Raw genomic sequence first — 72,089 nt, 5'->3', positions numbered from 1 at the left:
TACTCAGGTCAACCTGAATGGATGTGCTTGCTGAGACTTGTCTATAGAATTTCTGCGCAGAAGAACTGGGGCTAGATGATGGACTGCTAGAAAAAGAATCTAGGAAATAAAATGTCTCTATTTGGAGAGGTGAAAGTTGTAACTCAGTAATTTCATTGAAATTATATATCCTACTTTTTCCATGGACTATGTCAGGACAACATAAAATATGGCACCAAAGAAATAAAGCCAATTTTTTCTTCATTGTTACTATTTTTCTTTGGTTTTTAAATTTTTATGTGCTTTAATTTTTTTAAATGTATTTTATTGTAAAGATGCTGTACAGAAGGGTTACAGTTACATGAGTAAGTTAATGAGTGCATTTCTTGTCAAGCATTGTTACCCCCTCTTTTGTTTCTCTCTTACTTTCTCTTCCTCCCCCGCAAAGTTGTAAAATTTATTTCCAACATAGTGTCTTGTGAGTATAATTGTTGCGATGGGTCATCCTGTATCCTCCTTTCACTATTTTGTTATTCCTCTTCCCCTTCCCAAATTAGATAAATGTATATACAAGATGCAGAGTGGCAAAATCTAGTACAGTGACAACAGGGCATATACTACATGGGGAAGAACATAAAAACAAGGAATCACATAGTAGATTAACAACAACAAAGAAAATGCTCTTGTGTCCATATCTTGGGGTTCATTTTGCTTGGCATCATCTTATCTGGTCATATGTACTACATAGATGTTGAACTTTTCTTCTCATCTGAAAGCAGTATGGAGGTTCCTCAAAAGACTACACATAGAGCTCCCCTATGACCCAGCAATCTCACTTCTGGGCATTTACCCAAATGACCACAAACAAGGCCATACTAAAGCTACCAACACAACTATGTTTATTGCAGCATTATTTACCATAGCTAAGATATGGAACCAACCCAGATGCCCTTCAGTAGATGAATGGATCACGAAAATGTGGTATATATACACAATGGAATTCTATGCTTCCATCAGAAAGAATGATAGCATCCCATTTGTTAGGAAATGGAATTGGAAAAAATCATATTAAGTGAAGTAAGTCAGACCCAAAGAAATTTAGGTCCCATGGTTTCCCTATTTGAGATAATTAGTTTATGTCTAGGATAATCTTACTAGATGAGCAGAAAAGCCAAAATTTTGTAGAAATAGTTCAGTTGCAAAAAAAAATGCCATATCCATCCCCAAGGAATCTATTTAAATAAAATTTGATGTCAATATGATGGACAATTTTACATTCACTAAGCATGTGGAACAGTGTACTGGTGAAATTGTCAAGTCTATAAGGTTCAGGATGAAGCTCCATGTAGTAGAGCACTTGCTCTGAATATATGAAGCCATCAGTTTTATTCCTAGCATTGCAAGAAAGAAACAAACTAGTTTAAAAAATTATCAAGCTGGGTGCCTGTGGCAAAAGCCTGTAATACTATCTACTCAGGAGACCTAGATCTGAGAAACTCAGTTCAAAGCCAGCCTGGGCAAGACAGTCCATGAAACTCATCTCTAATTAATCATCAGAAAACTGAAAGTATATCTATGTCTCAAAGTAGCAAAACACTAGCCTTGAGCTAAAAAAGCTCAGAGACAGTCCCCAGGCCCTGAGTTCAAGACCACACCAGAAAAAAAGAAAGAAAGAAAAACAAACTGCAGTGAATATTCTTTGTTTTGAATTTATTTGGTAAGGCCTGGTTTGGATTTATTATTAACTATTCAAATTAATAATTATTTTAAAACAGACATTACATTAGAAAGAATGTAAAGCATTTCTATTCAGTTATGTTGATCAATAAGTTTTCAGGGAAATGAATAATAAAATAGATATATTTGTTGATAAAGGACATAGGCTTCATGAAGCAACTGAAAGTTTGAATACAAGACCATTCCCTCTATTCTTCTAAACAATATCCTTACACTCTAAAACAAGTGATAATGTATTATCACAAAATACTTATGAGATTGAAATAATGTGTGTAAAGTATTTGACAAAATATCTGTTATTTGGTATGCAAGGAATAGTTTATAATTATTGATGATTAAGACATACAAATAATCTTTTTACTGATATATTTTCCAAGGTAATACTATGGCCATTATAATTATAATATGCTTCCTTATTCCATAGATTACTTTCACTGCTTTTGCAATTTCTATATGTGGTATGATCTAGTACATTATCTGGTATGTCTGTCCTTTACTCAATATGTTTGTGTAAATGATATATATTTTTTTTGTGTTAGTTAATTATGTCATATATTTATTGAACAAATAATTTAGTCATTTCATCCAGATTTTATTTAATACAAATTGTAATACTTGAACATTTTAGGACAGATCTTTCAGCAAACATCATACATATACATCTCAGAGTGGAATTTCTCAATTATAGAATATATATCATTTTGTCATAAAGAGATTGAGAGTCTTCTAAAATAGCTGTACTATTTACAACCCCTACTATCCATTGTAGGAGAATTTTAATTGTTCCATGTTCTTACCAGGAGTTGATTTTTTCCATGATTTTTCCATTCCTGCTACTCTAGAATCATATTCTACTTTATACTTAACAATTTCATGATTTATAATGAAGTGTAACAATTATTATACACTAATTGGCCTTAGTATCTTGGAAAAATAATAGTGCCAGACATCCTGCTCTCTTTTTGTTCCTTTTTTCCCCTATGTTCATAGCTTGAAGAGTTTTTCTTTCAATACTATTTTAAGGAACTATTTTTATCTATAATTATTCAAGTCTCAGGTCTTTGATCCTCCCACTTTTCTAATAATATTCACATGGATGATCCTTTTGCAATTTAAATGTAACTTACAAAGAAGTGAACCATAAACTGCATAAAGAGAAGGAAATTCCAAAGGGAGAAACAGAATGTAACAGATTTATTAAAGATATAATTTTATTTAAGGTATAATTTAAGATTTTTCATGAAGCATTTAATAATGAACCTTAGTGTAAATGGGCAGATAATGCTTTGCTTGAATTCTGCAATCTGTTAAGGAGTTTCTATTTTTTATTTTTTAGAAAACCACAGTAAACATAAGAATCCACTCTGTTTTAGTAAAAGTCTAATTTTACAATAGTCTTAGATTTATCAAAAGCTTGCAAAGATAGCCTGGAATTACACCTATTTATTATGCTATAATAGTCACAATTGGAGGCTCAACATTGAGACATTATTAGTACTCATTTTCTAAGTTTTAGGAAAATTATTTTTCAGAAATTTAATATTAATTTTTACTTTTTTTTTTTGCCGGTCCCAGTGCTTGAACTCTGGGCCTATGCTCTGTTCCTGAACTTTTGCACAAGGCTTGAGCTTCTAGCTTTCTCTGAGTGGTTTGTTGGAGTTAAGAGTCTCATGGACTTTCCTGCCTTGGCTGGCTTTCAACTGCAATCTTCAGATCTCAGCCTCCTCAGTAGCTAGGACTGTAGGCATTAACCACATGTACCCAGCTACATTTCTAATTTTCCTTAGTTTTTAGCTCATGTTATTTTTCTGTTGCAGAACTCAGGGTTCTGAATTACATTTATCAAACGTTTTCTCCCTTTGGCTGTGATGGTTTTTCATCATTTATTTGTTTTTGATTTTCATTAGTTTTGAGGAACATCCACCCATAAGCAGAAAAAAAATTATCTGTTTTTTATATTTTCTTTTCATGTTTTAAAAACAACAGTGCTGTGGGTTTAGGGGTAGGAACAGAAAAACACGCAGATAACATTTAGAAAAGTAGGTATTAAAACAACAACAACAAAACACAAGAGTTTCTTCAGCTGACCTACCATTCATGTCAGAATAATTTTCAAGAAAATAGACCAAACTCACAGAACTGTGTTCTCAAAATTACTTTTGAGATTTGTTGAAATTAATGCATATTTACCTTGGAGGTAGCCCATTCATATTACAGACTGATGGACTTTCCAGTTAAACAGTAAATTAAGCTGAAAATAGTAAGTACTATGAAGAAAATGAATATTCTACTTGATAACATTTTTTCAGCTTAATGGAACTGAAGAAATGAAGTAATTACTACTATTGTATTGAGTGTTAAACACTCATCTTTTAAATTCAAAGATAAATGGCTTGCGAGCGAAATACAGCTATCTATAAACAAAAGAAAATATGGAGCCCAGGGCTGATGGCTCATATCTGTAACCCTATCTTCTGCAGAAAAAGGGAGCTGAGGGTCACAGTTCAAAGCCAGATCAGGCTCAAAAGTCCATAAGACTTTGATCTTCGATTAATCACCAAAAAGATGTGGACTTGCGATTCAAGTGAGCACAAAAACTAAAGGATAGCACCCAAAATCTTAGGTCAAAACTTGGCACAAAATACAAAGAAAACTAAAGAAAGAAAAGGAAAAAAAAGATGAAGAGAAATTAGTAGGAGAGAGATATTACTGAATAGATACAGCTTTAAAATGCTAGCAAGGAATGTGTCTCTAAATTATAACTGTATTTTACTATTGACTATGAAAAGGCCCCTATTTATCAGTACTTCTAGGTCCACAGAATGGTAAAAGAAAATTACGCAGTTATTAGTATGCATAATTTTAAATTGTTGAATAATGATGCATCGGCTAATGGTGATTTCACTGCAGTCCAGTAGATTTTACACAAAATTATTTTTGTAAATTACCTGTGAAAATAGATTAAATAATATGGCTTATACTCCACATTTGTATTTTAAAAGGAGTATTGGGCAATATTACCTTTGAAGTATTATTTAAAATATTTTTTCCTATAGGCTTAATTTTTTGAGGAAATTTTAACACATTTCATGTTCTAACTTATGTTTTCTTTTTTATTCTTTATTTGGTTTGAGTTGGTTTCAATTTGGTTCTGAGGGCTGAACCAGATCATCACTGACCTATAACTTCAGCTTGAAGTTTTTCTTGCAATATCTTTTCAGTGTGATTATTTCAAAGAAGTGATACCTGTTACTTTTTTTTTGTTTTGTTTTGTTTTGTTTGTTTTTTTGTCAGTGGTTAGGCTTAAACTCAGGGCCTGGGCACTGTCCCTGAGCTCTTTTGCACAAGGCTAGCACTCTATCACTTTGAGCCACAGCACTGCTTGATTTTCTGGTGATTAATTGGAGATGAGTCTCAATGGACTTTCCTGCATGAGCTGGCTTTGAACTGTGACCCTCACTCAGATCTCAACCTCCTATCTAGGGTTACATATGTGAGCCACTAGTGCCTGCTACCTATTGTCTGTTCTACACATGATTCCCAGACTATTTGAAGTGAGGAAATGTTCTTTACATGTCTTTCTATCTTGGTAAGGGATGGTTGGTTCAAGTTTTGGAGGTCTGAGTTTTATGCAATTTGAGGAGTCTTTTTAAAAAGAATGAATAAAAAAATAGTATAAACTTTAGTGAAGAGCCTGAGAAAATGTAGGAATCTCAGAAGTTTAGTTTTCATTAGTTTCGTGGTAGATGTGCCTCTCTGGGCAGGCTGATTAATGGGTTGCCTTTACTTAATGATGGAAATTGAAATTGTTTTATATGCTTCACATGAATTCATGATAGACACAAAAAAGAAGAGACTGTTGAGAGACAGTTCAATTTAGATCTTTCATGTGTCTGCAATATTGCTAATGGAGTCATTGATGGGTTTTGCCTAGGTGTCTTTTTAAGGTGAAGGACCTAGGGAGTAAGGTGTAGGGTGAACAGTTTTGCAAGAGAATGCTGAGTTTTACTCTGGAGCAAATGGCATTTTTGCTGAGTGCCTTTGAAGATACAGAGCCTTCCTCCAGAGAATAAGAAAAGGAATGCTCCATGCCCATCTCAAATTTCTAGTTTTCTGAGACCAGAGTTTTTCTCCTGCCATGTAGCTCCCACTGCGTGTGTGCTCTTCTTTGTACTTGTCTGTGGGCATTTGGGCTCAGGTAACTGATAAAAGTGCTGATACTCTGAGTATTGCTTTTGATGTAAATAAAACTCTGTCCTTCATCTTTGTCCAGGAGGCTTATGTCTTGGCATCGTGTAGGAAACCTCTCAGACCAATTTATTACTTTGCAAGTAGGACAAAATCTTCATTTCTTAGCAGTGCTTGATAGAAACTGCTTAGATCCTTTTCTGCATGAGTTTAAATCTAAAAAATCATCAAATTAGGTCAATGTGAATGTACTGTTTTATTCATGTACAGATTACCAGTTTTCTTAGTTGATCTTTATTCAAATAGAATTTTATATTTTCCTGCATTTTGTAGCTAATATTTTAAGAAAATTTGGGTTTGGGCTTTTCCCCCCCCTTCCTTTGCTTGATATGTATTTTCTTTGTGGACACTGTGATAATCCTAAAAACCAACAGCATCAAAATGCCAATATTTATTTCTGAAGGACTCAAGATTGAGTTTTGAAGGCCTCTTTTCTTTCAGACATATGAATTTTTTAAAAGATGGGTTATATCTCACTTTTCTTTGTTACACACGTTGCCATAAAGCTTAGGACATATTAATGCTTTCTTCAAAACGAGCTTTATTGAGATAAAATTGATATACCCCAAACATGAAATTATTTAATGCATTTAAAAATTTGGTGAGTTTCCATATATGCCATATCCTCATGAAGCCATTACTACAAAGAAGTAGTAAAGATATTTGTCATTTTCTATTCTCACCTCACTTTCTTTATTGTTGTTGTTTGATGTTTTTATTATTTTACATGGCATCTACCTTATTAAATTTAAAAATTTTTACAACAGAGTATGGTAAGATATACTATGTATTATATTGTACAGCACTAACTTGAATTCTTTATCTTTCATAATTGAAAATTATACACAATGAAAACAACCCTCTGTTGCCTCCCTTCTCACAGCTTCTAGAAACTATTACTGTAGTCTCTTCTTCTAGCAATCTGACTATATCAAGTTTCCAATCACATGAAATCATGCAGCATTTGTCCTTCACTGACTGGCTTATTTCACTCAGCAAAATGCAATACAGGTTTGTTCATATTATCTCATATGTCAGGAATTCCTTAATGCTCAATGCTTAATATCTTCAATACTTAATATTTTCAACTAAACTGGTCTTAATTAAAATATTACTAAGAAAATTAGCTTTGTGCCCATTAAGTACAAGACACTGTAGAGAATATGTTCTATAAATTGCATAATTTAATCATATGATAGCCGTCTGAGTTGGGTATTATTTTCTAATTTTAGAGATAAGAACACTAAGGCATGAGAATGTTTACTTAGTAATTTATTTAAGGTTACAATTTCTATGAATAATAGCATATGACTATAAGCTCAGATTTCTGGGATTATAATTTAGTAACTTACCTAAATTCACTGTAATTGATGTTAAAGTTATTGATGTGATTTCACCCCTAAGATACACTATTTCCTTATACATAGTATACATATTAATAAAGAATAATTTATAACTATTTTTAATTACTACTTTATATACACAGCTAAAATAAAAGTATGGTGATATATTTTGTCAACAAAATCTTATACTAAGAAACAAAGCAAATGGGAAATTGAGTACATAAAATTGAGACTAAGGTATTCTAGAATATTTCCAGAACAAATGTTGCATTTCTACAAATTATTTGGATAAGAGAATACTTGATGAACTTCCTAATAGATAGGACCTCCTTTGTGAAAGTGCAGATGAAACATATCAGTGACTTCTGCTTTTCAGTCCTCAGAATAATGTGTGCAACATAGTATGTATTTAATAAAAATTGGCCAAACCAATGAATAAATTAGGCAAATTTGGAGACGAATTATGATGAGCTGTTATTATGACAGAAATAATTACTTTCCTCTTGTTTATTATTTAAATCATCTAAACAAGGAAACAGTAGAAGAGGAAAAATAAGCAGCTTGCAGAGAGATTAGCACATATATGACTAAGAACCCCTCAATCTATAGTAGTCTCAGCTAAGAAATAAAAGTCAGTAGGGGGAAAAAGTATTGTTAGAGCAAACATGGCCCTATCACATGCCAGGGTTAAGAAATACAACTTGTAGATACTCCTTGAAGCACACATAGGAGACTTCAAATATAAAGTAAACAACATGAAGCAATTTATTGACATGATAGGTATTATAAATGTGGACACCTTTTTTTTCTTACTAAACAAGTGTTCATTAATTGCCTGCCTTGTGCCAAGCACTTTGTTAGATACTATATAGACTTATATGACATAACATTTGAGGGCATTTACAACAAAGAAAATGGGAACATGGAATCACATAGCTGAAAACTTAAGTCTAACATGGATTGCTTCTTTATATTATTTATTACTTGGGAACAACAAATAATGATTGCAGAATTAACTAGCACTTTTATAAAAATGATGTCCCAATCACATACTGCCTTTTTTTTCTTATCTTGAAGTAGCTGTTCAAAGGAGTTGCCATTTAAAAAAGCAGTTTATGAGTACATCTTGATTTATGTCACCATTTCAGTATTCTTACACAACGTTCCTGATTCATCCTTTCTCTCATTCTTCTTAATTTTGTAGACTATACACTGATTTATAGACTGTGTCCTATTCCTTTTCTCCTCTTCATTCATCTACCCTTTTCTCCCAGATACCATTCTATCCCTTTCAAGTACTGGCTTCCTGATGTTTATTTCATTGAATTTTGACTGTGTAAGTAATAGCATAAGAAATTATACTATTTGAGCACTGGGAAGGTGTCTCAGTAGTAGAGTAATTGCACTGCATGCATTAGGCCCTGGGTTCGATTCCTTGGCACCACATAAGCAGAAAAAAAAAGCTGGAAGTGGCACTGTGGCTCAAGTGGTAGAGCGCTAGCCTTGAGCTGAAGAGCTGAGAGACAGCACCCAGGACCAGAGTTCAGGCCCCATGACCGGACCCCCCCCCCCCAAAAAAAAGAAATTATACTATTTGAGTAAATCTTTTATCTGCCATATTTCCATTAATATATTTGTATATACTTGCATCAAGTGCTATCACCTTCTCGAGGGCTTTCTCTTTTTGCTTGGTTTTCTTCAACCACCGACTAGATGATATTTCTGACCAGGTTTATGTTATTTATTAGAGACTAATCATTCCTTGGTTGTAAATTATAGTCTTATTTTTTTCAAAATCTGCTGATATTATCATCAGAACTCATGAAAACAATAAAAGATAATTGTTCACTGTTCACAGGAACAACCTATTCTGTCTTTCAGTGTTCTTAGTCCTTTATAGTGGATCTATATTTTCCTTCCTTCCTTCCTTCCTTCCTTCCTTCCTTCCTTCCTTCCTTCCTTCCTTCCTTCCTTCTTTCCTTCCTTTCTTCCTTCCCTCCCTCCCTCCCTCCCTCCCTCCCTCCCTCCCTCCCTCCCTCCATCCCTTATCCTTCCCTCTCTCTCTCTCTCTCTCTCCCTCTTTCTCTCTGTCTTTCCCTCTCTTTCTTTCTCTGTCTCTCTCTCTCTGTGCTGTCCATGAGTTTTTTTACCCAAGGCTAGCATTCTACCACTTTGAGCCACCACACCACTACTGGTTTTCTGGTGGTTATTTGGAGATAAGATTCTCACAGACTTTCCTGTCCAGGCTGGCTTCTAACCATGATCCTCAGATCTCAGCCTCCTGAGTAGCTAGGATTACAGGCATGAGCCACCAGCATCTAGCTTTGCCCTGTTATTTTCTTCAAAAAATAATCCTCTACATTATCATTCCTCATCATTTACCCTCAGTTCAATATGTTTTCATTAGGGACTCAAAGGATATATGCAAACTTGGAAAAAATAGGATTTCTGAATAACATTAAGTGTACCAGTAAGGTAACCGAGTCATTATATCATGGAACCAAATTGAGTAGATGCTACTCATAAAAAGTATGTATAGATTAGATAAGAGAGAAACTATGATATTATGGAAAGTGTCTGAGCTGTATCTTCAGGTCTTAATTCTCACTAGCTCTAACTCCTAAGAAGATCCTAGTTTATAGCCTTTATTTACTTAAAATTACACTTTGTAAGAAATAAACTGTGATATGTTTCTTTGTTTTTTTTTTGTTTCTGTGCTGGTGGTTTTTTGTTGTTGTTTGTATTTACATGAGATGCTCTACTACACCAGTCATTGTGGAATTATACACATTATATTGTTTTGAGATATTGGTGTTTTTATTAAATAAAAACAAAATAGTCTTGAAACCATAAGGCAAATATTTGAAGTTCTTTGAATGGAAGAAGTAAGAATGTTAAAGTCTATATCTCTGGAATGATGTACTCTTTAGGTCAACAAACCATTTTGAGGTAGGTGTATTGTGAATGACACAAGTCTATATTCACTTCAAAGTTTGAATTTACTAAGGTTTGCTACTATGATTTAGGTACTACCACATGGCAACAAGCACATCTCATCAGATCACTTCAACACAAAATTAGCAAGCTAAATATCAGGTTTCCCACAGATAGGAAGCTTCTTTATATGCAAAGTACAGGATGTATTTCAAGCACTACATATTTTTTTCTCACATATTTTTCTAAGAGAAAATAAGCCAATTGGGGAAGTATAAGAAATGACTTCTTTTCCATCCCCTACTAATCTACATGCCATATAAAGATTTAAATAACTATAATCTTCCTAGAACATAGATGTTAAAATAATTTGAGGTCCTTTGGATCCTAGAAGATGGAGGCAGTAAAGCTATTTGAGATGAATTTCCAGGAGTGTTCCTATATTTACTGAAGTTAAGTATTTACATTCAAAATAAACCCAATTTGAAGACTTTTAGACAGAAAGCAGGCTGAGGTATCTTGAGAAGAAAGCCATCTAAAAAGGCTTACCAAGGCTGAGTATTATCAACTAGAAATAGAAAATTAATAATACATACTGCACATTAGCTAGTATTCTGAAGACTCAAGGAGGACAATTATAACCAGTAAGAATAATTACTGTCTTCATAATGCTCTAAGCATGTTACAAAAACTATCTCATTTACACATTTACCATTTTATGAATTTACATGTTTGTCTTTGACAATTTTATTTGATCTTTACATCAGTTTCATGAGTCAAGAGGTCAAGAAATTATCAAGAGTCAAGAAATTATCTATTTGGCAAAGAAGAAAATTGAAGTTCGGATATCAGTTACATATTCCAGGTTACCAAGAGTCCAAGAGTTGGCAACAAGCATAGACAAAGAACAGATTTTTAGATTTCTGTGCTTGTAATCATTTATAAAGAGAGCATTTTTTTGAAGAAGCAGAAAGGCAGTGCCTGACCTCAATCTATGACCACATAAAAATGCTTTGGAAGAACATTTCCTTTTGGCAGCCAAACATGAACCAGAGGGTCCAAAAAGAAAAGAAAAAGAAGGAAAATTCATAATCCTTGCTTTTTCCCTTGTGGAAATAGTTTACATGACCCCAAATGCCACCTTGCATGTTTATGTTGTTGTTGTTGTTCATGAAAAGAATGATGCAAAATATAATTTTTGTGGAAAAACCTAAGGCAAAAAAATTACTTTTATATGACTCTGATGGCTCCGATGAAATCAATACACTTATTAAGTTTCAAGGGTGAAAGAGGCATGCACTTGAAAAAAAAAAGGCTGCTTGGAAAAGTACATGAAGGAAAAGCCAAAAGGAAATGAACAGGAGCTATTATTGAATCCAGTAGAAATTATAACTTTGAGGAGGGCAGGGAACATAATTGGAAGAGTGGAACATAACTGGAAGCTCCCATAGGAAATCAAATCCCTGTTCTCTTAGCTGGCACTAGATTTTTGCCCTTGCTATATTTTACATCCCTTGCGGGTTTCAGTGACCTAATGCCCCATGACCTTTCATCCAACAAAACAGTAGTGAAACAATTTCCGTTTGTATCAAGAAGGAAGCAATAACAGCCAGGTTGCTGAGCTGAGGGTTTCAACCAAAAGTTCCACTTTGTTTCTGTGGATAGGAAAGTAGGGCAAAGCCATGGACTACACAGTGGTTGGTTTGTCTTTCTTTCACTCTAGAGAACACTAGCCCTCAGTTCTGTCTACCTACTCTGAAAATAAGACCACGCATCCCAATGAAAAGATGCTATCTAAAATCAAGTTACACGATTTCTACCATTTCATGCCCAAGCTTAGAAAAATTTCTTTGTATGTCTCAAGGAAAAACACTGACTTTTTTTCTGTTAGTAATGTTACCAGGTCAAAAACATTCAGCAACCAGACAGGGCAGTAAGTGTTAGACACTATAATAACTACTATGATTTTGATATGTTTTCCAAAAGATAGAGTAACACCTGAAAGCCTATCTCTAGGCAATTAAAGCAACAGCATAAGGATCCCTATGATACAGAGCTTTCTGTCTCAAATCTCTACAGTTTCTCCCACTTATTCTTGAGGGCAATGGCCCTTGAGGGCTTTATGTCCTCATACAATAATAACAAATTTTTTCAATCTTCAAAGAAGGAAAAATCTCATAGTACAGAATTGTTATAGAGCAAGAGTATTCCTGATAGAATATATTTAAAAATCCACATTTTCAATCAAATCAATTGAATATACACATTTTTTGACCATCACATATGTGTTGTCCATTTAGAGAGACATAGGATCTATCTCTTGTATCCATTTGCTATTGTTCTATAGACAGAGATAAGAGACTTAAGCATGATATATATATATATATATATATATGAATAAATCTAGTATGATATATATATATATGAATAAATCTAGTAGAACAAAGTAATATGTACTGTAACATTTAGACAAGCTGATTACAGTAAGAAAGAAAAGATAAGTTCTGGATGATGTCATCTGCAACTGGTTATATGGAGCTTTTTGCCTGAATTATGAATTAAAGCTTGAGTCAAGATAGCAGGAAAAAAACATCAGGAAAATATAAGGAATAACAGAGACAGTTGAATGTCACTCAGGAGTGTGGAGGGAAGGGAAAAGGTTGAAATATAGGTGGAAGTTGTATAATGGGGAGTTTAAATGCTAGGCTAAGTAATTGGCATTTTTTCCAAGTAGAAGGAAATGAGTGTTTTACAACAAGGGAATGGCAATAAGTCTAGCAATAGTGTAAAGTATTGATTGGAAAGGGAGACCAATAAGGAGATCATTGAAGTACACAGAAAAGGAGTTAAAAGGTTCAGAACTAAGGTAGTAGTGGGAACAGAAAGAAATTTATTCAGTAAACATTGTAGAGATGATTCAAGTGTTATAAATAACCATAAGTCCATTGTAGTCCACACAATTATGTGTGTGTGTTTAGGATACTTTTATGGTAACTTAAATAAACAAAACTAGTTGTATTAGGGATGAAACTTCATTTCAGGAAGAGATAGAAGATAACTCTCCACTAAATAAGCATGTTAACTCACTGGTTTGTGTGTGTGTGTTTGTGTGTGCATGTGGGTGCATGCATATGTCTGTATATGTGTGTGTATTCATGAGTATTTATAGGGCAGAGATATCAGGTTGTCAGTAAAGTGGAAAAAGTATAAATTGATTTGTTAAAGTTTATTGATTTTTCTGGGTCTCAGCACATGCAAATTAAAACAATGTGTGTAACAAAGACATTTCAAATTTGTAATTTAATATATCTGTTTCTTGCATATGAGCAATAACATTTTGTTAAGCAGAATTAATTTTTATTTTTTTAATTTTAATTTTATTTTTTTGTGAACATACTGTACAGAGGGGTTACAATTACATGGGCAAGATAATGAGTACATTTCTTACCAAGCTTTGCAGCCTCTTCCTTCGTTTACCCTTCACATCCCTTCCCAGCCTTCCCCTCCCCCCCATCCCCTCACCCAACCCTCCCCCCCTCCCCCGCACCAAAGTTGTAAAGTTCGTTTTCGACATGACAACTTGTACTTCTCATTTTTGCAACAGGTCCACCTATATCCTTAAATGACTTGCTTTTCCCCATCTCCTCCACAAATTATACCGACATCAAATATAGTGAAAGCAGGGGTTATACTGTGGGGGAGAGACATACAAAGCAACAAAGAAATAATCTTATAAATGCGTTAGAAACAAATGCATGAAAGAAAAAAACATTAAAATACATATCTAAGGGTTCAATTTTTAAATTAAATACTTATAAAGTATACAGTTAGCAAGGTCTGGAGGAAGATGGCAGAGGAGAAGCTGGGGGCGAAACCAGCTTTCACATAGAAACCAATTTTAGTGTTACAGTGAAAAGACCAAGGTTAGACAGTCACACCAATTGTGGCATCATAGTACATAGAATTTGGCCAGAAAGGAAAAATTCAGGCAGCTTGTTTAAGGACACAGATTCCAGCACTCACTGGTGTCTGCTGCAGCAACAGCATCATATCAACAAAGAGAGCCCAAGACAAAGGCACCAGACATGGCGTGTGAGAAGATTCTACTCACTGCCCAGCAGGAACTGACAAAGAGCAGAAATCTTCATCCTGCTGACCACAGACAATCACAGACTATGGACAGCCCTGAAAATAAGGGAAAGGTGTGAGTACACCAAGACATCTTCACTCCTTCTCAAGGAGCAGCGGTGGGAAGGTAGCCCCTCCCCCACCACCAGAGAAGAATACCCTCTTTGATACTGACAAAGACCTGGCAAGAGCAGCTAGCCGATAACTCAGGCCTTGGAAGAAGACAATAGGGGCTATTCATCAGGTCAAAGACACCAAACCTGTGGGGCTCAGATCCACCCCAGGGTAAAATTGACCTTCCCAGGCAGAGAAAGCTCTGCCCATGGAGGAGTGACTTTCTTCACTGGGTAAACAGAGCCAGAGGCTGCCACTCCCCCACTGTAGCCAAGCAGCAGACTCAGCAGCAGGAGGGGTAAAAGAAAAACAATTGAAACTCAGTAAACATAAATCCTGAGAATAGCTATAGGCAGGGGTGTGTAAGTGTCTCAGGAGCTTGCCCCTCAAGGAAAAGCTACTGATTGCTGACAGGCCTCAACACTACCTACAACCTATCCCCATCTGAGCAACTCCAAGCTAGAGGAAACAGCCATCTGCCTCTCTTGTGATACTTAAAACATATCACCCTCCCACTGAGCTAGCCTAGTAAAGTCCCTGGTAAGGCAGAGCTTCCTTCTTAATTTAAGGAACCAATTAAGCCACAGGCAAACCAAACACCACAAGCAAACCAGAGATTCCACCAAGAGGCTGGTTAGAGACACAAGGGAGACACGAGATCCCCCCACCCCACCTCCGCCCCCCCCAATTGAGAAAGTCTTTTCCTACCTAATTATTTAAATTTAAAAAAGGGCTGGGATGATGGCTCAGTGGTTGAGTGCTTGCCTTGCATGCCTGAGGCCCTGGGTTCGATTCCTCAGCACCACATAAACAAAAAGGAAAAAGCTGGAAGTGGCGCTGTGACTCAAGTGGTAGAGTGCTAGCCTTGAGCTGAAGAGCTGAGTGACAGTGCCCAGGCCCAGAGGTCAGGCCCCACGACCGGACCCCCCAAAAAAATGTTTTCTATTTTTTCATCATTTTAATTTTAGGTTTTTAAAAAAGAAATTATCTTTTTACTCTTTTCCCTTTTGGTCCTTTTTGGCTTATTTGCTTTACTTAATTGCTGTTCTGTTCATCTCAAGATATATACCCGTCTTTGATTATTAGATGTTATTCTTCATTGTGTGCATACTGAATTCAGATTTCGATTACTCAGTTCACAAACTTTCAGCCTTAACTCCCTTAATTGTAGTATTATTTATTTATACATATATAATTTCAAGTGTTTCATTTTTAAATTTTTTTATTTTTCCTTTTTCCTATTTTTTCTCTCTTCTCCTTTCCTCTATCTTTTTCCCCTCTCTGAATTTAGGTCCTGGTTATATTCCCTCAACACCTTTCCCTCCCCATATTCCTTTAATCTAATTTTCTCCTCACAATTTTCCCTAAACCTATCCATTACTGGTGTTCTGCCTAATTCTTTGAGATTTTAGTCAATTAATCCATTGTTGTTGTTGAACTAGATTGTATTCGTTGAACTAGATTGCATATGTACTCATTTTGACTGCATCAAACAATCTGTGCAACTACAGAGCTCTGGTTGGTGCTTGCCTTAAAATTGTGTTCTAGTGCAGAATTGGTTTTGCTTTCATACCCAAATGGGCAGAATAAGCAGGATAAACACAGAAAAATGGTAAGTCCAGGTATATCAACTCCCACTCATGATAATCAGGCAACAGAGCAGTTATTGAAAAATCCAGAGGAGAGTTCCCAAAATTCTCTACAAACACTACTGGTAAACATGTTGAATGAAAAAATTGAAAGCCTGCAAAGGGCTCTGTATGAGTGTGATAGAGAAATCTGTGAGCATGATGAGGATAACAAAAGATTAACACGGGAATTTTGTGAGCATGAAGAGGCTAATCAAAGATTAATAGAGGCATTGCATGACCAGGATGAGAATAAACAAAGATTAAGAGAGGCATTTGTGGAATCTACAAACAGAAAGCTGGAGGAATCCAGGGAGGCCACAAAGCCAATGCTGAATGCATCCCAACAGAAGGAAAGAGAGTCTAATGAAAGTATGCCCAATCAACTAAAGGATTTGAGAATAAACACTGAAAACCAAATTAAGGAGGTAAAGAAGTCCATACAAGGTTTAAAACAAAGCTCCAACAAAGAATTTGAAGCCATCAAATCTGACCAATTAGAAGGAAAGGAAATAAAAAACAGAGTAGAAAGTCTTGACAGTAGGTTATACCACGCAGAAGATCAAATCTCTGGGATCGAAAACAGTCTAGATAGTATAGAGAAAGAACAGACAACTATTTAAGATAAATCCAAGAAATAGGATAGATCTATTCAACATTTGGAAGACACCATCTGAAGGCCTAATTTAAGGCTAACGGGTGTAGAAGATGGCCTCAGACAGAAATGAAAGGTTTAGGAAATTTATTTAACAGAATCCTAGCAGAGAACTTCCAAAATAGGCAAACAGATAGGCCTATTCAGATACAATAAGCCTTTAAACCCCAAATACACAAGACAGAACAGGACATCCCACGGCCACACTCTAATCCTTACAGGATCAATTGAAACCAAGGAAAGAATCCTTAAAGCTGCCAAGGAGAAAAGATCAATCACCTATAAAAGGAAACCAATCACTGGGAGAAGATCTTTACTAGCCATACAACGGACAAGGGTCTCATATCTAAAATATACTTGGAACTCAAAAAATTAAACCCCCCAACAACAAATCCTCAAAGAAACAACTGCCCAAGAAATAAGTGGGCGAAAGACTTAAAGAGAAACTTCTCTGAAGAAGAAAGAAGGATGGCCAATAGACACATGAAGAAATGTTCAAGATCCCTAGCCATAAAAGAAATGCAAATCAAAACAACATTGAGATATCACCTCATTCCAGTTAGAATGGCAAAAATCAAGAACTCTAACAACAACAGATGCTGGAGGGGATGTGGACAGAAAGGAACCTTACTTCATTGTTGGTGGGAATGTAAACTTGTTCAACCACTTTGGAAAGCAGTATGGAGGTTCCTCAAAAGACTTCACATAGAGCTCCCCTATGACCCAGCAATCCCACTTTTGGGCATTTATCCAAATGTTTACAAACAAGACCACACTAAAGCTACCAGCACAACTATGTTTATTGCAGCATTATTTACCATAGCTAAGATATGGAACCAACCCAGATGCCCCTCAGTCAGTAGATGACTGGATCAAGAAAATGTGGTATATATACACAATGGAATTCTATGCCTCCATCAGAAAGAATGACATTTCCCCATTTGTTAGGAAATGGAAAGGCTTGGAAAAAGTTATATTAAGTGAAGTAAGCCAGGCCCAAAGAAACGTAGGTCCCATGGTTTCCCTCATTTGCAATAACTAGTATATGTATGAGTCAAGCGGAAAAGGTCAGATAATGTGAGGTTAGGAAAACGAACCCTTAAACATGTATTTTAATGTTTTTGTTTCTTTCATGCATGTGTTTCTAACGCATTTATAAGATTATTTCTTTGTTGCTTTGTATGTCCCTCCCCCACAGTGTAACCCCTGCTTTCACTATATTTGATGTCAGTATAACATGTGGAGGAGATGGGGACAAAAAACAAGTCGTTTAAGGATTCAGGTGGACCTGTTGCAACAATGAGAAGTACAAAATGTCATTTCAAAAACGAGCTTTACAATGTCGGTGTGGGGGGGAGGGGAGGGAAGGATTGGGGGGGGGAGGGGGGAGGCTGGGAAGGGAGGTGAAGGGTAAACAAAGGAGGAGGCTGCAATGCTTGGTAAGAAATGTATGCATTATCCTGCCCATGTAATTGTAACCCCTCTGTACAGTATGTTCTCAAATAAAATAAAGTTAAAAAAAAATAAAAGGAAACCAATCAGAATAACTTCAGAATTCTCAGCAGAGACAATGAAAGCAATAAGAGCCTAGAATGATATGTGCCACGCCCTAAAGACAAACAACTATCATCTAAAATACTGTACCCAGCTAAACTCTCCTTCATAACAGAAGGTCAAATGAAAAACTTCTACAGCAAAGAATTGAAACAATATGTCTCCACCAAACCAGTCCTACAAATGATACTGAAAGATGTCCTATACATAAAAAAACCAACAGGAAGACAATAAAGTCCAATAAATGGCTCCCAAACAGAGTATCAAAAAATCAGGTAGAACACAGTTGGCACAGCCCCCAAAAAGGTGGATAACATGGCAGGAGCTACCAAACACCTCTCAATCCTAACTCTCAATATTAATGGACTTAATTATCCAATTAAATGACCTAGACAGTCTAGTTGAATCAAAAAAGCAAGATCCTTTCATCTTCTACCTTCAAGAGACACACCTTTCCCACAAAAAATAACATATTCTAAAAGTGAAAGGCTGGAATGAAATCTACCAAGCAAACAGCCACTATAAACAGGCAGAAGTTGCCATCCTAATATCTGATAAAATCGACTTCAAATTAAAATTAGGGAGAAGAGATAAAGAATGTCATTACATATTAATTAAGGGATCTCCCCTTCAGGATGATATTACAATTATAAATATCTATTCACGAAATTACAGAGAACCCAAATTTATCCAAGAAACACTACTTTCCCTAAAATCTCACATATATCTAAAGCCATTAATAGTTGGGGACTTTACCACACTGGATAGATCAACAGAGAAACCTGGAATCTAATCAACTGCATAGATCAACTAGACTTAATAGACATGTACCGAATATTTAACCCAGCAACATCAGAATATTTGTTCTTCTCAGGAGCATATGAAACATTCTCCAAAATAGACCACATTTTAAGTTACAAAGAAAATTTGTCCAAATTCTGAAACATGGAAATTATGCCCTGCCTTCTCTCAGACCACAAGGGAATAAAATAAGAATTCAACACCAAAGCTACTGAAGAAAATGGAGGCTGAACAACACACTGTTGAACCACCAATGGCTCATGGAAGAGATTAGAAAGGAAATTCAAATGTTCATGATACTTAACAAAAATGAAGACACAAATTACCAGCTACTCTGGTACACAGCAAAGGTAGTACTCAGAGTCAAGTTTATAGTTCTGAGTTCCTACATCAAGAAATTGGACAGATCTGAAATCAACAATTTATCGAGGTACCTGAAGCTCTTGAAAAAGAGCAACAAGCTATACCCCAATCCAATAGACAGAAACAAATAAATAAAATTAAATCAGAATTAAATGAATTAGAATACAAAAGAAAAAAAAAACATAGAAAGAATCAACAAAACAAAGAGGTGGTTCTGCAAGAAAAATTAACAAAATTGACAGACCCTTAGCAAATCTTATCAGAAAAAGAAGAGAACAATCCCCAAAAAAACAAACTCAGAGATGAGAATGAAAACATCACCACAGAAACAACCAAGATTCAGAACATTATAAGGGAATACTTCTCAAACCTTTATGCTAATAAGTTTGAGAATCTGGAAGAAAGGGACGAACTTCTAGCAAATATTGACATGCCAAAACTAATCCAAGATCATTTAAATCAACTTCAAAGATCCATATCTATCGCTGAAATAGAAAGAGTAATAAGAGATCACCCATCCAACAAAAGCCCAGGACAGGATTGATTTACAGGTGAATTCTACAAGGCCTTCAAAGCAAAACTCACACCAATACTGCTCCACCTCTTCAATGAAATTTTAAGTGATAGTGCACTACCAAACTCTTTCTATGAAGCCATATAACCCTCATCCCAAAACCAGGCAGGGAATCATCAAAGAAAGAGAACTTTAAACCCATTTCTTGGATGAATATCAATGCAAAACTTCTTGACCAAATTCTGGCCAACGATTTCAACAACTCATAAAAAAAAATATTCACCATGATCAAATAGGATTCAGGGATGCAAAGCTGGTTCAACATATGCAAATCAACCAATATAATTCATCATAACAAAAAGAGCAAGGATAACAACCACATTATTTTCTCAATAGATGCAGAAAAATATTTGACAAGACCCAACACCTTTTTATGATGAAAGCTCTGGAAAAACTAGGAATCAGTAGAATATTCCTCAAAATATAATAAAGGCTGTGTATCACAAACCTACAGTCAGCATTACACTTAATGGTGAACAGTTAAAGCCATTTCCTCTAAATTTAGGAATGAGAGAAGGATGTCTGCTCTCCTCTTCAATTTAGTATCGGAATGCCTAGCTAGAGCAATAAGACATGATGCAAACCTAAATGGGGTCCAAATAGGGAAAGATGAAATAAAACTCTCCCTCATTGTAGATGACATGATCTTGTATTTAAAGGACCCCATGGACTCCACTCCCAAGTTATTGAGCTGATCAGAAACTTTGGGAAAGTAGCAGGGTATAAAATTAACCCTCAAAAATCAGTGGCTTTCTTGTATGCCAATAATTAGAAGAGCACGGCTGAAATTAGGAAAGCATCTTCATTTGTAATAGTCCCACAAAAAATAAAATACCTAGGAGCTAAAGAAGTGAAGGACCACTTTAAAAACTTTGAAAACTTTAAAAACCTGAAAAAGGAAATTAAGGCAAAACTAAGGAAGTGGAAAAAACAAACAAACAAACAAAAAACCTCCCATGCTGCTGGATTGGGAGAATTAACATCATGAAAATAGCAATTCTGCCAAAGGCTATCTAGAAATCCAATGTCATACCTATCAATATCCCAAACTCATTCTTCAGTGAAATAGAAGAAGCAATCCAAAAATTCATATGGAACAATAAAAGGCACCCAATAGAAAAAAAAAAGAAAGAAAAGAAAAAGAAAAAAAAAGGAAAAAAAAACCTTAACAGAAAGAACAGTACTGGAAGCTGGGCGCCAGTGGCTCACACATATAATAGTAGCTACTCAGGAGGCTGAGATCTGAGGATCGTGGTTCAAAGCCAGCCTGGGCAGGAAAGTCTGTGAGACAATGAGAAGTACAAGTTGTCATGTCAAAAACAAACATTACAACTTTGGTGGTGGGGGGCGGGGAAGGCTGGGAAGGGATGTGAAGGGTAAACAAAGGAGGAGGCTACAATGCATGACAAGAAATGTACTCATTATCTTGCCCATGTAATTGTAACCCCTCTGGACAGTATGTTCACAGTAAAAAAAAAAAAAAAACCATTAGAAAACCAGAAGTGGTGCTGTGGCTCAAGTGGTAGAGAGCTCACCTTGAGCTGAAGAACTAAGGGACAGCGCCCAAGCCCAGAGTTCAAGCCTCAAGCCCCATGACTGACCAAAAAAAAAAGGAACAGTGCTGGAGGAATATCAATACCAAAGTTCAAACTTTACTATGAAGCCATAGTAATCACAACAGCTTGGTACTGGCACAAGAACAGACCTGAAGACCAATGGAACAGAACTGAAGACCCAGAAATGAACCCACAGACCTATAACCACCTAATCTTTGGTAAGTGACCTAAAAAGAAGGACAGCCTCTTCAGTAAATGGTGCTGGCAAAACTGGTTAAACACTTGTAGAAAACTAAAGCTAGATCCTCATATATCACCCTGCACCAGAATCAACTCCAAATGTATCAAAGACCTTGAAGTCAGAGCAGACATCCTGAAAACATTACAGGAAGGAATAAGAGACACTTCTAGGTCTCCTTGGCACAGGCTGAAATTTTCTTAATCCAGGAACATGACAAATCAAAGACAGGTTGGAAAAATGGGATTGCATGAAACTACAGAGCTTCTGCATGCCAAGGACATAGCTAGCAAGATCAATAGAAAGCCCACAGATTGGGAGAACTTCTTCACTAGCCATACAATGAATAAGGGTCTCATATCTAAAATAAACTTAGAACTCAAAAACTTAAATCCCTTAACAACAAATCCTGAAAGAAACAATCGCCTGATTAACAAGTGAGTGAAAGACTTAAACAGAGACTTCTCTGAAGAGGACATAAGAATGGCCAATGAAGAAACGCTCAACTTCTCTGGTCATAAAAGAAATGCAAATCAAAATAACATTGAGATTCCACCTCACCCCAGTTAGAATGGCTATAATCAAGAACTCTAAAAACAACAGATGTTGGAGGGGATGTGGCCAAAAGGGAAGCCTAATGCATTGTTGGTGGGAGTGTAAAATTGTTCAACCACTTTGGAAAGCAGTATGGAGGTTCCTTAAAAGACTCCACATAGAGCTCCCCTATGACCCAGCAATCCCACTTTTCATCATTTACCCAAATGTTCACAAACAAGGCCACACTAAAGCTACATTGCAGCATTATTTTCCATAACTAAAATGTGGAAGCAACCCAGATGCCCCTCAGTAGATGAATGGATCAAGAAAATATGCTATATGTATACAATGGAATTCTATGTCTCCATCAGAAATAATGACATCATCCCATTTGTTAGGAAATGGAAAGACTTGGAAAAATCATATTAAGTGAAACAAGCCAGGCCCCAAACAACATAGGTCCTATGGTTTCCCTTATTTCCTATAAGAAGTATATGTCTAGGACAAACAGAAAAGCTTAAAAGCTATATACATATGAAAGATAATGGGTAAGTAAAGTGAACCCCAAGATAGGGAGACAAGAGGTTTTATTTTTCTTGCTGTTGTTTTTAATGCACTTATAATATAGTGTTTATTTTTTGTTTCTTTTGTATGTTCTTCCCCCATGGTATTTGATTCTCGTGCCCTGCATCTTGCATATACATTTTTCTAATTTGGGGAGGGGAAGGGAAACATCAAAATGCTGAACTAAGGATATAGGTTAACCCATTGTAACAATGAATTCTATAAGACACTATGTTGGAAATGAGCTTTACAATTTCTTGGAGGGGGGGAGTCATAGTGGGGTAGTGAAGAGTTGGGGAGGTGGGGAGGGAAGGAATGGTAGGGGAAAAGCAAAGGAGGGGGTAACAATGCTTGATAGGATATGTACTCATTACCTTACTCATGTAACTATTGCCCCTCTGTACAGTATCTTTACAATAAAAACATACAGTAAAAAAAAAACCACTATTTTTATCGCCTCTTTCATTTTCTCCTACTTCCCATTTCCCAGTCTCCCTCCCCATATTGTAAAGTTCATTTCCAGCATAGTGTCCAAAATGTGGAGACCTCTGGTCACCTAATCTTTGACAAAGGAGCTAAAAACAAACAAACAATAAACAGGTTGGAAGAAAGACAGCCTCTTCAACAAATGGTGCTGGAAGAATTGGCTATACATGGGTAGGAAACTGAAGTTAGATTCTTGTATATCACCTTGCACCAGAACCAGTTCCAAATGGATCAAAGACCTGAAGGTAAAAGCAGATACTCTGAAAATATTACAGGAAGGAATAGGGGAAACACCACGGCTCATTGACACAGGTTGAAACTTCTTAATAAAGCCCCAGAAACATAACAATAACAATTCAAAGAAAAGTTGGATAAATGAGATTGCATTTGACTGCAGAATTTCTGTATGGCTAGGGTCATAACTTGCAAGATAAATAGCCCATAGAATGGGAGCTCTTCACTAGCCATACAACAGACAATGGCCTCATGTCTCAAAATCTTAGATCTCATAAAGTTAAATTCCTCCAAATCAATCCTCTAAGTTTCTCCTCTTGTGTGTCTGTTTCTCAGAAGCACTGTGGTTTCTCTACATTACAAAAGTGATGTTAAAATGGGTCTAGTATATGTTTTTATATTTCATATTTTACTGCTCAGTTTTATGGGCAGATACATTTTATGAAAAGCCTTGTGCCCCCTGAATCAATACTGTGTTTGCAACATTAATTGAATAAATAATCAAAATATCCATTAACTAAGGTAACTAGATTAGTCAATTTATAAATAACCATCTTAGAGTTGAACCTTAATTGATTATGGCATAAACCAATTTTTGCACTTAAAAAATTTCTATGTCCTCTAACAAAGATGAAAGATCTCATAAAACCAAAGCAAGACTGTTTGCCAAAATATTTATTACTCAAGAATTCAGCAAGACTTTCATAGTGCAAATGAATAAATCACCCAGTGATCATTTACTTTCTCTCATCTATGACTTAGCTTAGAATATTAGTCTTAGCATTACACTTTTAGAAGAATTTGGTTAATAAAAATAAATAAAATGAGCAGATTGAAAACTTGTGCATTTTGAAAATTAAATTTCTGATTTTTACATCTAGAGTGAATAATCATAAGACCATAGGCATGTAAAAATAGATCTGATTCATAGTAAACAAACAAACAAAAACCCTCTAGAATTAAAATTTGACTTTGTAAGGTTACTACAATAAAGTAACTGAGACTGGTAGGTTAGAAATACAGTTAGTTTTGAGGTAGGCTGAACAGTTAGAAAGAACAGGCATCTAAATTATTTTTATTCACAGATTTCCCACAAATTACATTTTTGTCTCATATCTTTCTGGTTCCTTAAAGATGATGCTTATAAGCCTGATATTGGCGGCTCACATCTGTAATCCTAGCTGTAATCCTGGCTGAGATGTAAAGATCGTGGTTCAAAGCCAGCTCAGGCACGAGACTCTTATCTCTAATTAAGCACCAGTAAATCTGGAGGTGGAGCTCTGGCTCAAGTGGAAGAGTGCTAACCTTGAGTTAAAAAGCTCAGGGATGGTGTTCAGGCCTTGACTTCAAGCCCTAAAACTGGTGCATGGACACACACTCACATGCATGCACACGCACACACACACACACACACACACACACACAATAATAAAGAAAATATTGTGTCTGCACTGGTTTCAAAATTAAAATAGCATTTTCAATTTTAATCATCCTTAAGTAGTTGTACAAGAAGTTGTTGAACAAAGCAGTTTATAAATACAATATATATATATATATATATATATATATATATATATAAATGTCACTCCTGTCATCATTCTCACCCCCAAAATAATATTTTCTATGTAATTGATATGCATAGTTTCTGTTGTCTCCAGGATGAAAGCAAACACAACCATTTTTACTGCATACAGCATATTACATATCTAGAAACATCTGCACAACTGGCCAAATTTTTACTTTCTATCCAGGGGTCTGTAATATAGTATCTCATTTAAAAGTTATTTTTTATTATAAAGGTGATGTACAGAGGGGTTACCATTTCATAAATCAGGTAATGAATACATTTCTTTTTGGACAGTGTAATATCTTTCTTTCTCACGTTTTTTTTTTTATAATGACTATGTTTAAAACTTATGAATATCTACAGTACTGATTGAATACAAATTGAGTTTCTAGAGACAAATGGTAGTAGAAATATAACCTCATTCCAAATACCCCATTTGTTCTTTGACTGCTCCCTATTTGAGTCTTGGAACACTATTGCCCTGGGATTGGGACATGGAATTGTCAGGATAGACAAGAGAACAAAAGCAACATTTTTTTATCCTCTAAAACCCAGCAGCCTGATTTAATATAAAGTACATCTGATTTCCTGACATAAGACACAAAACACTTTCTCATTAGGAAAAGGAGAGAAAGTGGGATATTCTACAGCTTGGAGTAGATCTACTATTTCTCTTCCCAACAGTCTCCTGGAGAAGAAAACAGTATATTTTATCATCAGAATGTTCAAGCACCTATGTTCCCATTTCCCACTGGAAGCTAAGGAGATGATATACTTCAAAGGGAAGAGTCAGGATCACCACTGTAAGGTCTCACCTGCTTCCATCTTTAATATCCTATAACAAGGATTACATTTCAGTGTTTCAGTGGGGCCAGACTATACTCATATCACTGCACCAATAAAATAAAAAGTTAATGATAGGATACAGAAAGAGGTGACAGAGAAAGAAGTGGTGTTATCACCCCAGGATACAAAGATTGTCACAGAGTATCCGAAGAGAAAAGGATCTAAAGAGAAAGGATCAGAAAGGATCGTCCTGAGTTTCTCGTGGTGCAGACACAGCATGTGAACACACCAGTGTTCTAGCTAAACCACTCCCACCAAAGACCAGATGGAGTCATGGCTCACAATAAGCTACCTGCCAAGGAATTGGGATGTGAGCAAATAGTGAATAGGATGAATGACATCCATATCAGGCACAGATATTAGACCTTTATTAAGTAGAGACAATTTTTTACAAATATGTGTCCCTTTCTTCACAGTGAGTCAGTACTGTTTGATAAATTTCCTAACATTCATTCTCAAAGATTAAGGGCTTAATATCAACCCCAGTCATGCATATGAAAGATTATGTCTTATAGTCCCAGTGACTTACATTTCTCTGAATTTTTCTAAATTGTCTTAGTGCTGTAAAAGCTAGATGAAAGCATAAGATAAAATGAAGTACCAAACCAGTTATCAAGTTCCTTTATAGAACTGAAAACATAATAGAAACTTGCACAACTGTTATTCTTCCCAGGAATTTTTGTTACCTTCAATAAGATAAAAAAAGATAATAAGCAGAACATGTATTCCATATTGTACAAAGGCTTTATCTTTGCATATTCTAATTTATCTGTGTCTGCAGACATAAAATAGATGCTATTAAATAACTTGTCATACACAGGTTGCTATTTCACACTGTATTTGTTTCATTTTCATTGATAAAGCTGTGCATATTGGATAAGAACTTGCTCAAATCACAGCACATTAAGGTACTTTGTAGAGATTGGAGCAATAGCAGATAATCTGATTTTTCTGAATCTATGGATACTAGGAATATCAGTATTTACATAATGGTTATAAAGTTAAGTAATATATATTCTGTAAATATAATTGTTTCTTTAAGATTTATTACTTGAACTTGAACATTAGTGCTGAAATCAACTAACTGTCGTACTTCGCCAATGGTTAGTATTTGAAAAACTCTAGTAAGTCCCAGTAGCAGTGAGGTCACCTATTGTGGGAGAACTACTCTGGCTATGTTGCTGCTCCTTCTACCATTCCACTTTTTTACTGTCATGTCCTTCAATAGTTGTTTTTACTTATTTGATGCTATCATTAGAATAGCATTTGTTCTGAGTATAGTTTGCTCCAAAACTCATGTTGAAATTTAATCCTTATTCTGAAATAGAGATGAAAGCAGGTGGGACCTTAAAGTGATGAATCATACTAATGGATCATGGTGAGTGTTGATTTGTTGTTCACTTCGTTTCTCCTATACTTCCTGTGTCCTGCTGTAGAATGCCCTGAATTATATCAGGACTCTACCAGCAAGAATTCTACTACAAAGTACAACCCTTGATGTCAGAAAAAATAAACTTACTCTTTAAAAGAAATACACATACTCAGGAGGCTGTGATCTGAAGATCAGGGTTTGAAGCCAGCCTGAGCAGGAAAGTTTGTGAGACTCTTCTCACCAATAAACTACTCAGAAAAAGCTGGAAGTGGTGCTGTGACTAATTTTGAGCACAAAATGGCTCAGGGATAGCACCTAGGTCCTGGGTTAAAAAAATAGACAAAAAAAATCCACAAAAAAAACAAAACAAAACAAAAAACACCTCAACCATTTCCCAGTCTTTTCTCTTGTGGTATTAGTGGCATCAAATGGTTGAAGACAGCTGGCTATTCTGAGATAGACTTTGCATTTAATGGTGATGCTAAAAATGTCAGCATAGTTCTGCCCTAGTTGATTTCCTGAAACAAAATTAGAATGTTAAAGTGTGGGGAGGGAGTATTATATCACAAATATTGAAGGTCCTAACTATTCTTTCTATATTTCCATATGTTCTTTGTTAGAAAAGTTTATTTATTGTATGTAAGGAACAATGGTGAAAGCATCCTATCTTGTGTAAAACATTTCAGTTATATGCCAAGAGTTTTTCTTTCTCCTAACATTGGCTAAAAGCCAGATGTACTTCAGCTTAACTTTGGATTATAAATATGATTACTTCATTGCTGATGCTACTAATAAACTAAAGCCTACTCATATAAATCAGGGATCTACTAAGAAATCCAGTTATGACCTAACAAGGGTGTGATTTGGTTTTGTCTTACATTGATCTGGAAACTGAAGTTCTGTTCAATCTCCAAAAATTCCAGCTCAACAAATAATGAGCACATTGTTGTTCATTTATTTATGACAACAAGCATGATTACTCATGTGATTATCCTGTGGTAGTCTCTCAGTGTAATGCAATGACACTTACTTGAACTGTGATTTAAGTTCTTGTATATTTTCCTCAGAACAGATAACAAACATTTCTTCATATGCTCATCTTTTATTTGCATGGATTGAGATAAGTCATAACACTTCCCCTGAACCTGAAATACATTTATAAGAACTAATTTTATAAATAATTACAGGAACAACTATAGCTCATGTTTTCTGTATAAATATAACAAAGATAATTGTAAATTATTGGAAAAAACTCTATCATGACCAATAAAATATTGCCTCTTTAGTCTTAAGTATTTCTGTTTTCTGGAATAAAACAAGTCTTTGGACAATCTATACACATGGTAGAGGTTTTATTTTTTAATCCTTATACTTTTATTGTGAAAACTCCCTCTTTTTAAGATTCTTTAAATAATATTCATCCTTTTCTTTCTCTAATAAACCACAAGAAACCTTTGTTCATTTTCCTCTAGTCTTCAAAAAAAACCTCAGGAGAGTCTTTTAGAGGAAATTGGGTATACAATCATAAATGACAATTCTGTCAAGACACAAATGCTTAAAAATCATTCTTGTGTAGGTCTTTTAATAGAACTTTCCATTTGGCATGTTTGAATGCCATTAGGGAAAATTGCCTTCACTGTTTGCTATCTACAGATTTAGACTTTAAACCATTTTGCAATCCAACCAAAATTCTGTTTTGCAGTAGTCTGCATTGGTGGTGTGTGGTTGAAAGAGATTCCTGATTGACCATGTGGTATGAGTGTTGTGTTCTTTTTTGAGAGTCTCTCTCTCTGGAGTTCTGTCTGAGCAAATTAGAGAAATGTCAGTTTCCCCACCCCTCTTGGGCTATCTTGAAAGACCTCCACTTAGCTGCTCTGCCTACAGTCTTTTAAAGCTTGACAAGTACCTCAGTGTCATTTTATTTTTATTTCAATTAAAAAATTAAAGTCAGATGGGATGATCTTATTTTAATACAATAGCAGATCTTGGGATAAAGTAGGTTCAGTTGATTAGCATCATCTACTTTTGAACAGTAAGATTGCTATGTGATCTTTTTTTTTAACCATAGTTAATTCAAGCCAGGCTAACAAACTCCTTGATGATCATGTGTCCCCTACAATGGTGAGAAATTATTTTCTGTTCTGTATTCAATATTTAAAAGTCCACATTTATTTCTGAGACTACTTTGACTACAGAGTCAAAGCCTATTAACCACCTACACACAGACAAACCCACAGAATAAACTTAACCCTTTACCAAAAATAAACGAGACTTTCTGTAATTTGTTAAGAAATTTTCTTGGAATTTTAGAAGAGAAAAGAATACTAGGGGAAAAAACAATATTGTTTCAGGGAATGGAAAACAGGAAATTCTGAAGAAATATGAAACTAAATATAGTTTATGGTTAATGATCTAAAGTTGGCATAAGATTCTATTTCAAGGAACAACAGAACTCACTATATCTGATACAGATAGGAGTGATTAATCTTTTTCTTCTAAATTGTCCTGAGTGTATATCTATATTTGGTATGCTGAACATGAAAAAAGTAATGAATTGACTTTAGTAATATGAAATGATGGCCAATTTTTTGAGACCATAGTGAGAAGTAAAATCAGATTATTTCCTCATGTTCCCCGTGCCTACTATGATGCTTTATGAGCAGGTGTTACTTATTGCTTGTTGAATATTTTAATCCAAATGCTCTTTTTTTTAGGGGTGAGGGCAGTCCTAGAGCCTGGGCACTGTGCTCGAACACTTTTCCCCAAGGCTAATGCTGTTGACTACAGCTTCACTTCTGGCATTTTAGTGGTTAACTAGAGAAAAAACTTTCATGGCCTTTCACTCGTGGGCTGTCTGGGAACCACAATTCTCAAGGCTCAAATTCCTAAATAGCTAGAATTACAAGTGTGACCTATCAACGTGGCCCAAATGCCGGATATTTGAAAAATCCTGATTTTGGAAAATGAATTGACATTTGAGTTTTCATAAAACCACTATTATTTTGGAAACACATGTTCAATTGTTTATGATTAACAAATTCAACTTATTTTGAACTAAAGTACAAGTATTTTTGTAGATGTTCTTTGTTGATATATAACTATATTACCATATATTTTTATTTCAATGCTTTTTAAATATGGCAGAGAGTAATCCTGCTGACATCTAAGTTATGGGCTGGGGTAATATTTCTGCTAGAAGATAGAAAGTAGAACTACAAAGCAACAGCAAACTGATTTGTTGATTTTGGTATGCATATATTTAGACATTTCAACAACTTCTTAGTCATCGTCTGTTGCATATATCCAAACAAATTCCAGCTCAAGAACATTGAATTAAATTTGTTTAGATAATATAAGGAAAATATTATCAAACCATAAGGGTTTAATTTCCTATAAGTCACTGTTAGAGTTTGTAGTTTGGTTTTGATGGAAACATTTTGTACTTCGAGAGAAACTAGGTGTTGTTTCTTTACCAATAATTCAGGCTGGAGATACAGCTCAATGGTAGAATGTTTACCTAGCGTGCATAAAGCCCAAGGATTTAATCACAGCATGGAAAAGCCTCCCTCTTCTACAGTTGCACATACTAGACAGAGAGAAACAGAGAAAAGAGAGACAGGGACAGAGACAAAGAGAGGGATAAACAGAGAAAGAGACATACAGATGGAGAAAGAAAGAGACAAAGACAGAGAGGAACACATTTTTCATATTCTTTCCTTTTAGAAGTATTTTATAACAAGCAGTTACTGACCCAGGACATATATATTACCAAAGGACATAGAAGAAAAAAGTAACAGCAGACATCTTGCTGTAGATTGGAATATCTTCCCTGAAATATAAACAGAATTGCAGCTATTCAAAATGATACATTAGAACAAATAGTTACTAAATAAATGATTCAATCCCGGACCTTGGCAGGAGCATCAGACTACAGGAAATCTAAAATTCAGGTATCAAGTACATTTTCTCTTCCTATTTCATTTAGTAGGAAAATACAACAGCTGAGAACAGTGACATGAACCTGATATCCTCAGAGACACATAAATAGAAGGATCAAAGTTCAGATTAACTTGGATATAAAGTGAAACCCTACTTTCAAAATATCCAGGCCCAAAAGTGGTTGAGTACTAAGATCCAGGGGTAGAACCTCTGTCTTACAAAAATTAGGTCCTGAATTGAATTCCTAGTATCCTCCCACCCCCCAAAAAATAGAGTCCTGTCTGTGTTGATGATGAATTTGATCATATGAGTAATACAGGAAAATATCTTATGCATATTATATATTAAAGAGAATAATGGGTCCACAATATAGTGATTACATATTAGAATAGATTATGTGAGCAGTATAAATACATCTTGTAAAAATATTTATTTTTTCCAATTTCAGAATTTTATTAAACTTTCAGATCGCTATATTTTCTAATACCTAACATTCTCCATTATAATATCTATTCTACTAGCTGAAACTCAACAAATTAATTTCTCCAAAATCCTGATTTGTGTTATAAATAGTAACCTACAAGGCTGCAGACTCCAGAAGGTATTCACATTTTCCTGCATGCTGCATGCAGCAAATGTACAACTTGTTTTTGAAGAATAAAGTCAGTTTTACCTTGGTAATTTAATCCACACAAAACATCATTTTTCTTTTAAGATTAACAAATCAATTTTAATTTGAAAGTTTTGAAATGTTTTCAAAACTAATATAAATCAAAGTAGTATTGTTACTCAATTGGATTCTAATTAAGAAAAGCTATTATGAAAGTTTAGCTCTAACAGGTATTAAAGAATCTCAAATCTTTCATACAGAAATTACATGAATGAAAATGTAGTCACCTAAATGCATATTTCTAATGCAACTAACCATTTTTAATGAAAAAAAACAGGTTTAATAATAAAGAAACATATATGTGTATGTGAAATATGTGCACTCTTGATTTTCTGTATATACCTTGTACATACCATAAAACTAAAGACTAACTTTAAACAATTCAGTGTCTTGAATAGTATTATGTGGTAACTCCATGCTGATTATTGCGTGCATGACTCTTTGCTGCTCTTAGACTTGTTTTGAGTTTTTTTGTTCTCTGTTTATTATTTTTTATTTTTTAAATTTTTCTTCTTTCTACATCTCCAATCTCAGGGCTTTACTTTTCAGCTCTGCTCCAAAATTGATGTTCTTTTCCCTTCCCCCAGCGAGAACAAGAACTTGGAGCCAAAATAATAGTTCCTTCTCCTACAGACCAGTCTCCTCCCCACACAGAAAGAGGTAAACTATAATAAAGTAGAGCCCATTATTTAGGAAAATCTCAAATGTTTTCTGTGCTTTAATTGCTTTGAGAGAAGCAAATGGGCTCTGCTTTGATTCAGCTATAAATTTGTGGAAGTTTCTGTAAGCTAGGGTTTCTGGTTTGAAATGCAAAATACCAGTCATTGTAACACATGTTTGTTATAAATGTTAGTGCCACAACATATATTTAAGGAAGTTCTTAATTGTGTTTCTTTTACTGTGAACATTAACGGTTTAATCTTGTAGTGTGAGGCATGGGTAAGCAGGTGGAATTTCAATGTAGTGGATCTGAAAGGCAATTCAATCCTCATGCAAAATCCATGCATCATTAAAAAGGAAACATGTCACTGTATAATATGAAGCCAAATACCACCTCCTGCTTTAAAGAAATAAGCATTTGGCATGTATTTGTATTTATGAGTAGTCCAAGCTTTGGAAGCTATAAAAAACACAGCATGGGTGTGGGGCTCTACAAGAGAGGATATGTAATTTAAGTGTGTCAAGAAAAATTGTGTCAAGGTAATATTGAGGTAAAAGTTAATCTATTTCACATTATGATTTGTTCTATGTCTAAGCATATATAAATATTACTGTTGCATTGATGTTCAGAATTTTGTGTGTGTGTGTGTGTGTGAGAGCATGTGTGTGTGAGTGTGTGTGTGTGAGTGTGAACATGTGTGCTGAACTTGGGGCTTGAACTCAGAGTCTAGGTGCTATCCCTTGCTTAAGGCCAAAACTCTACCATTGGAGCCACAACTCTACTCTCAGAATTTTGGGGGGTGGTTAAATGGAGATAAAAGTCTCAAGGAACTTCCTGCCTGGCCTGGCTTCAAACTGTGATCTCAGCCTCTCGAGTAGCTAGGATTATAAATGTGAGCCACCTGCACCAGGCTGGCCTAATATTTGAGAAGACATTTTTCCTAATGTAAATAGCATGGCAATAATAAAATTCTTCTCAAATTTCAAATTACTGGTCCATTTCAGTTGTTTCTCAAAATTTCAGAAGTGGTCAGGGGTAAGCTTACTGAAAAAGAACAGCAACCTTAATATTAAGAATTTTCATGAAATAAGCATGAGGTGAAGAAGAAAAATATATAGGCAATACAAGAATAAAACAAACCCAGAAGCAAACTATGGAACTCCAATAAGGGTAGAAATGGCAAAAACTAGATAAAATTGTAAATTGTTATTCATGTGATTTCTCCTTTTTTAGGTGTTCTTCAAAAGGATTTATTAGTTAAATGTTAGGAAACCCTGTATTTTTGACTCTTCATATTATGGATTTTGAGAGAATTATGATATTTTTGCTTAATCCAGTGCTACTAGTGAAACACTTTTATACTTAAGAAAATAAAGCTATTTGGAACAAGGTGGCAATCTTTTAATAGAAAGTTAGGAAGAGTTGTGGATTCCATGGAGATTCACAGTTAGTAATTTCAGCAAATCATTTCCAGTCTTCAAAGCTGACAATCTGATGTTCCGGTTTAGAGTTGTTGTCCTTTTCATTGTTAGTCAAGTCTAGCTAGATTTATAAAATCAGGTGATGTTCATTGTTTATAAACTGAAAAGACATCATGGTATATTTCCTATATCTTTATTATAATATTACAATTTAATATCTTTCATCATTTACAGACACTTCATGCCATATTTATTTAAGATTACTGGTGCTTTTTTTTTTTTTTTTACAATCCTTATAATAAAACTTTATTTATTTGGTGGTATGGGGTTTGGACTCAGGATTTCACACTTGATAGGTATCTTCCCTATTGCTGAGACACAACTCCAGTCCACTTTTAATTCAGCTTAAAAATATTTATTATTAATAAATCAATGTGTGTGTGTGTGTGTGTGTGTGTGTGTGTGTGTGTGTGTGTGTGTGTGTGTGTGTGTATGTGTGCCAGTCCTGGAGCTTGAACTTGACTTGGGCATTGTCCTTGAGCTTCTTTTGCTCAAGGCTAGTGCTCTACTACATAACCCATAGTATCACATTCTGCTTTTTCTGAGCAGTTTGTTGGAGATATCATGGGCTTCTCTTCAGGCTGGCTTCAAACCATGATCCTCAGATGTCAGCCTCCTGAATAGATAGTTGTGAGCCACTAGTGTCTGCCTTTATTCCAGTTATTTTTGAGAAAATCTTGTGTTTTGCTCAACAAGCCTGGAGTACAATCCTCTTCTTTATATTTTCTGTCATAGAAGGGTTAACAAATGCATTCCAGTGTGCCCAGCTATTCATTGAAATGTGGCCTATGAATATTTTTCTCAAGCTGACTTGGAACCTCCATGTTCTTGATCTTTGCATTGTGAATAACTGTGACCACAGATGTGAGCCATCCATGTCTCCTCCAATTACTCTCTTTCCATGGCATTGTTATCCTAACTGCTAACTGCAGTTCTTTGGCTAATTGATTGGGTTATTTTGTGTGGTTGCTTTTGTGTGTGTGTGTGTTTTTTTTAAATCAAAAACAGGTTTTTTCCCTAATTTTGAACTCGGACTCTCCCTCCCAAAACTACTGAAGCCTCTAGTTCACTTATGTTCTTCATATCTCATCTTCATTATCATCTCTCAGTAGTGTTTGGTGTAGTTGCTCATTCCCCATCATTTGTTTTCACTGTGTCAGGTCTTCTTCTCTTCTACTTTCCTGTTTTAATAGCTCTTTGTTTTGTGTCTATGTCTAAATGCTGAGAGAAGCATCCATGTCCTCTAACCCCTATGAGCTTGTCCTTTCTCAGCACTTTAAATCTCTTTGTTGATGACTGACAAATCTCTATGTCGCCCTCTCCTCTCCTTAGAGCTGTATTTGTCAGGTTACCTGACATTTCCAATAAATATCTATTTGACATTTCAAATGTAAAATGTTCACAGTGAAGCTTCTGATTTTACCTTTCCTCTCTATCAGCAAGCGGTAGTGGCAGCTACTACTCAGCAACCTGAGCCCAGGCATAGGAGTCATCTACCTCCTTTTACCCATCCTTAGAAAAAGACATGATTCATACCTTGATCTTACTCTCTTTAGTCTATCACCTTTCTTTTTTCCTTCAGTCCTAGTTAACTGGTTCTAAAGGGAAGTTAATATCCTTGCTGCTCTGACTTACTCAAATCTTCATCTAATCATAGTTAATACATTTGAAAATTTAACCACCAACCCTGTAGCATATGGCTTGAGTCTCCTGTGAGAGTCTTGATAATAAGTTAACTACTCTCTTTGCTTTGTTTTCCAGCTCCCACAAATTACAAGCTTCCCCTTCTGGTATAAATGCTTGTTTCTGGATTACAATCAATACCTACACTCATTTATGGAGAATGCATGGCAACACTCCCTCAGTTGTCTCTGAGGTACTTGTCTGCCCTTTCTACTCACATGCCATCTGATCTTGGTGTTTTGCTTTTTTCCTGCTCTAATCTGTGGAATAGTCTTACTACTTTCTTATTTTTTTTCATAATTTAATCTTTCATTTTACTTACTCTTGTTCTCATAAAATTGTTTCTACAGAGCTGAGTGTAAGCCTTTAGGAAAATATATTTGTACTGAGGAGTCTTGAACACAGAGATAGATTCCTAAATAAGTATTTGCATTGGCCTAGGGATAACTCAATAATCAATTTGGAGAGTTACTTCCAATTAAAACTGTCAACATTTAAACAAGAAATGTTCGCAGAAATCCATAGACGTGATGTCATGTTCATTGTTCTAGTCTTGAATATAATACATGATGTGGTGGAAGACAGAAAAAAAGAAACCCTGAACCATAGGCCTGTGTGAAATAGCAAGTATCCTATTAGCTTGTCTGGTTTTGGATGGTTTGTTAGTTTGCTTGGTTGGGTTATTTTGTGTGTTTGTTTTTGTCAAAACAGGGTCATGCTATGTAGTGTATGCTGGTCTGGAATTCCAGATCTTCATACTTGAGTCTCCAAGTGCTAGCATTACAAATGTACACTATTCTACATGCACCTGAGAGTCTCTTAAAGGGAGTCTCATCCTATTAGAACTGTAAGTCCTTAAGCTATGTTTTTACAAGAATTATTTTTAAGAAAAGTACAAGGAAATGATCATATATGATGTTATCCAGAAAAAAATTCTACCTTAGCTAACATCATTTAAGAGTATCAAATAAGAACCGTGGTTCAGTAATTCTGTGTGTTCACTTGCTAAAGTAACAATAGAAAAGACAGCCAAGCACGACACAAAGGAAAGATTTTCTGCCCACTGAAGTCCATAGGTCATGTGGCCAAGCTCTATGAAACTGAAAAGGATTACATGGTCCATAGAAATTTGTAGTTTATACCTCATTGCTTCAAAAATACCTATAAAGTCCTAAGAGAAATTACTTATGCCCAGAGGAGAAAGAAACAGCCTTTCAACTAGAATCTTTAAGGTCTTTAGGGCACTTGTACATTTTCATTTTTAAGAACTCTTGTAAAGGAAGAAATGTTGAGAGAGATGCTGATGAACTTAAGAAAATTGATTTGCTATTATTCTTCAGAGGCTTTCCAAGAAATTGATCTTAGTAATATTTGAAACAATGGCTATTTCCTTTAAAAATAAGAGAACAACTGGTTCACTTATACATCTCAATTTAGGTATGCTGACTTAGCATTCAAAATGCTTTTAATCAGTTCTATTAATATTCTTGATGTTAAATTTAATTGCCTAATGCTCACAAGAGTTACCATAAACTAATATGAACTCAAGCAAAATAGAGTTGGCATAGGGTTGTGTATGAAGTGGCAGAGTACCTCACTAGCAACTGTGAGATTTTGAGTTCAAACCCAAGTACCACCAAAAAAAGAAAGAATTGCAATAATTGGTGAAGGTCTCAAAGCACTGAAACATTCAAATGTTATAGAGAATGCCTTTCCGGTCTGGCAACTATAACAAGCCCCTTGGAGAAGGAGGACGCTTGGTAGGAAACATTCTAATGTGTGAAGATAGACTTGTGCTAGATGAGGAAATTCTTTGAAAAAAGGCCAGGGATTGTCACTAATGGGCTACATGGGGAAATATACATGGCAGAGCTGCAGAAATTCCAATCTTTCTGAGAGAATATACCTGCAATGACTTGAATGAGTTTCCCAAGCAAAATTAGTATTAGGCTTACTGTCAAGGATTGGTGTTTTCACCTGGTATGCTCAACAGCTGGAGAAAGTATCATGCTACTCTCATCAGTCAGCCCATCAACACTCTAAGAAGTGAAGAGTGCAAATACCCAGGAAGAGCGGACACATTTCACATTTCTTATCCATGAACACATCTACCATACTCTTTCCCATGATCTACTTTGGGAAATATTTTGTTTTCTGCTTTGTTGTATTTTGTTTTCAGTTTCAAGAAACGAGCATTTGAAATTTCCTAGTATTATCCTTTAGAGTAACTGCCATTTGTTGCTTCTATTGCACTCAAAATAAACTTTATTTGGGATTACATTGACTTTGAGAAAAGTAGATTCTGGAAAGCCGGATATTGTTCCTATGTGTCCCAAGTGTAAACCACCACCTACACATTTGACTCCCTGCTTTACTTACCGGTCTGATCCTTGTTATCTTTTATTATGCCATCCCCCTTTGGGGCTGGGAATGTGGCTTAGTGCTTGTCTAGCATGCATGAAGTCCTGGGTTTGATTCCTTAGTACCACATAAACAGAAAGAGCCAGAAGTGGTGCTGTAGCTCAAGTGGTAGAGTGTTAGCCTTGAGAAAAACAAAACAAAACAAAACAAAACAAAACAAAAAAACAACTCAGCTCAGGGACAGTGCCCAAGCTCTGAGTTCAAGCCTCTTTACAATAAAATAAAATTAAAATAAAGTAAAAAATAAAAATAAATACAAGTTTAGCGTTTTGATTTGCTGATGGCATCCCCCTTAGTCCTACTGCCCAATGCTAAGTGCTCGCAAGTATTTCAGTCTTGGTGTATGACCTGAAAGATTCAGATAAATGTTATCATATACTTTTCTTCTTTTTATTTAATCTATTTTATTGTAAAGGTAATGCACAGAGGGGTTACAGTTACATATATAACATGACTACATTTCTTGTTGAATATTTTTACCCCCTCCCTCATTCTTCTATCACATTCCCTCTTCCTCCCAATTCTCTTCCCCCAAGTTGTAAAGTTCAATTCCAACATGGTGTCTTGGGAGTATCACTGCTGCATTTGATCACACTTTGTCCTTTGTCTTACCATTTTTTTACCCCCACTTCAGTTCCCACAATCAGATAACATATACACAAGACACAGGGTACCAAAAGAAAAAACAAAAAACAGTGACATCAGGGGATAAACCAAAGGAAAAGAAAAAAGAAAAAAAATGAAGGAAAAGAGAAATAACTTCATATAGTACATTAAAAACTACAACAACAAAAACTCTCTTGTTTCCATATCTTGGAGTCCATTTTGATTGGCATCATTTTATATGGTCATATGTACATAGCTATTGAGCTATTGTGATCCTCTCCTAGGACTATCCTAGATATATATATACATATTACAAATGAGGGAAACCATGAAGCCTATGTTTCTTTGGGTCTTGCTTGCTTCAGTTACTATGATTTTTTTTCCAAGTTTTTCCATTTCCTTGTGAAAGGGGCAATGTTACTCTTTCTGATGGAGGCATAGAGTCCATTGTGTATATATACCACATTTTCTTAATCCATTCATCTACAGGGGGTGTGGGAGGGGGCATCTGGATTGGTTCAACATCTTAGCTATGGTAAATAATGCTTCAATGAAATAGACGTGCTGGTAGCTTTAGTTTGGCCTTGTTTGTGTTGGTTTGGGTAAATGTCCAGGAGTGGGACTGTTTGCTCATAGGGTAGTCAACTTGCAACAGTAGTGCCTCACTTCTTCAATGCTGTCTTCAGATTTGCTGTTGGTTCCATTGCTTATTCCTTATTTCTCACTTTATTTCTAACAGCTTTTTTTCTACCTTCATTTCCTGAGTAGTTTGGTTGAAATACTTCTGATGTCTGGAATCTGTTGCTTAATACTTGTCTTGTGAACATGCAAAGTATTATTTTGCTATGGCTACAAAAATGTGGAAATAATGTGCCATGTGACAGTTGTTAATTCTTGCTCTGTAATTTTTCAGCACTTGAGTTTACTCCCCTATTGTTTTTCTAGGTTTCTTGTATCTTTTCTGCTACACATTTTTTTCTCATTGTTGAAAGCAAAAGGTTTCAGGAGAATTAAATAGTTTTCAAATAAGGGATCTTGCTTTTTTTGGCACTATGAATGTGGGAGAACTGGACCAACCCTTTTGTTAGAAGGCATTTGCTCTCCTGGTAACTTACTGGTTCCATCTGCATTGACTTCTTTTTGCTAAATTCCTCAGTATTTAATCAAAAACAGCCTGCTTTTGACATCACTGGAAAATCCAAATGCTTTTGTGCTTAACTTTTAGTTTTATGGGGTTTTCTTCGTATAGTTTCACATTGGGTTTCATTCATCCATTCTTACAACATTTAAGGAATAGCCACAGGGGACTGGCACCATGCAGGTTCCGGAAGAAATAGAGAGATGAGGATCCTGACAAGCATATAGAAGACACAGCCTCTATGTTCAACTTTGGGAGGAACCTATTCTTTTTTGGCATCGTGAAAAAAAGAGTACTAGTAAAAGGGAAGCTCTCTTGTACTTCAAAGGGTGTTTTGTGAATACATAAGACTCCCTGAGGGACCAGTCAAAGAGAAGTGGGGCTAAGATTAGAGTGAGTGGGTGAAGCTGCTTGTCTCAGAGAACAAGTCTAATGTTGAAACTCCACAGGAATAAACAACACAGGAATAACTCCACAGGCATAAACAACATCAGCTATGTGTTATATTGTCTGTGAAGAGGGCCGGATGGAGAAGAGAAGTAAGCACTGATTGATATTCACAAGGGACAGAGACTCATAATTTAAATAGAAACAAAGGCATAATTTCTGCACTACTGGTTTTGGGACCAGTCAGAAATTGGCAGATGAACTATAACCTCTCCTGGTTAATGGATCTTAGAGTATAAGCAAAACTATCCATATGCAACAATATAGCCTACAAACTAACAAAATATTACTTGATACTTTTTATTGATTTATGAAGTTGCTTACTATTAATTGGACCCAATTATAATTATAAAAGGAAGCATTGGATTGGGGATAGACATTGAACATCTATTATGGCAGAGTTTATTTTATAAAATGAAAATATTATAATATGAAATAATTTCAACATAAATAGACATTCATTATAAAGAAAATAATTTTCCCAGGAGACATTACCACATGTTAGTTGAAAATTATAAGTGGTAATACTTTTTTTGTTTTTTTGTTTTGTTTTTTTTTGTTTTTGCCAGTCCTGGGGCTTGAACTCTGGGTCTTAGTGCAGTCTCTGAGCTACTTTTGCTCAAGGCTAGCACTCTACACTTGAGCCATAGCACCACTTCCAGTATTGATACTTTGATTTTTTTTTTTGGTTGGTCATGGGGCTTGAACTCAAGGCCTGGGCACTGTCCTAGAGCTCTTCAGCTCGAGGCTAGAGCCCTACCACTTAAGCAATAGTGCCACTTCTGGCCTTTTCTGCTTATGTGGTGCTGAGGAATTGAACCCAGGGCCTCATGCTTGCGAGGCAAGCACTCTACCTCTGAGCCAGCTTCCCAGTCCCCAGTATTGATACTTTGAAAGTTTAGAATCAGTGCTAAGGTATCGAAGCTAGTAAAAATAGGTAGTTCCAACTCCTTCACATATCTCATGGTCAACAGATATCTAAACTATAATTAAGTGATTTTGATTTCACAAGACTGCTATGCCATTTTCTTTTATTTTTTATTAATAAGTTTTTTATTGTGAAAATACCCTACAGAGGGGTTACAATTACATGAGCAAGGTAATGAGTACATTTCTTATCAAGCATTGTTGCCTCCTCCATTGTTTCATTGTTTCCCCTTACCATCCCTGCCCTCCCATCCTTCCCCCCGCCCCCCCCCAGCCTCCTGCCCAAGTTGTAAAGTTTGTTTTTCATGTATGCACGTACACACACACATATGGTTTTTGTTTTTTTTGTTTTCTTTTTTGGGTCTGGTCGTGGGGCCTGAACTCTGGGTCTGAGTGCTGTCCCTCAGCTCTTCTGCTCAAGGCTAGTGCTCTACCACTTGAGCCACAGCGCCACTTCCGGCTTTTTTCTTTTTGCTTATGTGGTGTTGAGGAATCGAACCCAGGGCCTCATGCATGCAAGGCAAGTGCTCTACCACTGAGCCACCTTCCCAGCTTGTAAAGTTTGTTTTTCAACATAACATCTTGTACATCTCATTGTTGCAATGGGTCCACCTGTATCCGTACTTAAACAATTTGTTTTTTCCCTTCCCCTTCCAAAATTATACCAACATCAAATACAGTGAAAGCAGGGTTATACAATGGGGGAGGGACATACAAAGCAACAAAGAAATCATCTTATAAATATGTTAGAAACAATAGCAAGAAAGAAAAACCATTTGAGTCCTTATCTTGGGGTTCATTTCTCCTAACATCATCTTATCTGACATATGTCTCAGACATATACTAGTTATTGCAAATAAGGGAAACCATGGGACCTATGTTTCTTTGGCCCTGGCTTACATCACTTAATAATTTTTTCCAAGTCTTTCCATTTCCTAACAAATAGGACAATGTCATTCTTTCTGATGGAGGCATAGAATTCCATTGTGTATCTAAACCATATTTTCTTGATCCATTCGTGTACTGAGGGACATCTGGGTTGGTTTCATATCTTAGCTATGGTAAATAATGCTGCAATAAACATAGTTGTGCTGGTAGCTTTAGTATGGTCTTGCTTGTTATCATTTGGGTAAATGCCCAAAAGTGGGATTGCTGGGTCATAGGGAGCTGCTATGCCATTTTAATGTAAAGGTCTCCTTTGTTTATATATCTGAAAAAAAACCATATTCTGTCTTTATAGCATGGTTCCAAAGAATCAAAAGACTGTATGTACACACACACACACACACACACACACACACACACACACACATTCCTTTTATTTGTAAGGATTGTGTTTTCCTTGTATTGTAGCAATGCCAATATATGTAAGGGTATTATCCTTTTGTATTTTGAGGAAAAACAAACTAGAAACAGATTCAGAAACAGAGCAACCAAACCAAGTATAGAATATTATAAATTTGGAAAAGAAGAAATGGGAGCACATGCAGTAAGCAAACTCATAATTTTGGTAAGCCTCAATGTTACCACAACTATTAAAAGTTAACCATATACAATTTTACCTCCACAAACCACAGCAGTTACATTGAATATATTGTAAACTGTACAAATTTGGGAGGCAATCAACTATATGCAAGCAGAATATAATGTTAATATTGTAAAAGCTTCATCCTCAAGTTTATAAATCTACTCATTTCTAGCAACAAAAACAACATGGCAAGTATTTTATCTTCTCAAACTATATCAAGTAAAATGAATGTAATCAAAATGCATATGATTTCTATCTTAATATCAACCTTTTTCAAGAATAGATGTGTATTTGTTGCTCAAATATGTGTATATTTCCTATAACAAATATCAGAATTTTGAGGGTTATTTAAAATAGCATGTATTTATTCTATCAGTCTCACTATACAAAAAAGCCAAGGAGTCAGTGCACCTGTACTTCTTCCCAGTGTTCCAGGCTAGAATCGATTTGTGGCTTCCAACTTCACCTGCCATTGGCATTTCTTAGCTTGTAGTCACAATAGTTCAATCTTCAAAACCAATCTTTAGAACAGCCTTCAACTTTGTGCCACCTTTTCTTCTCTGTCTATGGATGTTAATTCCCCTTTTCTTCATATTATAAAGATCAATACTATTGTATTGCATTTACGTTATATAATAGAGCATTATATTCTTCACCTAACCACTATAAAGACACTATTCCTCTCTTCTCCTCTCATTAGTGTTCTTATCATGACTTATTTTTCACTTCACATGTATGAAACTGCTCCATACAATGAATTAATTAGCACACTTTCTGATTATTACTTCTGAAAGGAAGACATGTTGTGAGTGAAAATCCCTCTAGAACTCTCTTTGCTATGGAAACAACAAAGAAACATTCCAAAAATATCAGTTTGAGTCTCAAATTTTACATAGGGAAGAAGTTAAAGCCTGCTCTTGAAAGTTCATAGCTAGAACCCCTATAACAAAAAACAGAGAAAGAGAAAAGTCTAAGTATTTATTTGATATATTTATTACATAATATGGGAACCTTCATAAGGAAATAAATACCCAAAGAAATAGTTAAACCTAAGTATTTCTTTTTAATAGTAGGTTTGATGAAAAGTTTCCAGCTTATACAGAAGCATGATAAAGATACAAGATTATGAGCTAATAAGTATAATGAATTCAGAAGAACTTGGTAAACCTGCTCAAATTTCAAATGAACTTTGGGCTAAAGATGCTCCTATTCTCTGGGTATATGACAGGTACCATGTAAGTGTATATACTTCATGACTTAATGAAAAGTTTAATGGAAAGTTGACAAAAATCTTTCCTTGATTTTAGTACCTCCTTCAGGGAGAGCGGAGATTAGGTCAGGCTATCCATCTTGGCCACATGGTGGATGGGTAGGGTCTGGCATCTTGTCTTCATTGGGGAAGGGGAATCCCCTGCCTCCCAGGTGATGGGCATGCCTGAATCTCTAGAGGCTGGGGCAGGGATTTTGATGATGGATTACTAACCCTGTCAGTCCAGTGGCGTTTCCTGTGACCCTGCTCCCTGACCCTCACACTATTCAGGCCCAGACCAGCTCAGGCTTTTATGACAGGCAGGTGTCTCATGTTTTTGTCCCGTCTCCTGGCTCCTGGCTCTTTACCAGTCACCATGGCATCCCACTTCAATTCTCCATTGCAGCTGAACTGGTTTGTTGGTATTGCTTTTCTTGTTTCTTTCCTCTCTGGCCTTCATGACTCAGTTTACAAAAAGTATTAAGTGTATTTGCTGGTTGATGGTCTTTGAGACAGGAGTCCACCATGCAATCACCAGCCTTTCAATAAAGACTCCAAAATTCGACCTCTCAAAATGTGGCTTCTCTGTTTTTCTCATGACTGGATTTGTATCTGATTTAAGGTACAAGAGGAACATGGAAGAAACGTCCTGAGCACCTGTGGCTCACACCTATAATCTGAGCTACTCAGGAGGTTGAGATCTCAGGATTGTGGCTTGAAGTCAGACAGGGTAGAAAGTCCATGAGATTCTTTATCTTCAAAAAACTACTCAGAAAAAGCCAAAAGTAGTGCTGTACCTCAAAAGGTAGAATGCTAGCCTTGAGCAAAAAGAGGCTCAGGGATAGAACCGAGGCCCTGGACTAGCAAAAAAAAAAACAAAAAAGCAAGTGAAACAAACAAAAAAAATAGTAGCTAAAATGCCATATTTGAGGAGAATATGTTTTGAACCCTATAATATAATTTCATTGTTAGAATTAAAAAAATAAATTACTTAGACCTTGTTATCATGCTGATATTTCATTATAGAATGGGCGAAATAAACTTTATCTATATAGTCTGTACAAAATAATAAGATGATCACCATCTGGCTGTAGCTCGATAAATTACTGGCACAAGTCCTCTCGGGAAGTTTCAAATCTTAGCTTGAAATCAAATTTGTAAATTTTATATATTTTGAGTGTTAAAATTATAAAAGTTGGATCTTCTAAAGAAAGTATGTTGCTAAAAAAGAGATGAGAATCTAGGACATGTTTCTGAGAAATTCCAATATTTAAGAGCTAGCAGGAAAAGATATTTAAAAGTGTATTTAGAGGAATCTATTTCAGAAAGTAGAAAAATGTTGCTCTAAAAGATAATGAAAATTGAGTACTTTTAGATTTTTATTTCATTTTCACACTGTGGAGTCAGACAAAAAGTATATAGAAAACATGTCTCTATGTAGTTTCCTGTCATGCCCACTTCAAGTAGCCAAGTGCACAACTTCACTTAAAATTCTTTCCACATTGTAATGAGAAAAAACATTATTAATCAGTGATTTCGCTCCAATGCTTTGCTCGTTCTTATCTTCAACTTGCAGAACATACACTGAATATTTGGAAGCTCTTCACAAAATATTTCCTAGCAAAACTGTGGCCTTCACAGTACCTCATGAAATAAAATAATGCTCGTTTTGTTTACTGTGTTTTATATTATTGGCATTACATGCTTGTTTGTTTTGCTTAGGGTATTGATTTGGAAGAACTTGAATACATGGTTTGAGCTGGTCATGGTTTTCAAAAAAGTCAATAGTGCCAGATTCAAAAGCGTAGCCCATTTTACAAATCTAGTGACTGTGTAATTGAATTAAAGTTACAATGACATTTTTTAAACACCACAATCCCTAGCATTCTTTTTTTTTGTTTTTTCTACATTAATGATGACCATTTTATATACTCACATCTTGAATATATTTTCTTGCCACAGACAGACTTTCTTATAAGGAGAAGATGTTAAAATTGAGCAACTTTGTAGTATATATATATTTTTTTCCTTATCATTAATGCTTAAATCTATTAATAGTTATATCAAGTGTTTGCATTCTCCAGTTCTAAGAGGTAATTTTATATTGTTATGTACAGTCAGACAGTATTGTATTCAAAACCAATCTACTTTAATATTAAGTACCTGTCATTTTAAAATTAAACAACATTTTCAAAAGAGATGATGTATATGAAAGCATCTTGCTAATACTTTAGAAACTTAACAAGTTTATGCTTATTTAATGTCTATTTTTACTTGGGGTTTGGGGACAGATAATGTGTATTTCTGAGGTATAAATGTTTAAAGAACACTTTATCAAATACTAGAATTAGTCCAATCTTTATATTAGCTTTCCTTTGTTATCTTTAACAACATATTTCAGAACTGATTAGCATTTCTAGGAAAAGAGAAGTTTAAAAAAAAACTATAAAACTAAAGATAACTCCTAATACTTCCTCTTCTTTTAATTAATAAAAGATAACTACACTTAGTGGCTCACATCTGTAATGCCAAGGGGTGATGGAGATAAAAGTTCACAAGACCCATCTTAACAGAAAAAAGGGGAACATGGTGGTTCCATCTACCTGTCATCCCAGGAAGGTGGGAGGCTAAGATCTAGAGAATTACAGATGTAGGCAAGTCTGGGGAAAATTTTCACCCATCTCAACAGAGAAAAGTTTGACATTGGGGATATACTTTTCATCCCAGTTATAGGAGTCATAAATAGGAAAATCATAGTCTACATTGGCTGGGGCACAAAGTGAGACCCTATCTCAAAAGTAATGAGAGCAAAAATAGGCTATGGGCATGGAAAGACTGGTAGAATGCTTCCTAAGCAAGCACAGGACCCAATTTCAAAACCCCAATATTGCCAAGAAAAAGAGAAATAAAGCTGAGTAAGATAACACCCAAAGTATTGTCTTGAAAAATAACTGATATATATGTATATTTAGTTTTACATATCTCATCCAGTGACTTCTTGATCATCATCAAAGTATACAAAGAAATGTCTTTGGGTTGCATTTACTTTAATTTCAGCATCTTTAATATTTGTGTACACCAGATGAAATCAGTCTCCATCTAGCCTCCCACCAAATCCCTTTAACATCTCTGTCATATAGAAGGAGTGAAACAATATGTAGTTAACATCACTAGTTGATTTATTTTCAACAATATATTATATATGAATTCAAGCCCCAAACAAATTTTTTTCATAAAAATATTTTATGAAGATATTTTTTATAATATTAATGTATTCCTTAATGCTCTAAAGCATTCAAAGAAGTGGCTAATAATAAGCTTCTTTTTTTTTTTAGAAGAACTGAGAATAAATTTACATACATAAATCACTTCACAGGTGATATTTACTATAAGTAAAATTTTGATCAGATTTATCTCAAACTGAATGCCTGTAGTATTCATTCCCTTTAAGTCTCTTCTGAACTACTTTTAGTTCACTTTAGTTCACACTAGTTTATTTCTAGTGTCTTACCTATGGGCAGAAACAAATCCCCATTTCCAGTTGATTTAGAGCCTGCACTCTTCAGTTCTTCCCATGGAAACCGAATGAGAAATACAGACATTTCTTCTGGTTGCTCACAAATTGGGTCTAATTTTTTTGGTAAAGACCTTGGTTGCCACACAACTCAGCTCTGCCTGCTTCAGAGTAGCCTGACTGAAGGAGCTCCGGGTCCCCTCTCCTACAGGAATGAGAAGATATGGATGCTCCTTCTGCAGGCACTCTTTGTCAACGCTCAGCCTCCCTGTCCATTTAGTCATTTGGCAATAGCATTTTGGGCTTTCTTTTAGTCATTTGCAAGCGCTTCCCATTTCAAGCCTGGTAGTTGTGAATCACTACTTACTTGATTCTCTTTCCCTCCAGGAAGAGAACTACCCTTCTACAAAACAGGTTCATATGACTCTGCCTTGCTTGGCTATTGATCATATATATACATTTTTCACACTTGATATAATTACAATCAGTCCCCAAATGATATCTTCAAATTGCTTGCACAACTAATCTCCTTCCCTTAGCCGATGTATCATCCTCTTTCGTTTATTTCTTCTTGTTTCCTTGCCTTGTGCTGTTTAAACAGGGAAGAAGAGAACAAACCACGGTAGTTCTTCTCCTTCCCCTTTATATCACCTCCCACCTTCAGTGAGGTCTCCTGGCTTTACCAGATTATACTTCCATTGATATTTATACCACTGAGTCCAACTTTGATTTTCGTTTCCCAGTAGTTACTCACTTGGTTGTGATTGCTCTACATACATATACAGCTTCAGAGAATCTGGGATGGTGCTGAGCCAGGTGCCTGTGGCTCACCTTAAATCCTAGCTATTGAGGGGGCTGAGTGTGGTCAAAGCCACCTGGGCATAGAAGTTTATGAGCGCCATCTCCAGAATAATCAGCAAACATGCTGGGTTGGATGCACAACTCAAGTGGTAGAGTGCCATCTAAGCAAGTGTGTTGCCTAAGCAAGTGTTTGCCGCAGTCTGGATCAGACTGCGGCAAAAAAAAAAAAAAAAAAAAAGAAACGTGGGGGAGCTGAGAAGGTGGCTCAGAGGCAGAGCGCTTGCCTTGCATGCCTGAGGACCTGGGTTCGATTCCTCAGCACCACATAAGCAAAAAGAAAAAAGCCGGAAGTGGTGCTGTGGCTCAAGTGGTAGAGTGCTAGCCTTGAGCTGAAGAGCTGAGGGACAGCGCCCAGGCCCAGAGTTCAGGCCCCACGACCGGACCCCCCCCCCCCCAAAAAAAGAAAGAAACGTGGGGGTGAGGGAAATAAAATGAAGCGGTAACAAAATAACATGGGTTTGTAAAGAATTGTTTAAGATGGAAAAGTCTCTGGACACAGCAGAAAAGAATAGAGAGAAAATAAATTAGTAATTATGATTAACCATTGCTAAATACCTTGGGAACACATAAGAAAAATCACATCAGCAGTATAAGCTTGTGCTCACGAGGAAAGAGCTCCATAACTTGAACTAGGCTTGTAGCTCCTTTTGCTTTGTTTTTCAAACAAGGTTTCTTTCTTTCTTTCTTTCGTTCTTTCTTTCTTTCTTTCTTTCTTTCTTTCTTTCTTTCTTTCTTTCTTTCTTTCTTTCTTTCTTCCTTTCTTCTTTCTTTCTTTCTTTCTTCCTTTCTTCTTTCTTCCTTTCTTTCTTTCTCTCTTTCTTTTTTTCTTTCTTTCTTTTGTCTAGGGCTATCCTTGAAAGATAATCTTCCTACTTTCACTTCTCACACTGGTATTACAGGTATGCTTTACCCCCCACTAGCTAAAATGTTGTATTCCACTTGGATCTCATTGTATTTATATCAATCTTCATGTGAGAGATTCACCAGGTAATTGGGAAGTTATTCCTTTATCTCCTTAAGTTTCTTCTCAAATCTGGTCAGTATTATGTTTTTGAGATTTATGCAAAGCTAAAATAATTCAAACATCTTTGTTGGCATTGGATATTAGGAAACATTTTAATATGACTCAATTGCATCAACTCTTTTTTTTCACAGAAAAGAGTGGTATAGGAATATCTTCCTTCTAAGAGGTTAAACATAAATGCATGGTATTTGTATTACAAAATAAAAAAATTTTTAAATGGGGGGAAAATTGGATAACTTACCTAGCTATCCTTGATTTTAATCACAGTTTTGATGACATTGTAGAGGACAATAGCATTTAGAAAATATTAAGAATGAGTGGGCAGTCTGCAAGGCCCTGGCTTTCACAATTGTCTGCAGAGAGCCCTGTGTTTAATACTTCAAATGTGCCTGAAAAAACATCACTGAATTCTGCTTTATTCACAATGAAAGCATTTTACTTAGCTGTTCTTAAGAAACTTCCCTCTTTGCCTAATATTTCTATTCTTGGAAATATAAGAAGAAAAATAAATGATTTCACTGCCTATTCACTCAATAAATGTCATGTTTTGAGTATGCTTACCCAGTCTTTTCATCTCCAGTGAAAATGATAAAGTACACAGGGAACGACTCCCTAGCATGCTCAGCTAGCACTAACCCAGGGTCCAAGGCACAATGACCTCCATGAGAAAGCGGCAGACATTTATATTTCAAGTGATTTCTTTAGAAATTGAATTTAAAGACATGGCCAAAAGGAACACAAGTTACTGTTTCATTTGAACACCTGCTGTTAGCTCCTCATTTCAATGATACATTCTTACACTTCTTGATGTCATTATTAGAATTAAATTTCTGTGTTCTAGTCTACTAGTGTCTTACCAGAAGACAAGTGTTCATTTTACTATTGCCTAATATAGTCTTATAAAAAAGTTTATCATACTAATACCTCTTCTTGCCTCAAAGAAGAGAGCAGATACGCATCTACCCTACTCTTACTCTGTTATATGTGACTAAATACTTAATGTAACACTACTTTTTATGTTTCCAAATTAGTAATTGAAATAAAAACATTTACTAAATAGCAATATCCTATGTCTTTAGTTTATGACAACTTTATTAAGGAAAAGCAAATTAAAATGTAAGTTTACGATAACTCCCCTAATTTCACTTTGCTAATAAGTGACAAGAGAAGATTTCTAAATAACCTTAATACAGGGAATAACCCCAAAATGCACATACAATTCAAGACTTTTTGCCTGAAAGGCTAATGTAGGTAATTGTGCAAATGGCTTTTCATAATTACTGATATATGTAGGAATTATATGCTAAGGGGTTTCTTATATTTCCATATATGCCTACAATGTGCATTGTCATATTCACCCCTCTACTGTTTCCTCCTATCCCCTCTTCCCCCCCATCCCCTTTCCCTTCCAGATAATTCTCTATTTTCATGACCTCTTTCTATCTTTGATTTTCAGCTTCTAACCTACATAAATGAAAGAATACCTATGATATTTGTTTTTGTGCTTCTCTACTATTTTACTTAGGATGATGATCTCCAGTTCTATGCATTTACTAACAATCTACAAAATTTCATTTTCTAAGTAGATGAACAAAACTTTATTTTTTTTAATTTTTATTTTTTTGTGTGAACATACTGTACAGAGGGGTTACAATTACATGGGCAAGATAATGAGTACATTTCTTATAAAGCATTGCAGCCTCCTCCTTTGTTTACCCTTCACATCCCTTACCAGCCTCCCCCCGCCCCCCCCCACCCAATCCCCCTAAACAAAACTTTATTGTGAATACATACCACATTTTTTATTCTTTCACCCATGATTGTCACATATGATGATTCTATGATTTGGGTATTGTAAATAATGTTGTGTTAAACTTGGGTATACAAATATTTCTGTAGTAAATAGATTTTTTAAATTTAAAGATGTTATCTTTAAATAGTTGAACAATGGAGTAGCTCTTTAACAAGACAGTTATGAATACAATGAATCTTGGTCAATATCACCTCTTTCAGCTTTCTCTTCCATCCCTCTCCTGACCATGTCTTTCCTTACTCTTCTTAATGTTGTAGGATATACATTGAATTCTTGTGGCATTCTGCCCCTTGCTTTTCCTCTTTGTCATTTTCTTTGAATATGGATATATATGGATATATAATGTAGGGTTGTAATTTTTGAGGGAGCTTATTTTCACAGTGATTGAACTAATTACATTCTTATACCACCAGTGAATAAGTTCCTTCTACCTTCCCCTCATGTCCACAAACTTTGTTGTTTGTTACTTTATGATAGCTTTTATCAAGGTGAACTTTCAATATAATTTTGCTTTGAACATGTTTTGTAAAAGTTTTGAATAGCAGTTATGTGAAATAACTAGTTGTCTAATTTTCTTCTATTTATAGATAATAGCTAGTTATATTAAGAATGGATATTCTATTTTGAATGTGTATAAGAGCTTACTCGTTACTTGTAAGAATGAGAATATTACCTTGAGCTTTGGAAATGAAATCCTTAGGAGAAATCCATATCTATATCCCTGCCGTTTCATATAACCAATGAAGAATTGATATTTTCTTGGGCTATATCATTAACAACTGTAGCCTATATGTTTCTTTTATAAAATATTCCATGGCAAACTCTGCAACACAAATAGGAATTTTACTTGCCTAATAAGATAAAATGTCTTAGAGTGATTCATTTATTTCAACACAATTTCAGTACAAGGCCAGCTAAATCATTTTAGCAGCTGAAAAACGAAAAAGATGAACAGGAAGACTTCTTTGCATTTCATTAACAATATAGGACAATAATGAACGTGTGTTTTCTTTTACATTCATTCCACATATATGGAGTAAAATCAAATGTTGTTGCTCATATTTCAGTTCTTGAATAGGTTCTCATTTGTTCTAGCGGAACCCTGTTCTTAACGAAGTATGCTTGGATTTATTGTCTGAAAAACCAATTCCCATTGTTACAATCTGTAGATAAATAGAATAAAAGGGCCGGGCGCTGGTGGCTCACGTCTGTAATCCTAGCTACTCAGGAGGCTGAGATCTGAGGCTCGCGGTTCAAAGCCAGCCCCGGCAGGAGAGACCGTGAGACTCCTATCTCCAATAAACCACCAGAAAACCGGAAGTGGCGCTGTAGCTCAAGTGGTAGAGCGCTCGCCTTGAGCTGAAGAGCTGAGGGACAGCGCCCAGGCCCAGAGACCGACAAAAAAAAAAAAAATAGAATAAAAGGTCAGAATGATCTAAGAAATCAGAATGTCAAGGTAATATATGATCTATTTAAAAGTGCTTATTCACTGTTGTTTTCCTTTTGTTGTTTATTTTACTATTATTTAAATCCACTCACAGACTAAATGTTATCCATGTTAGTTACCAAGTCCTGCATAAAGTATCCTCAAATGCAGTTATTTGAGTTTCTTGTTGGTCAGGAATGCAGGGATAGCTTACCTTTATCTGTGGGTTCTGCAATTGACACAAGGCTGTAGTCATGTCCAGGGTCTTCCATGAAGGGTAGTAGTTGTTATTGATAGGACTCGGTCTTTCCTGGGCTGATTGAGATCTCAGTTTCTTCTGAACTGCTGGCTAGAGGTCTGCTTTGGTTCCTTAGGTTTCCTAATACAGTATCTTACAACATGCCAGCAAGTTCACAAAAGAGAGAAAGCAATAAAGATGTATGCCAGCCTTTTGTCTCCTGGTCAAAGACTAGCATCCATCACTTTTGACATATACTTTATTATGAGAAAGACAGTAGATATACCTCACAGTGAAGATGAGGGATGTGAATACTACAGAGGGATGTGATTACTACCAAACAGATGTGTATCCTTGTGAGCCATTTTAGAAGGCTTCCTACCAAAGGATATAGATTTACAGCTTCCAGGAGAGCAGAACTAGATTGCATTGTTCTAATTTACTCTTGTTTGATTTCAGATTATACACAATTATATTAAACTCTACCAATATAAATGCACAGTAAATGTTTTCTCACTTGGAGAAAATTGACCTATTTTGTTTCACTGAAGGCAAGAGAATAGAAAGGGAGTATCAGTATTCTGGAATTTGTTATTCTAGAATCATGCATTCAATCTTTTGCTTTTATGATACCTGAGATTTCTGGAATGATTTAGTTTAATGTATCATATAATTGTAACACTGAAACAATCCTTACTATATTACAAATAATGTTTAACAAAAATGGAGACATATCATTAGTTCTTAGCTTCATGACAGATTGATTTCCTTACATTATTTAAAACGTCTCTGATCTGGGCACTGATGGCTCATGCCTGTAATCATAGCTACCCAGGAGGCTGAGATCTGAAAATTATAGTTTGAAACCAGCCCAAGCAAGACAGACAATAGATAATTATGTTCAATTAAACACTAAAATGCCAGAAGTGAAGCTGTGGTCCAACTTGTAGAGTACAAGTCTTGAGCAAAACAGCTAAGGGGAAGCAACGACATACTGAGTTCAAGTTTGTCAAACACACACACAAACACCAAAAAAATGCAGCTGAATTCCTGGCTTTGTGTTATTATTATAAATTTTAGAATGCTTCATATGCTTTATAGTGGTTTGTTTGAAATTTTCCTGGGGATATTGTTAAGAAAATAAGGTGTACATGAATTTAATTCTCTTTAAAATGTCTCATGTACTTTATATGTATATATATGTATATATATATATGTATATATATATATAAATAAAATGTCTCATGTACTTTATATATATATATATTCTACTGAAAATATGGTCAGAAGCTTGACAACTCCTAACCAGCTCTGTGGCTACTACCCTGATCTGACAACACTATCACTCACATACATCACTGTGATCACATAATCACGTTCTCATTCTCTTCCTGATTCTACTCCCACACTTCCTCCCTATGCATATGCTCAACAGAGCATTTAGAGTAATAAAATTTTATCACTTTTCTGTAAAAACTATCCAGTGCCTTCTTACTTCAAGCATAGTGAATGCCATACTCCAAAGGCCCACAAACCCCCACAATTTGGACCACCATGTTATCTCTATAACCTCATATCTTTATTAATTTTATTCCTTTTTTGTTTTGTGGTTATGGGGTATGAACTCTGGGCCTCAAGCTTGTTGATGATCATGTTGGCATTTTGTAATTGCCTCCGCACCTCAGGAATTTTCCAGTTTTTAATTTGACTGATCATTCTACTTTTTAAATTTAGTGATTGTCTTGGTTTCTTCTACCACCTCTGTCTAAAGAACTATTTCATCTCACTCCAGCTATGGGATCCTGTTCCAAAACTGATTAGCATGTTCACCTGGATTTCGTTATTACCATTGCCTCTTCTTCTTCTTTTTTTTTTGTCAGTTGTGGGGCTTGAACTCTGGGCCTGGGTGCTTTCCCTGTGCCCTTCAGCTCTTCAGTTCAAGTCAAGCGCTCTACAGCTTGAGCCACAGCACCACTTCCTGCTTTCTTCTTTTTTAAAAATTCTTATTTCAACATCATTTAATTTGTGGTTTGTCCCCTGAGTAGCAACTCCATGTAGGCTGGATGAGTCACACTTGTTCTTATGTTTTCTACCTTGTTAGCCTGTGAACTACAACAGTTTCTGGTATATTTTATAATAGGTGCTCAAGAATTTTTTAAATAAAAAAAATTTCCATTGATTCTCCTAGAAAATAAATAGATTCCTGTCTGCTCCCAAAAGTAATACAAAGTCTGCATTGTTCTATTTACTTAAAACTTGGCCATTGCTATTTCTTAAGTGTACAGAAATTTCAACATTTGCATATGAGTTCTTTATGTTATATGAGTTATGTTACTTTCCTTCCCTCAGACATCTTATACTCATCACATAGATAAACTAAGACTCAACATTTTAATTTTATATCTACTAATTGTGTTGCTGACGCATCAATAAGTGTTATTAGGATGAGGACTTCATTTCTAACTAGGTTTATATTGTAATTCATATAATGTAAACAAATATAGTGTCTCACACTATTTTTTGCCATGTACAAAAATATACAATTTTTTAGTTTAAAGATTTGGAAATAATTGTATTCCTCTTTTCATTTTGTTCATTTCTATATCAGAGTTTCTGACAGTAAGTAAAAGGTGCAGGTATTCTCAGATTCTATAAATTTATTTTTAAATAAAATTTTATTTTATTGTAAAGGTGATGGGGTTACAATTACATAAGTAATGAGTTCATTTCTTGTCAATCTGTGTTACCCTCTCCCTGTATATTTGGAGTCCCCACTCTGTACCTGTGTCTTACTTTATTGCAAGGCTCAAGTATCCACTATATATTTATCTGGTCTTTGACAGAAGGAAAATATTAGGTTAAATATATATGGCAGAATAGACTCACATCAAATAGACTGCTCTAATTTGGATGAAACCTCTATTGTTAACAATAGAGATTTCAGACTTTAAATTCAGTGGTTTGCAATTTCCAAGAATTACCACTCAATGTGGTTACTATTAAAAAGGTAATTATCATTTTATGTTATACTAATTGTAGTATAGAACATTAAATATAAGAAATGCTGATATGCTGGGCATAGTATCTCACCCCTGTGATTTGAGTGACTTGGAACATAGAAATCAGGAGAATCACAGAACAGGCTGATAAAAATACAACATTATAGTATATTAGAAAAGTAACTTAAGCCAAATGGTCTGGTCTCATGGCTGAAGTAGTAGAGAGCCTACTTACCAAGTACAGAGCTGTGTTTCATCAACCCTATAGTGTTGTCAAATAAACAAACAAAAAAATAAGGTGCATATAATCTATTCTGCTATAAAATTATTCGCTTCTGGGTTTGTGTGTTGGGAACAATTTGATAAAGAAGTTGTGCCCCTGGGACATCTACTTCATTCTTTGTAGTAGAAACTTAACAAAGTATTGAGAGTTGATAGAGAAAAGGCAGTATAAAATATTCTCAAAGTGGGTCATGAAGAAGATTAGAAGTCTGATATTGTCTAATAGACACACAAAAACTGGATGAAAGCAAAAGTTTCAGTTTTGATATAAAGACCTTTTAGCAAAAGAAGACTGAAAGTACAATGTGTTTCTTAGCAGGTAAATGAGTTCCATATTGCAAGACATGTGCTAGTATGACTCCAGATGTTCAACCATAAAATAGGGCTTGAAGTTGATATAGTTCCTTTTCCATCATGACCTTCTAGCTTTCTTTAAAAAAAGAGACAGATGAAATCCAGTCAATGAAGATCTAGGGTTATGTTTAATGGAGAAATGGTATTTATTAAATATGATAAACTCACTGAACTTAACATTCCTTTTATTATCATAGAAGAAACAATGTCAAAAAGCAAATAAAACTTTAAAACTTGACGAAAATACACATTGATATTTATGAAGCACTGGCAGTATTTTTAATTTAAGGGAAGGCAAAAAATAAATCAAGCAGGACTCAAATCTCCAAATAAAAACCTCAAGCTGGGAGAAGCCCTGGCTTCTGTAACACTACATAAGTACATAAGAGAGTTGTTGTTCATGGTGACCTTCATGCTGTCTGGACAAAGAAAAGGCAAGAACAGCCTGTATCCTGGTATAAATCAACACTCAGTATGTTGTGCTGTCTAAAAAGGCGGAACTGAAGGAGGTGGAGTATTAAATAAAAAGTCATTAGGTTCATATGAGAAATGTTCCAGCTGTGTGTTCCTTAAGATGGTATCAAGGGGCTGACTCTGAAATATTTCAAACCAGCAAGATTTAAAAGGGTGATATTTTAGGATCACATACTCATTCACCTTGAAACTTTTAATGAGAAAAGCAAGAGCAACAAAGATTCTCTTGACATGACAAAGCATTTCTAGAATCTTCTTTTCCAGTGATAGGTTGTGCCTAAGTATTTTGTTTTAAGCTAAATGGTCACAAAAATGTCTGATACTGTTTCTTATTGGTTTTCATATCACTGGTGTCATGGGTCCATTGCTGCACCAGGTAAAGAATTAAGAGATAGAAGAAGAGTGCAATGTAGTAAGTTTATTAAAATTGAAAAGAGAATATGGACTCTTGGTAGAAAGGAGACTGGGAGCTATTATTCTGTCAGAAAATTGGAATGTTGATTCTGTTGACTGTAGAATGTATCCTATTAAGTACTAAGTTATTAATGTTCTAAGGCTATGGATTGAGGCCCATATCTTAACATTAGAATGAGTAGATTTTTACTATTTTTATTTTTATTTTATTTATCTATTTTTGTCAGCCAAGGGGCTTGAACTCTGGGCCTGGTCACTGCTCCTCAGCTCTTCAGCTCAAGGCTAGCGCTCTACCACTTGAGCCACAGTACCACTTCCAGTTATCTGTTGGTTTATTGGAGATAAGATTCTCATGGACTTTCCTGCCTGGGCTGGCTTTGAACCACAATCCTCAGATCTCAGCCTCCTGAATAGCTAGGATTACAGGTGTGAGCCACCAGCATCCGGCAATTTTTACTACTTTTTAAGCTACTTAATTGTAAAACTTACAATTCTCCCTTTATTTGTGCTGGGAATAAGTTTGTTTTCTCACAAAAAATATTCATTCAAAGGAAATTGCTAAAATATAATAAAAACTCTTATCCATGGCTATAAATACGGAATTTAGAAAGAGAGAAAATCTGGTGAGTTAAGAACAATAAAGAAGAAAAACATAGCTGAGAAAAGTTTAGAATATGTTTAAATAATGGGCTTGAATGATCATATTTATCTTCAAGGGTCTTGAACTAAAGAAACAAATCTATTATGAGAAGATAGAAAACTTACATCTCTTTAACCTTTTCTAAGAACTTTCAATTCTTTAAATGTATTATTTACCTCCTTTTTCCTTCTCTTGCTTTTTTTTTAACCACTGTAGAACGAACTTAAATGAAAAGGAAGCCATTAGTTATTCTTCCACTGTAGTTTTGCTTCTTAACAACCAATTTCATAAAGTCTTCATCTACTTGCCACCAATTTGCTATCATACCATAAATCTAAACATCCACTATCCCAATCTCATTAAAAGAGCAGATTTAATCTCTTCTGTCTAGGTTCCTTAGCATCAAGAAAACATATTCTCTGGCAGAGATCATGGTAGAGCTGTCTCAGATTACTAAATTTCATTACTTCCATAAACTTTGCCACAGCACATTTACAGATAGGTAATGAATTATCTTCGAATGGTACACTTGTCAAAATTGATGATTTGGGCTCCTTTGAAATCAGAGGAGGTAACCTCATTATCCCTTCAATCTCAGCTTTTCCTAGAGTTCTCTGATGATGCTGATATGCAGCACAAGAACATATTTTTTTAAAGTAGAAGATAGACAAAATGAAAATAGGTAGAACATCCAGAAGCCAAATAAATTTAAACCACAAGGTTACTAGAGAATAACTGAATTTAGGAGAATTAGAACGATGGCCTTCTTTGATGGGCTTATGTTTTCTAGATGTTTATTAGTTGTGATAACAAGGCAAAATAGTGAATTACAGAGAAGTCTTTTCATGTGGTACTAAGGGGAAAGCATGTGTTTTCCATTTACATTTGTTTTTATGTTTTCAACTAAGAAGTATCAAGAGATTTTTATATTAAGTGCTGAGCCAAACTTTTGGGATATTAGGACATTAAATTAAAATAAAACCATTTTGTTCCTAAGAGTTTATAGCCTAATTAATTTTCAATTTTGATAGAATAACTAAATGCTAAGGAATTGAATTTTGAGGGTAAAAAAATAAAAGGGAGACCTTTAATTAAAAGGGAGAAGTTCAAGAAATATGGAAAAAAGATGGAGCATTTGGTTTCTGAAGTAAAAAGGAAGAATCAAAATTGATCAAAAATGTAAGGTGTGGTTACCATAAACGAACCCAGATGCCCCTCAGTAGATGAATGTGGTATATACATACAATGGAATTCTATGCCTCCTTCAGAAAGAATGACCATTTGTTAGGAAATGGAAAGACTGGTAAAAAATTATATTAAGTGAAGTAAGCCAGGCCCAAAGAAACATAAGTCCCATGGTTTCCCTTATTTGCAATAACTAGTATATGTCTGGGACAAGCAGAAAAGGTCAAAAGCTTTATACATATGACAATATAAGATGAAGTTAAGTGAAATGAACCCCAAAATAGGGACACAAGTGGTTTTGTCTTTCTTGGTATTGTTCTAATATATTTACAATGTACTATATGATTTTGTTGTTGTTGTTGTTTCTTTGTATGTTCCTCCCCCATGCTATAAACCCTGTTTTCACTGTATTTGATGTGGGTGCCCTGCATCTTGTATATACACTTCTTTAATTTGGGGGAGGGGAAGGGAAAAAACAAAATGCTTAAATAGGGATACAGGTTGACCCAATGTAACACTGAGATGTGCAAGACACTATGTTGAAAAACGAACTTTGCAATTTAGGCCGGCAGAGGCGGGGGAGGGGAGTAGTTGTGGAGGTGGGAGGGAAGGGATGGTAGGGGAAAAACAAAGGAGGAGGCAACAATGCTTGATAGTCGATGTACTCATTACACTGTTCATGTAACTGTGGCCCCTCTACAGTATTTTTACAATTAAAAATGTATTAAATTTTTTTTAAAAAAAGAATGTAAGGTGTGGAGAGTGGGCAAGCAGCATGTGGAAAACGTATATACCTATAGTATGAAAGACACCAGGAGGCTGGGAAGGTGGCTCAGTGGTAGAGTGCTTGCCTTGCATGCATGAGGCCCTGGGTTCAATTCCCCAGCACCACAGAAGCAAAATAAGCCAGAAGTGGTGATGTGGCTCAAGTGGTAGGGCACTAGCCTTGAGCTGAAGAGCTGAAGGACAGCACCCAGGCCCAGAGTTCAGGCCCCATGACTGGCCAAAAAATAGTAAAAGAAAAAAAGAAAGAAAGACACCAGTAACTTCAAGTAAGGTGGACACAATGCTCTGTCTGAGCAGAAGATAGATCTCTATAGAATGAAGAACTTGGTAAATTAAACCAAAGCACATGAGCCATGTCCTCGAGACTCCATGGAGCCACAATGATATTTTTAGGTGACAAATAGGTAATGTTTAACAAAATCAGTGTCAGTCACTTAAATTATAACTAAGAAAGGTGATAAGTGGAAGAGACCAGTTGTAATTCTGTTTGAACATATGTGTATACATATATATGTATATATATATATATATGTACACATGTGTGCATATGTGCATGCATCTTTACTTTGGATAGAAATGGGATTTCAATTCAGGACCACAATAAAAAAGAAAGAACAAAGTAAAGAAAAATAAATTAAAAGAAAGAAAAAAAATTACAAAGAAATTTGCATATCAAAAAGATACACTATAAATAATATCCTTCACCTCCACCAACTCATAAAGACAACTTTCTGCCAGCAAAACCCAGTGAGTGAAGTAGAGCTGGCAGCGCATCAGCAGGAGCTGGTTAGAAACTATGGCTAGGGGTTAATCAAAGAAACATGCAATTTAATAAAAGGATTCTCTCTTGCTGGAAGCCATCATTAAACCGTCTTTTAGCATCAGAGAAAATCCATGAAGTATGTCATCTTTTTTTTAAATCATCAAATATTTATTTCCGCACATTGAACTTTTTAAAAATTACACTTTAAAAATAGCAACAAAGTCTCCTCTATCTTTTTATGAGCAAGAATATAATTTTTTGTGACTTGTTCAAAGTCACAAAACTCCTAAAAGTAATTACATTTAAATATTTTTCTTTAAGAGTTGAAACACTAAATAAAATCCATGTCATATATTTAAGGAAGAAAAGCCAATAATTTGGTTAAATCGGATCAGTCTACAAATCTTTAACTACATAATTGCTGTTCAAAGTTTAGTAGCTAAAATTGTTTACAGAAAAAGGAATGAAAATAGAATAATGAAAATATTATTATAGAAAGCAATCATAGAAAAATACTTAAAAGAAGAATTTTTTGAAAGTATTTCATCAGAAAAATATCATACACTTAATTATTAAAACAACTCCTACCAAAATAGTAAATTTGAAAAAAAGCATAAACATTTAATATGAAAGGATTATACTAATGAATTGCAACTCATAAATTATGTAGGTATACACAGAAAGTCAAAAGTAGACTTTGGTTAAAGTGTGTATGTGTACAATTGATACCAGAAGGTCAGAAGAATTATTTTTTTAATTGAATTTTATTTTATTTTGAAGGTGATGTACAGAGGGGTTGCAGGTACAGAAGTAAGGTAATGAGTACATTTCTTGTCTAATATTTTTGCCCCCTCACTCGTTTTCCCTCACTTTCCCTCTCTTCCTACTCACCTCTCCCCCAAGTTGTAAAGTTCATTTCCAACAGAGTCTTGTGAGTATCGCTGTTGCTTTGGTTCACCCTTTGTCCCACTATGTCTGTGGTTCCTTTTCTCTTTCCCAAATCAGATAAATGGATACACAAGACACAATGTACCAAAACTTTTTTTTTAAGTGTTTATGGAAATTTTCCTGAATAAAATCCTTATTTTTATAGTTGAAAAGTATTGATTATAAATTTCTAAAAAACATGACAATTGTTAAATTGAATAAAAAGATTCAAGTGTGACTTCTTAGGAATTTAATAGTTTCATGCAATGATAAAGCAAGGTATTTTACTCTTCATCTCATAATAGAATTTAGCAAAAATATAATCATAAAATGAGATATTTATGTCTCAGGATGTCTGATTTCTTAAATAATTTTAAAGCATTATATTTCGGTCATTGGTTTATTCTGAATATCGCTATGAAGTGAAACTCCTTCTCTCTTACTTACTTGACTTCTTTAGGTGACCAACACACATTTTCAGATTATACACGTTCAAAGTATGAAATCTTACTCCTAGCATCCCTCTGCTGAGGGAATCAAGTCTTCATTACTCAGTAAGTGGGACCCCAGCCTATGCATTCATTAGAGCATTAACACTGACCCTTAACCAATCTTCCTTTGCAATTTTCCTTTGCTTTCATTCTCTTTTACCTCTGTTAGTTCGTAAGTTATCCCTTATTTTTTCTCTCTGTAAAGCTTCATTCTCAAAGCTATTCCCACTTCATGGATTTCTGTAATTCCTTTAATTTCATTTTCTTTATTTTTTTCTTGCCTGTTAGAAAGTCATAATGTTTTTAATAGAATATTGGAACTTAAAACCATGGACGCTTGTTAATTTCAATTATAGTGCCCAATCTTTATCTAGACCATGTAACCTTGTTCCTGTTTACTTAGATGATTCAGATATTTTTAGAAAGTCCCACACACCTGTTACCTTTTTTCTACTAAAATTTAGTCCTGTTGATTCCCCTTTCATTTATTCTAGTCTCTAGCTATATTTCTTTTTCCTTTTTCTTGGCTTGGTTTGGGGTATGTTTGTATCATCACAGATGCTTTGGTGTACATATGATCTTTTCCTTGTGGACTTGCCCAAAAATCCTTATGCGCTGTTGATCCTTGGGTATATTCTATGATCACATCACCTGTATAATACTCTTTCTCATTCTCTCTCTCCCTCCCACTCCTGTATTTGGTACACCCTATATCCTCATGGACATATCAGTGCAATGGGGATGAAGATTTTTGTCAAGCTAGTTACTCTTGTATGCTTACACTAGTGTCTGGCACATAGTAGATGCTAGACACATATATGCCTATGTATATATGTGTATTCCAATGTATATGTCTGACTGCATGGTTATTTCCCTGTAGTTATAACCAATGCCATTCAAATAATGCCCTTACTACGTTTTACCACAGTCAAATAATCCAAAATGTGATATTTTAAAAATTAATATTTATTTGAAGATTTACAAAACTTGTATAATGTATTTAATGACTAAAATTTGTGGAACACTGAGATAACAGGTATTTTCCTTTCTCCCAGTCTGGAAAGTTCACATGCTTTTTATATTAATGTTTATTTCCAGTAAGAGCCCCAAGCGAATTGCCTACGAAGTAGCAGCTTTTCTTACCTTGAAATTTTAATAGTGAACAAATAATTTTTTTTGTGTTCTACATATGTCAAACTTTTCAGCCCATTTAGAACACATATCACACAAATGTCTGATATTTATTTTGGATTTTCCAACAACTTGAGACAATAAGAATCCATTAATTTTAACCAATATCTATACAGCTTTAATATTACTTAATGGTGGCTCATCTCTACATTTAGTTAAAGGAAAGCCAACAAACAATACCAAAAAATTGGCATGTCTTATGAAGTAGTTTCAAGTCTTGTTCTGTCATCTCTCTTAGTAATATTTCTACTTTCATTTTGGTGATATTCTCATTCAAGGGGTAATAGGTCTTCCTCTTTCAATTCACTTGATCAGTAATGAAATAACACATAAAACAGAAGACTTGAAAACATATGAGAAAGAAAATATGCTAGATTGCAAATCCTGAAAATGATTATGAAAAGAAAATAAACACCTCCAAGCATTTAAGGAAAACAAAAGGCATTTACTTGCTTTAACAGAACACAAAAGAAGGAAAAACTAGAATTTACTTAATTTGTATATTAACCTGATAGTCTACAAGACCTCAAGTGCTGTTGGGCTTAATTTAGGGCATTTCCTATCCCTCTATGCAGAAATCACTATAACATTCATAGTATGAACTTTCCGAGGGAGAAATAGAACACAGCATTGCTGTACATTTTCCCTGCCCTATTTGTAAATATACTTCTGCTTTTAGACTTTTGCTGACTTTACTTTTCTGAAGTTAATATAGATTATTTTTCAGATTTAAAAGTAGGGCAATGAGATAAAAGAGGAACAGCCATTAAGATACATGAAGTTAGAAAACAAACAAGGGAATTATAAGTACATATTCCTTCTCATCTAACAAGTCATTTTTCAGCAAGAGGAACCGTTCTGAGGGAAGAAGATTACTTTTGCTGCATCTGTGCAAAGTGTGAACAATAAGTCACTTAAATCAAGGTTATACATTGTCTACAGGCAATTATTCTCTTCCTGAATTTGTCAAATGTAAAAAGCCAATTGCAAACAGTTCTGAGCTTTTATTTGCTTGCAATTATGCACACCTTTGACAAAGGATTGTGATTTATTTTTACAATGAATGTGCCACAGTGTTACTTTATGGAATTTATCGTCTAACAGGGAGAAGTAATTAACCAAACAGGTACACTGGAGAGCAAAGGATGCAAGTATACAATCTGAAAGGACTTGGCTAACCAAAGACTGATATATGCACTTTAATCTCTTCATAATCACTTTAGTCCAATTTGCTAGCATATATTCACCCAGGAGGAAATGTTAATTGTCACTTGTCTTTCCAATCCAAGGAATCTAGCTCTAGAAAGAGAGGCAGATGGTACCACTGTTCTTTAAAAAGGCTACTTACTAGTTAACATTAAATATGCAAAGACCAGAAAGAAGAGTTGACACAGTGAACATGCTGTTTCATTCTATGGGTGAAGTGTTGTCAAAAACTATGCCAACCAGGAAGTAATAAATTCTGGAATATAGAGTCCAATAAGGAATCCTACTTCTGATGTACTCAGCATATATGCCCAAGATCAATGAGATTTCTGTCACTTTTTAATAAGTGAAAGAAAAGTGCTTTCTTTCTGTCCCTCTATCACTATTCAATCTCCTCCCTTCCCTCCCTCCCTTCTCCCTTGTTCCCTCCCTTCTTTTCTTCCCTCCTCTCTCTATTCACTTTGTGGCAGAGCTGGCTTCTAACTCTACATCTGTTTGCATTAGGGCTGAGATTGAAGGCTTATGCCATAATATCTAGTTGATAGAAAACTATTTTTTATTATTATGAAGGACTTGTAAAAGGAGTTATAATTCCATAAGACAGGTATTAATGCAATCTTTTGTGGGCAATAGCACCCCCTACTTAATTTTCCCTGATTTTTTCCTTCCAGTCCCACTACAAATTACATAGTTTTTTTTTTTTTTGACATAATGAACATTAAACATAATCCCTGCATTTGTTCAGCCTCCCTCCCACCATTCCTGTGTTACCCTTTTGTCTCTCAGCCCCAAATTTACATTTTCTAGTACTCTTTTTTATATGTAGTACTTTAGTTGTTCAGAGGAGTTATGCTTTTTTTGGGGTTTCTCCCTATGTAATAACTTAATAAGGATGCCATAATCATTCATTTGATATTACTTTACATTGATTAGCAGGTGCTTTTGAATCAGTCAATTAGGCAATGAGGAAGAAATGATTTCAACAAGAATAACAGATATATTCTGTGTTTATCAGTTCTGCCAAGCAAAAATGTTTAATTTCATGTTCTTCAGTAGATTGTTCCCTTTCTTGCCAGGATTTGTCTGACTGGATGGTTCTACTTAGTAATCTTTGATATTTATTTGTGAGCATCAGGGTTTTTTCTTTTTACTTTTCTTTCTTTCTTTCTTTCTGTTGTGTCATTGCCAAGCTCTTGTGCTTTGCTTTTGCTTATTATTACATGGCCCAAATATGTCCAAACATGATAATTTGTTCTTACTATGGTATCAACTGTTTTACAATTACTGATAAAATCTGCCAATATTCATTAGTAATTGTTCTTCTCACTAATATAATAAAAGTTTTTAGTATAATTTGTGTTAAAACCATGCTAGAGCTTACTGTAATTAAGCAGATGCTTACTGGTTTTAAAACAAGAGGTTGAATGTTAGAGCAGTTATATTAATCAATTTTTCTGCTTCCTATGTGTATTTTTTGAAACTTATATTTAGTTGTTGAAGAAGTGAATAGAAAGATAAAATCAGTTTCAACTTATAATTATTTTTCTCCTCTTAAAAAGACTTCTGACTACTGAGCCTTTTCTGTTCCCAAAAATTCATTTTACTGCCTAAGACAATAAATGAGCCTGTATCCTCACTTCCAGACTTCCTGATGTTGGCTTAAACCAGTGGTCTTGGATCAAGTCCAGACAAGATGAACTTTAAATCTGTTTTACTTCCAGAGACTTCATAGACATCCTCAATAATAATGCATGTGCCCACTCTAGTTCTCCAGTTTCACAATTAGTGCCATTCCACTCTGCTCACCTGTTGCAAATCTTTTAACTTTATCCAAAATATTTTCAAATTAGTCTAGATACAGGACAATTGAGTATCAGAGAGGATTGGCCAAATCCAGTGGTTGAAAATGGTCACAGGATGAGGAATGAGTCTGCGGGACTCAAGAGTGTTGTTAAAAATGCCAGAGACAAAGGAGTTTAGTGCGGTCTAAAATATATAAGGGAGTCTCTAGAATGTATTCTCTGCCAAAATAGTAATGTGAAGACAGTATGTAATTTTAGGGTGGAAAATAATGCAATCCTTGTTTCTTTCTTATTTATTAATTTTAGTGAAAATGTTCCTACTGTCAAGAAAAGATTATCTGGATTCAATAGTTAAATAACTAATAGTTGTCTAAACAGGAAAATGATCCAGTTTTCATGTAATGAGAAGAAAAAAAGAGCGTAATAATTACTTATCTTTTGGTCTATGCTCATTTATAGCTGATATACAGAGCAGTAAATCTATATTTTTGGTGATTAGTGTGTCTCTACAAATTAAGACAATTGTTAAATTACTACTAACACAAACCTATTTCTGACTCGAAGTGTGCTTTCTCAAGACTCTTTGTCCTTTTGCAAAAGGATTGCTAAAATGTGAATTGGATAATAGCACTGACTTGAAGTTTTGTTTTTTGTTTTTTTGTTTTTTTGGTCAGCCAGGGGGCTTGAACTCTGGGCCTGAGCACTGTCCCTCAGCTCTTTAGCTCAAGGCTAGCGCTCTACCACTTGAGCCACAGTGCCACTCCCAGTTTTCTGGTGGTTAATTAGAGATAAGAGTCTCATGGACTTGGTCTGAGAAGGTGGCTCAGTGGTAGAGCGCTTGCCTTGCATGCATGAGGCCCTGGGTTCGATTCCTCAGCACCACATAAGCAGAAAAAGCTGGAAGTGGGACTGAGGCTAAAGTGATAGAGCGCTAGCCTTGAGCTAAAGAGCTGAGGGACAGTGTCCAGGCCCAGAGTTCAGGCCCCACGACTAGGAAAAAAAAAAAAGCGTCTTATAGACTCTCAGGCTTTGAACCGTGATCCTCAGATGTCAGCCTCAGAGTAGCTAGGATTACAGGCGTGAGCCACTGGTGCCTGGCTCTGACTTGAAGCTTTTCTATGGTTTCCTACCAATTTCAAGATTAAAAAAATAATAAATCCAACTTTTGAGATGTAGAAGTTATTCAAAATGAGTATATAAAACTACTTTGTCTATGGCTTTACTTTTCTCTTTAAACTCTGTCTATTCATCCATGTCAAATTCTGAGATCTACCCAGAATGAAAAATTTCAGCCCACAAAAAAAACAAACAAAAAAAAACATAGGTTATCCTTCTTTTAGCTCTGAGAATTGACACTTGCTCATGACAGTCTGTACTCTGCCTCTGACGACATGTTGCTGAAATTATTGCTGTTTTTTTGTTCCATGTCTTGAGATAAATAAACTTTAGGACACACCTTTAGCGCTGGATAGTTTCTAGAAGACTGCTGTCCTGTATGGGTCCTAGCCATCTTATACTGGAACATTTGGAGGGAAATCCAAGGAATTATTCAGTTGATGGAACTGATAGCTTGCTTTCTTTAACACCCTGGGCAGCATGACATATATCATGGCACATCTTTTGATATGATTCAGTTAAGTGTAGATTCTATTTGTTCTTGATACTGGCATGGTTCTCTGTTACTTTCAGAAATTCAGGATACATTTGGAAGGAAAAATGAAAGGAATCAAATAGCTTGTTAAAGGAACCTGACCAGACCCTCAGGTCAGACTGAGATGTAATTAGGACAAAGTAAATAGATCAGCTTTAATTATACGAACAGTTCAATTATCCTGGCTCATTATTCATATTATTCATATTGTTTATATCTTATAATCTATGCCTACTTTAGCTTTATGCTGTGTTTATTCCATTAATTTACTACATCTTTTAAAACTGATGTGTGTTTTATGGCTGTGCTCGCCTTTAAAACAATGTTTCTTATTTTTCATATGATAAAATTATTTTTTCTTGCTCAGTTTTTTTCAGAAAAATATTACCTATTTGATTCTGAAAATGATATCGCATTTATGTTCATATTTGTACATGTAATAATATCCTTAAATCCTTGGACACAAATTGTGGTACCAGATTGAATATATTTAATAAACAAATATTTTTTGACTGAGTTCTAAGAGAAATCAAAGGAAGGAATTAAACATTTTAAGTAAGTTTCTTCATTTCATGAGACATTCTAAATTAATTTTTGATTATTTTGATTTGCATAAATTGTCCAAATATGGCATGTTTGTAATCTTCAAGTAAGATGAGAATATATTGTGATAATTCTTCCTGTAAAGCTGCATGTTTAAGGAGAACTGATTATCCATTAGTGTGGATATCTTGTGAAATACTCATAAACTTGAAATCATTCTTATAAGGAAAATCTATAGATCTTATCTACATAAAAAGTTGTCAACTTCATATAGTATCAGAAATACCACTGCATTGGCATAGTTGATTCAAAGTTAGCACTCTGAAAGTGGTAGCTAAAAAGAATCTTCACAATCTTGTATGTTAGTAAGTACTAATGCATTGTGTGTTGTGATTCAGCAAGTGCTGCTTAGTAATTCACTGAATCTATGTCCTACTATTTTTTCTACATACATATCATTGTCTTAGGTTTTTATTAATACTACTTCAATTGAAGAAAAGAAATGGGAAGTATCTCTTGGAGGAACTCTGCACCCGTTTAAGAAAGAAAATCAGACTCAGTCAATTATTTTGCTACTGATTGCTAATATTGCAGCAAATTCCCTTACTAATTTTTCTATATTTAGTATAATTAATACTTCCTTTTCAAAAATATCTCATTTTTGTTCCATTTCAGTCAGTGAACTTTAGAATCAGTTTTTCAGTTTCCCACTGAGATTTTGATTAGAGAGGCATTTAATTTAAAAGTTAATTTGGGAGAAATGATTCCTTTGCATTGTTGACTCATCACATGCTCTGACCTGTCATAGCCTCCCATTGATTCCAAATTCTTTTCCATACCCATATATTAAGAGAAATTATGACTTTTTAATTACAACTTTGAACATTTCTTTTTTTACATTAAAAGTACAGTCTTACTTACTGGAATTAAGAATGTGTCCTTATTTCACTACCACACATGCACTTCCAACATTGATCATTGATATATTGTTACTGAATTTGTTGTATTTTTTTTTTTTTTTGTCAGTTATGGGGCTTGAACTCTGGGCCTGGGCACTGTCCCTCAGCTCTTCAGCTCAAACCTAGCGCTCTTCCACTTGAGCCATAGTGCCACTTCTGGTTTTCTGGTGGTTTATTGGAGATAAGAGTCTCATGGACTTTGCTGCTGGGATGACTTTGTGATGCTCAGATCGCAGCCTCTTGAGTAGCTAAGATTACAGGCATGAGCCACCAGCTCCAGGATTGTTGTTGATATTTTTTATCATGCCATCTCATTTCACTCCTTATCTTCTTGAATTTTTTTCAAGAGTTAATTTGGAAATAGTTTATCTCAGATTTTAGGAATTTTAAACCTAATTTATTTGAGTATTGATATTAAAATAGAAATTATATTAAATTATATTAAACAGAGAAATTATGACAATATATTTTATGAATATATTAAAAATTAGAAACTATCACAGAAGTAGGATGCAATATGTTAGAAATGTTAGATGTGTTAAAAAAATGTGGTGTGTGTGTATAGAGTGTGTGTGTGTGTGTGTGTGTGTGTGTGTGTGTGTGTATGTGTGTGTACGTGTGTATGTGACTCTGTGTGTAAATGCTGCTAATTCCTAGGTAATTCTACTGGTCTTAACGTGTAATTAAATACTATTTAGATTTTATTTGTTCATTTGGTAAAAAACACTTTAGTCCAGCACTATCTATAATTCCACACAAACAGAATCAGCAAAAAGGGGAAATATTAACACATAAAACAAAAACTCCAAACAAAGCATACTAAGAATTGGATGAATTAAAAGCTCAATGATATGAACTCAGTTCATATGAACTCAGTTCATATTTACCTTCCTGCCATCCATCCTCAGTGTACTTGTGAATAATATTTTTCAGAGCCAAATTCTCTATCATAGATGACCTAGAATTTGTTTAGCCTTTGACTATTTTTATAGTGCTTCAAATAATTTAAATTTGTGGATGACATTTAGACATGCAAACTCGAACTGATCTTCTCTATGCCATATGTATATAGTATGTATACATATATATCTTCATAAGTGTTAGAGAAGTGTGAGGACAGGATAAAAACTTATGAACAATTCAATCATTAATTTAGACATGGTCCCAGTCACCATCAGCAGCTGAGTATGGAACTCTCTTCACTGCTGCTTGCTTTCTCCATATAATCACCCCTACTGAGTGCTGCCATTTGAAAGCAAAACAAAAAAGCACTGTAGTTACAGGACAAGGAATATGTTAAGTATTTAATGCTCACCAATACAACATCATCATACTCCGTCTTCCTAATTTGTCTACTAATTACAGTGGTCCAGAAACTTCATATTTTAAAAAATATTGGGGGATAAAACTTTTCAGTGGACTTTTCAAGGTGTGTTAAACTAATTTTGGAGCAGAGACAAAGGATTGGGAAAGGACAGGAAGGCTGAGGATGACAGGGGAAAGTAGGAAGAATCTTAAAGGCCTTTCTGGGAATTATGATTTCTTCAGGGTACTTGACAAATGAAAGAAGGGATTTGATGTGTGTTGAAATTATTATTTTTTGGTTGCATGGATTATGTTTTATGGTCCACAGCACCTTTATGAGATTGAGCCACATCAATTTTTAAGAAAAGCATTTCCTATATACATTGATTACACTCAGCATGGCCATTTTTAAATTCAAGATAACAAGTCAATTTTGTCAGCATTTTAATATTTGCTCTGCACTATTCAGTTCTTTCTCATTTCTTATCTATAATGAGGATGTCTCTAAAATTCCCAACAGGCAAGACAACAAAGTGTCTGTTGAGTACCAACCACATGTAAGCTATTGTGTTAGTGCTCTGCTGAGGGATTTTGAGGAATGTACATATAATCATGTGGAGGAGACAAAACTACAGTGGTAGAAAATCTGTCTACCCCAACTCTATTCCTCGCAGTCTCTATTCTGTCAGAACTTCAGCTCGTTCAGATGTTGAAAAACTACTTCCATTTTCAGTCCCAATATTAGTTTATGGTTTGCTTTTATCAACAACTACACAGCATTCTCCTGGTCATTGAAATGCTGGCTCTTATCAATTTATGGCGAGGCCCATTTTCTCTGGTTAAAAGAAAAATCTCCCTTCCTTTGGATAGTAAGGAAGAATATTCTCAGTTGCTTCTGAGAAACTTCACCTGGTTCAAGCGTACCAGTCTTAGGATTAAGCAGGCAATATGAATACAAAAAGAAAGGATGGAAATGACTTAAGTCCTAACAAAATGATTAAGTTGCTGAATCAGCACTGTATGCTATAGGCCA

At 35.2% G+C, this 72,089-nt stretch overlaps 1 long non-coding RNA gene across 1 annotated transcript; it reads left to right on the top strand.

Annotated features, from left to right (window-relative positions):
* The first annotated feature begins 44,754 nt into the window (after nt 1-44,754).
* Nucleotides 44,755-62,836, top strand: LOC122105541. The gene is made up of 3 exons (XR_006147050.1): nt 44,755-44,830; nt 46,518-46,525; nt 62,826-62,836. It is a non-coding gene; the product is annotated as an uncharacterized LOC122105541 (long non-coding RNA).
* The last annotated feature ends 9,253 nt before the right edge of the window (nt 62,837-72,089 follow it).

The sequence above is a fragment of the Dipodomys spectabilis genome, unplaced genomic scaffold (genome assembly GCF_019054845.1).
Source record: "Dipodomys spectabilis isolate Male_0828 unplaced genomic scaffold, ASM1905484v1 ptg000032l, whole genome shotgun sequence".
In the NCBI taxonomy this organism is placed as follows: Eukaryota; Metazoa; Chordata; class Mammalia; order Rodentia; family Heteromyidae; genus Dipodomys; species Dipodomys spectabilis.
This window is presented reverse-complemented; position numbering and strand designations above follow the sequence as displayed.